Source organism: Schistocerca americana, chromosome 6 (genome assembly GCF_021461395.2).
Source record: "Schistocerca americana isolate TAMUIC-IGC-003095 chromosome 6, iqSchAmer2.1, whole genome shotgun sequence".
Taxonomy (NCBI): Eukaryota; Metazoa; Arthropoda; class Insecta; order Orthoptera; family Acrididae; genus Schistocerca; species Schistocerca americana.
Window position 1 is genome coordinate 372,502,866 of NC_060124.1, and position 72,089 is coordinate 372,574,954.

General features: G+C 41.0%; 1 protein-coding gene across 3 annotated transcripts; it reads right to left on the bottom strand.

Moving 5' to 3' along the window:
• Positions 1–9,897: 9,897 nt before the first annotated feature.
• On the bottom strand, positions 9,898–59,414 carry LOC124619719 (baculoviral IAP repeat-containing protein 5.2-B-like). Of its 3 annotated transcripts, none has more exons than XM_047146281.1 (5): positions 59,260–59,414; positions 51,054–51,158; positions 43,600–43,706; positions 18,385–18,502; positions 9,898–10,155 (listed from the first exon to the last, which is right to left on the bottom strand). In XM_047146281.1, the coding sequence occupies exons 1-5, from the start codon at positions 59,284–59,286 to the stop codon at positions 10,066–10,068; spliced, it is 447 nt and encodes a 148-aa protein (XP_047002237.1). In that variant the 5' UTR covers positions 59,287–59,414; the 3' UTR covers positions 9,898–10,065. The 3 variants fall into 3 exon arrangements, with proteins under 3 accessions (XP_047002237.1, XP_047002238.1, XP_047002236.1); XM_047146282.1 differs by having other exon boundaries at positions 59,365–59,386; XM_047146280.1 differs by lacking the exon at positions 59,260–59,414 and adding an exon at positions 58,461–58,520.
• Between the last annotated feature and the right edge of the window lie 12,675 nt (positions 59,415–72,089).

The window sequence follows — 72,089 nt, forward strand, 5'->3', positions numbered from 1 at the left end:
ACAAAAGAATAGAAATTAGCCTGCTTGTTCCCATTTAAAGTCGCTCCCATCAGCCACAGCGCCAACTGTCCACACACACACACACACACACACACACACACACACACACACACACACACAGCCTCAGCATGACTAAAAAAACCACCTGGATTGTAATGATTATACTGATATTTGTGCAGATGGGGCCAAGTACACAGGGGTATAATCCACTGACCACGTAGTGCAAATGTGTTAGCCAGCTGCCAATTCATGGCTGATATGTCTGTCGTACTTACTGTGTTGTTTGCATGTTTCATTGACATGATGATGTACTTCCACTGTATCCAAAGTAACTGTATATGCTAGCAGACTCAGGTCTGCCTGCACAGATCTGAATGTGGGAAATGAATTCACTTTCACTATCAGACAACTCTCATATGTTAAAAGCTACTGCAATCCAGTATTCTTCATTCTTTGTTGATTCCTGTTGCTATATAAGCCAGCAGCAATCTCTCCTCAACTAACTTCTATTGTGTTACTGGTTGACATGTAATTGGAATAGTAAATCATCTTATTTCCCATAGTCGTATACAACTCTAAAATGAATGTGTCGTCTTTTTATATTTTCTGTTTCTTCTTTTTTGTGATATTAAGTAGCTAAGCTTATGTTTAATTTACATTTTAATCTTGTTTCGACATCTGTATGATTCTATTTATGCGAAGATGGTTGTTCTTCACTAAGGAGAGGACCATGCCTACTCGTCATAAATTTCCTCCAAATTGATGGTTTATGCAGGGCTTGACCGGAAATAAAAGTGACAAGTGGAAGCTCCAATTGGCAAGTGGATAATTAGCATTTTTGGCATGGGTTTCAGGAGGCACAATGCATTTAGTTTACCTTCCAGGCAGGGAGAAATACAGAATTGTGTTTTGACAGTCATGGGATTGAGTCCCTATGTGGAAATTATTTTCAATTTTTACACTGCTAATGAATCAAAATTATGCTCAATGTGTTGTATTTGTTAACATTTTCATAAAAGGCAGGAAAAGGGCAAACAAAGGAAATTTGGGATTGCAAATATTTTCAATGTGCTCCACGAGTGAAATTCTTTATCGTCATAATGAATTTGACCAGAAGAGCGAAAAAGAAATCACATCCGGAGGAGAACGCCTCAAATTCTGTTCCACTGTACATCAACTACCTTCACCAATATTTTGGAAATGAAGCATTATGTATACTTATGCTGCCAAACTGTGTGATGAAAATTTACATTTTATGAATGTATACCATTTGTTTTTCTGTAGAATCTTTAAAACAACTGTACAATTGTAGAGATGTGAAGAAAATTATTGCTTTCCCAGCTTTTACATTGAATATCCATGAAACACATGTAACTCATCAACTGTAAAATAAGTTTCTTGTCTAACACTATTATGAGAAGGAAAGTTGTTACCATACAGCGGAGATGCCGAGTTGCAGCGAGCACAACAAAAAGATTTTCACACTTAACGCTTTTGGCCAATGGCCTTTGTCAACAACACACACACTGCAGTCTCAAGCAACTGACAGTGTGGTTTCAGTTGCCTGAGACTCCAGTCATGTGTGTTTGTGTTTGTTTGTGTGTGTGTGTGTGTGTGTGTGTGTGTGTGTGTGTGTGTGTGTGTGTTTTGTTGACAAAGGCCATTGGCCAAAAGCTTTAAGTGTGAAAATCTTTTTGTTGTGCCTATCTGCAACTCAGCATCTCCGCTATATGGTGAGTAGCAACTTTCTTCTCATAATTTTGTTACATTCCATTCTGGATTTGCCATTGTTTAAGTTTCTTATTTCATCTACAAAGTTCTTGTGTACACCTAATAATCCCTTCCCAGAAAATTATTTGCAATGCCATATTTTCAGTTGCATTTCCTTTTCCTGCTCTTCATAAAAAGCTAATAAATACAACGTACTGTGCATTATTTTGGTTTATTTGTGGTGAAAGTAATGTAAATATTCAAAATAAAGGAATGTCTCCACACAGCCTTGACCCCATGACCCATTAATTACCATTCTGCACCAACTGCTACCTGGAAACTAGGCTAAAATAAATAGCACATGCCTCATCTGACTTACACCAAAAATGCTGTTTTTTATAAACTCTTGACAATCTGAATCTCCCACTTCTGTCACTCATTTCTGGACAAGACCTGCATATACCACAAATATGGATGAAATCCTTGACTCATATGTGCAGTACACTAATAAGAGGTTGCCTTAACTGCCAGATTTCCTAAACTTGTTGCAACATCTGAATTATTCATAAATTAGGATTTAAACTACCATGATAACGTTGTATTTATCATGGTTGCACTATCCAAACTAATACGAAAAACATCACTGACTTGTTTAAGTGAGCATATGTTGTTTACTTCAAAATTAACATTGGGAACCAAGACAAGTCTTGGGCTTTCCTTAATGTTTGTAGAAGTTGTGTGGACTGCAGAAGACTTAATGTAAAAGGATTTAGATTATCGTTTGGTGGTATAGAGAGAGCCAAGTGGCCATCAGACAGCTTTGTGCTGTCAATATGAAAGGCTCCAATCTAGACAAAAATCTAATTGGGAGTATCCAAATCAGGAGCTAGCAAGCCTATACATACCACTCCCAGAAAATCCACCATCATATGTAGAACAATGGGCTAAATTGGAGGAAATGGTTAAACATCACAGCAATTTTCCCTCTAAGAACTAAGTGATCCGATACGAAACAAATTTAAACAAATCATCTGAACTGTCGGCATCTAGGTGAAAAGAAAAGAACTATGACACCAGATGTTAAAATCACAAGAAAAGGAACTTCTTTCATACTTCAGTGTACATGCTGAAGTTCAGCACTGCAAGAATATCCCTGAACTAATCAAAATACCAGACTGTCAACAAGGTGTGTGTAAGTTTTTTTTGTAGATGTTACGTATATATGCAGACTACAGAGACAAATGAAAATTTGTACCAAGGCTGAGATTCGAACCCAGTTCTCCTGTTCACTAAGCAGCTGGGCTAACCACTAGGCCATTATGGCACAGTGGCTTTGCACGAATGCACAGACTACCTTAGGATGCCTCCTTCCTCAGTCAGTACATCATATATGTTTAAGACTTTAAATGATCTCTAGAACCATATAGTTTCATTTGAGTTTTATAGACAGGTCCTCAAGAAGCTTGAAATATGTTCTATTACACAATGGGAACTACTATGAATCTATTTCAACAGCTCATTCAACAAAACTATGAGGTATGTGAAAATCTCAGGATTGTCCTGCACAAACTTATCAGCACAAATGGCTTATATGACTAAACATGTTACTGACAAAATGGTTAACTTCTTGTTTGGCAACAAGGTGCATATTTGAAGTACTTACATTTCATATGTAAGTGCAATATAAAATAACAGTACCATAGGTTAAAGATAACATAGCTACAACGGAAAACATGAAAATTGGCAGATCCAACATCAAATGCACCATTGGTTAACATGGAAAAAATAGTAGTATCATTGCATATAAAATCAGGCCAAAGTATGCACTTTTTCATGGTCTTACATAGAAATGGAAACTGATTCAATTACATCCACAGACTGTTTCCTGGATACTGTTCAAACAACAAGGCAGGGACCTTAAATGATCCTCAAATTCACAAGCACGTCAATGATACCAATTTCACTTAAGAATGTGCTTAGTTGCCTGTTTTAAAGCACTTCTTGGGAAATCATAAAGCACACAGTTAGGAAGAACTGACCTACAGGGTATTAAACTTTCAGAATATGGGAACTAGGATGAGTGTATACTTTCTTCACAGCCACTCACAAAGATTTTATGAAAACCTTTGATTTTCCATCAGGGTGTAAAAATGATGGAGAGAAGGCATAAAGATAGACGGTACATACACATGATGGCAGCCATCTGACAGACCCTGAAAGGCGACTCCTAGTAATCAGCAGATAAGAATAGGATTTCCCATGCAAAAATTGTGAACTTTGTGTTCTAGACAGACTTGATGGTTCATACAAGATATTCAGTTTGTAATGATTTGGCAATGCTTTTATATTTTTAGTAATGAGTTTTTTTCATTTATTTATGGGTTATCTATAATTACATATTTTCTTACAAATCAGAGCCAATCAAGTAAAACCACAGACACTTGGCATCAACATCATGAAGGTGTCCTGAAGCAACTTTAAAGCAACCTCCCACTCTTGTTCAAATTTAATCTGAGCACTTAACAGGTATGAGCTCATTGGTAATAACCTAGAAATGCTGCTCTCCGTATACAAAATTGACACATGAATGAACAGTAACGTGATCTGTCTTCTACTTGTGAGATATCGTAAAGTAGGATAAGTTTCCATAGAGTGACGAGAAATATAAGGCACTCTTGAACCATGTTTAAGTAATGCAAAATTTTGACCAATATAACCAAACCCGCTAACACATCCAGGAAGTATATTGTATCCTCTTCAATACCAAACTTGATTGCAATGGAGATTTAGACTCCACGTATGGTCTGTGCTCTATTTGTAAGAAGCATTTTAATCACAATTGTCACTCAGCATATTCGGGATCAGCAGATGTCTACAAGTTCTCAGCAGCTCAAACCTACCTTTTACTTGCTGTAATATGCATTCAAACAAATAAATATACTATTAGCCAACAGCAATTTATCTGAATAAAGATTCAACTGAAGGCAGAACATAATTTACCGAAATGTGCTCATCTCAACTATGTATTTAGTCAAAGAATGAGTGAGGCCGTGGGAAATGACCATTGAAAGGTGATAAATTGCACATGGCTTCAGGATGAAAATTAATTGACGAGACACTGAAATAACTTTATTATTCACTAAATAACAAGTTTACACATGTCCTCCAAGGGATCAGATGAAGTACAATGCCACAAATTATAAAAAACAACAGAACAAAAGAAATCCCAATAATCTCAAATACTCACAGTTATATTGATCTGTTAACATGGAACAATTTCTCAATTGGAGAAATAGATTTACACTGTCATGAAGAAGGGCTAAAAATGATATAAATAGAATATTATATCAAAGTGCACCAGCGGGCAACATTCTCCCCACAATTTATGTTCTAGTGTAAAAATGGTCATCACAGTGAAATAAGACAAAGGTGTACCACCTGAAATGTAACCATGAAAATTGCAGGCAGTAGCCTTGCAATAAAACATACTAATCTAGCTCCAGTGATCAGCAGAAGAATACTACTTGAATAGCATGCCTTGTCTCTTTCCACATGGATGACGTAACTAAAACTTAATTGTCCTGCTACTGGAGTGACCAGTCATTTATGGACACCAAAGCATACGTTCACACACACACACACACACACACACACACACACACACAGAGGCAGGCAGATTTAGTTATTTCCATTGAATGGGTTTATTTAGTATTGAAAAAAAGCTTTTCAGCTTATTAGGAGAATTTAATCAGATCACAGATACAGAGTACAAAAAAAAATTTATATCTTTCGCTAAATTCAGTACTCAATGAACAGAAAATTAATAATCTATGTACCCCAACAGTCGCTGCAGTAAAATAAAACAATACTTTTTTCAACTTTTCACTCTAGTACATTTTTGCACTGCATGCACTTCACAGTAACACTTTCTTCTGTGTATATTACAGACAGGTTTCTTGCACATTACAGAACAGAATCTTTATTTTCCGATCTTTGTTTCTCTTGCAATCTTGACATCATTGTGGCACTGGTAACTTGGAACACTGGGTCTGGATCACTGCTGCAGGAATTGCAATACCACAAGCTTTCAATGCATCTTGTACCTCTTTATGAAGACCATTTATATTTTTGGCTCTTTCTTCCATGTTGCTTTGCAGAGTACAAATGCCAGTTCAGTCGTGAAGAGTTTACGTCGGCTTCGGTTATTCTTCTGCCATTCAGGAAATCTTTGAGTGTACAGAATATATGCATTCAGTGCTGCAATATCTATCATTTCCATGAAGATTCTTAGTGGCCACCGCCTCATTCCTCAAACACAACTGTATTCTCTTGTCATTTTGTCCCCATTTTCTACAGCACCTTTGGTTTTGTTGTAGTGCAGTATGATTTCGGGTTTGTGTTCACTTTCTTCACCACTCACTTGTCTCTCATTATGCCGAGTAGAGAGTAGTATTACTGCATTTCCCTTCTTTGGAACATAGGAAACTAGGGTCAAGTCATTTGTGAAACCAAACATTGAAGAATGAACTTCTCTCTTTCTGTTTGACAAGAATTCCTTCGAAATCTCTTTCTTATTGGAACGCAAGGTACCAACCAATGCGTGTTTCATTTTAGTAGTTCAGCAGCCAGTGGAAAACTAGTGAAAAAATTATCAGTTGTTACACCATGACCATTATTCAGAAATGGTTCCATCAGATCCAAAACAACTGTCTGTCCTTAATTCACTTCCCGAGTATTGTCCACCATTCCTGTGTAAATTTGGATCCATTAGAAGAAATCTGTCTTCACATCAGCACAAACCCAAATTTTAATGCCATACTTGCCAGGCTTGCTTTTCATATAAACCCTGAAAGGGCAGTTTCCTCGGTACATTGCTAATTGTTCATCAATAGTCACGTATTCATAAGGATAGAAGTTCTTGCACAAGTTAGACTGAAATTTGTCGAACACTACCCTAATGGCTTGCAGCTTGTCCTTGGTTTCTTGAATTCTCTGTGCTCTTGTGTCTCTGGTGTCAAATCGCAAGAATTTCAGTATACACAAACATCGGTTTCCTGACATGGCAGCAGAAAAGAATGGTTGCCAAAAGGCAACATTAGCTCCCCACAGATCAGAAGCACTTGTGCGATGTCCATGAGTTCGACAAGCTCCTATTAGAATTACTAACACAGCGTACACTTCAGTTGCATTTATATATCTCCATGTCGTTTTGTTTGAAGAATGAGCTGCATTCCGCAAAGAAATTACTCGTTTGGCTTTCCCTGTGTTTCTTCTAGAATAATGCCCACGATTTCCAGTGAGATAAATAATAAAAATGACTGTTATTGTTTTGATAGTTTTTCCGTCATTCACTGGGCCAGGTGTTACATTCAAAATGTTGCAACGTCGACGCCACCCACCTTTTGGTGGTTTACTAAAAAATTGTAGTCCACTTCTAGAAACAAACAAATCTCCAGTGTCGTCGTCGTCTTTTAAACTACTACTACTACTACTACTACTACTACTACTACTATTTGTTCATGTGAATGTGTAGTGTCTTCTGATATTTCATCATCAGCTTCATCTGATACTATGATATGGTCTTTGTCAAGAGATTCCATATATTCATTCAGTTCATTATCATTGTTCCATTAATTTTCATCGCCACTGACATCAGAATTTTTTAGAATTTCCATGATCTCTTCACTAGAAAGTCCTTTGGACATCCTTACTTGCAGATGAAATACTCACTCGTATAATATCAGCTCAACAGTGATCATCAAATTCAACTCAACAATAGTAATCAGCAACAATAACAAACATTGGATCTATGGCAAAACTCAACAAAGAAGGTGAATAACATATATTTCCCAAAATCATCTTTTTCTACAAATAAGAAAATAAGACGTTTCATACCAAGTAGGGTAGTTTCACAGTCCCACCAATAAATGACCTGAATAACAATGATAAAGACAAAAAATTAGACAGTCGTGAGTGTGAATTCAACGTCAATCATTTTAGTACAAAGTCATGAAACCACAGGCATGTGGCCCTTCAGATAACATTATTATAGGGAAAAATTCAACCTGGGGTAGTCAGAATACCCCACTTGGTAATGCGAGGGTTAACAGAATTCATAAGACGATTGAACAGAGATCATGATTTAAACAGTTGCCACATTTCTAGTCTTCATATTGGAACACTTACATATAAAACTATGAAGCTTTGGCATTAGACCAAACATTAACTGTAATTGATATGTTAATGCAAATTCACATATTTCAATATTTATTAATAAAGAGCTTTATTTTATGAAATTTAGAGTAGGAAAGCTTTGCAATTCGTACAATTGTTAAATGAAAATATATTTCTATTTTCAGTTGAGCGTATTAAAAGAAATACTTTTGTTCAAGCATTTTTCTTTCATTGTAAATTATGTAAAGTATCAACTATAACAATGCTGTAAATGTGACGCTTTGCCAAGATTCTCTACAAGGGTTGATGTTAAACCTGAAAGGAGAATTGTTAAAGTACTAGTTTAGTAGTTAAAATAAGAACTGTTAAGTTACTGTTAGAGACATGTAATGAAGCTGAAAGTGGAAAACCTACTGATAAATGAACACTGTGAAATTTGTCTGTGAGAAGATTGCTTAAAAATTAAAATACTCATTATTATGTAAGAATGCAGAATAATATAAGAAGTCATCCAGGGACATATTCAGCAAACAAGAATGATTTAGCAGATCAATGAATGACTCCTACCACCTCCAATTCATGAAGTCAAAGTATGTTTTTCTGTCCCAGAAACATTTTATCATTTACAAGTATTTTTGTATAAAGAAGATATCATTGGAATTCATTAACTGAAACTTTTAATAAATTTATGTCTTCTTAGTGAGCAGGAACATGTGAAAATTTAATTGGATGGTTTCGATCAATCCATAGTGCCTTGGCTACAGGACACAGGGCCAAGTAGTGCAGCTCAGACTTCTGGATTCACTGGAGAACTGTACTGGATTTTTGGCATTCCTTTTGTACTGGTCTGAGAGAGGCACATTTTGTTACATTAGAGAACAGCTACATTTTATCTGCTTGTTTAGTTCTGATACTATCATGGAAACACAAGACAAATGGTGATAATGTGTTAAAATGCCATGGAATGAAAACTTCTCAATAATATCAAGGTTTGAACTTAACCTTAATTTTATTTCAAGAATATTACTATCCGTAATACATCACTTTATGCAGTCCAAGTCTGCACTGAATTCTGTGTCGACAACTTAGGTGAATGATCCTGAACATGTATATAGTAAATAAACTACTCAGAAAAAAAAGCTACGGCTCTTACTCCTACACTTTTCAGCTGACATTTTTGCCTTAAAATGCAACCCAAGTATATGTGGATGATCACACAACACACTAAGCAAACTAACAGTTGTCTGGGAAATGACATCTAATGTGAATATTATTATAGATCAGAATTTACATCTCGTACCTCAAATATTTCTGATTCATTATGGGAGTGGTAAGTAAGTTTCTTCTTTACATTAGTTTTTAATCAACAGAGATTTACAGTTTCTCTCCAATATCTTCCAGCAACCTGTTTCAGACTTTAGTTTGTTACTGAGACCCAGGGAGGTACACACAGCCTATATATAGGTTTTTATTTTTTACTTGAAAAAGAGCTGGAGCTCAAAAGCTAGTGAACAGTTTCCTGTTACATGTGTGCATGCAACACACATCAGTCCACTATACTTGAGTGGTTTCCTTTTCCGTATTTTAACTACATGAAACATTTTTAATTCTAATACAGCATTTTGGTTGTGAATTTCAGTTCATCCAAATTCATCATTATTAAAAATGAATGTCATTACAGAGTAATTGTATTAGTACATAGGTGTAAGAATTCAGACACCACATCTGTCTAATCGTGCCCTATCAATCCCTCTCTGCTTTTTCAGAAAGGAGCTAAAGTTCAAAAAGCTAATATTAGTTTTTCCTTCCTTCATTTGTGTGTATTGGCAGTCCTGAGAATGTTAACACCTGAAGATAATTACTGCCAATCATTTGGTCTCCTTTTAATTTTATGCTTTTCTCCAGTGACTTTTCCTTTTTACACAGAACTCATTTGTTTCTCTTTTATCACTGCAGTAGTTAGGGAGTAATATGTATTTACATCTCAAGGACGTAGAAAGCATTAAAAACTTGTTTTAAAGTAGCATATATTTATTTATATTTTGAGAGTGCAGTAATACTCCATATATACACATGACACTTTCTAACATGCATAGTATTAACAATACAAATAATAGGTAATTACAGGACAGATAATTCTTAAAAGAAATGAGAAGTAACCATGACATTGTTCAAATGGTGTTACTGTTGGACACCTAACTTTTTGAGCTTCTTGGTGCAAGTTAACATGAGACGTTCTACATCCTGCGCAAAATTGGCTTCGGCCTTGTCCTGAAAATTAAAAAAAATTCTTGAGACTTCAAAAGGAGGCCACAAGACAATATATAAGTGAAAAAAAGTATTTCAACTTGTTAATGTCATAAGGACCCACCAAGCTACAAGACAGGAAACTTCTGTGAAGGAACAAAACATTGAGTGAAAATGAGTTTTCTTATTTAACACTGAGAAATTAATTTTTTCTCCCTAAGTTCCATTTGAGTTACTGTCTTTTTAAATAAGGCATAAGAATGTAGGAAACACTTTTTGAAACAAAGATTTATACATTAGAGAATTTAGTTCATTCACTAGAGCAGCTCCCAGTCGCGCGTAAGTAGTAGTGCAGAATAAAAATAATTAAGATTAGTAACGCATTTAGAAGAAAAGGGTGGTGGGGGTGGTAGTTCTGGAGTGTTTGTAGTACAAAATATTGCCTAATAATTGTCCATTTGGATTCCTGCATGCAGTGCAACAGCTCTTCCATTCAGTAAGTAGTGAATTTTCTCAAACATATTTAAATTCCTTCCTGGATTTTCCATATGTGTAATATGTTATTGACTATAATAGATGGAAATTTTGTGTGTATGTTTGTGTTTGTTTGTGTGTCTATCGACCTGCCAGCGCTTTCGTCCGGTAAGTCACCTCATCTTTGTTTTTAAAAATAATATGTTATTGAGTTACACATACATTGTGAAAGTGTTCGGAAACACGAATAAAATTTTAACTCCAAGTTTGTCATCACCGACACAGTTTTTCCCTTGACTCTGAATAGAATGCAGCAACAAGTGGTGTATATTACTGACTTATGTTCATCTGTTTTCCAAAATGGAGCAATTTCTTTCAGTACGGATGAGCCAGGAATGTCTGATAACCAGTATGCTTGTTCCAGTTGGCACTTTACAATGGTTGTTTGGTCGGTTTGTTTAAAGGTGAGAGAAGGGACCAAACTATGAAGTTATCGGTCCCCTGTTCTTAATAAAACAAAGCCACAAGAGTGAGAATAAAACGGACGAAACATATAACACAAAACGGAAAGAAAGGAAAAGCCACAACAACAAAGGGACGGCAACAAACGCTAAAAGGAACAAAAGGGGACAAGAAAACAATGGAGAGACGCTAGAAACAGAAGAGAGTAAAACATTATAGCAGATTACAGTGACTGGCCAACCACGTGAATAAAAAGGGAAAGCCAACCACTATGCAACACATTAAAACCTCCACTCTAAAAGCACTAGGGTGGAGGACACAGAGGGACTAAAAGCACTAGGGTGGAGGACACAGAGGGCCAAAGGACATGCACTAAAACCTACATAGAAGTATAAAACCCACTCTCGCGGACAAAATGTAAAACTAAAGCTGCTGTGGAGGCACTGTCACCCAACACCGAAGGCAGGGTGCTCTGAAAGTTAGAAGAGTGCCGCAAAGTGACTAAAAGTGGGCAGTCCAGCAAGAGGTGGACGACTGTCATTTGGGAGCCACAATGACACTGAGGTGGGTCCTCATGATGGAGTAGGTAACCATGAGTTAGCCATCTCCCAAAGCCGGAAAACCCTGCAGTGTAAGACAGAACACAGGCCAGCTTCGGAGATGCCTATCTCCAGAAGCTGTTTCCGTGTCACCTGTTTGGTCAGCCTGCGGTAAGTTTGTTGTCAGAGATTCCGACGTGTCCTGGGGTCCACACAAACACCACAGAACAGCAGGACTGTCCCAAGGCATAGATGGACTCCTGAATGGACGCTACCAGAGGGTGGCGAGGGAAGCACTGGTAGATAGCTTGTAGGCTGCTCAATGAGTCAGTACACAGGAGAAATGACTTGCCAGGGCATGAGCTGATGTACTGAAGACCACGAGATATTGCCGCCAGCTCTGCAGCGAAAACACTGCACAAAAATGGCAAGGAGTGCTGCTCAGTATGTCCTCCATGAACATATGTGAAGCCTACGTGACCATCAGCCATTGAGTCATGCCGTCGGTGTAATCATCTTCAGAGCCCTGGAACATGTCAAGAATCAAGAGGAAGTGACAGCGGAGAGCGGCAGGGTTAATGGAGTCCTTAGGGCCATTCAAAAGGTCCAGACAAAGTTGCGGCCGAGGCATACACCATGGAGGCGTACGTGAACGGACCGCAAGTAGAGGTGGTGAAGGAAAGGACTCCAGTTTGTAGAGAAGGGACCGCATGCTAACCGCAATCATTAGCCCCGTTCTGGGCCAATGATGCGGGAGATGGACTGCCGCGGGCAGGAAAAGGAGACGGTAATTCGGATGCTCAGGGGAACTATGAATGTGTGCTGCATAACTGGCGAGCAGCTGCGCACGTCTGATCTGCAGTGGAGGGACACCAGCCTCCATCAGTACGCTGGTCACTGGACTCATCCTAAAAGCTCCTGTCACTGATGGAACTACACAGTGGTGCACAGGGTCGAGTAAATGCAGTGCTGCAGGTGCAGCCAAACCATAAACCACACTCCCATAGTCAGTTCAGGATTGGACAAGGGCTCTGTAGAGCTGCAGCAGCGTACAGTGGTCTGCACCCTAATTGGTGTCGCTCAAGCAATGGAGGACATTGAGGTGCTGCAAACACTGCTGAGAAAGATGAGGGAGCCAAGTCAATCGAGCATAGAAAACCAGTCCTAGGAATTGATATGTTTCCACTACAGTGAGTGGATCGCCATTAAGGTACAGTGCAGGTTCAGGATGAACAGTACGATATCGACAATAGTGCATGACATGACTTTGAGGCTGAAAACTGGAAGCTGTGGGCTAGAGCCACGAATGCGCCTTGTAAATGGCTCCTTGGAGGCGCCGCTCAGCAACAACAGTACTGGAACTGCAGTACAAGATGCAGAAGTCATCTACATACAGAGAAGGTGAGATAGAGGGTCCGACAGCTGCCGCTAGACCGTTAATGGCCACTAAAAATAGAGACTCAATACAGAGCCCTGTGGGTCTCCATTCTCCTGGATATGGATGGAACTATGGGAGGCACCAACTTGGTCACGGAAAGTATGGAGCAACAGGAAGTTTTGGATAAAAATCGGGAGTGGTCCCAGGAGACCTCACTCATACAATGTGGCAAGGATGTGATGTCGCCAAATCGTGTTGTATGCTTCACATAAGTCAAAAAAGACGGCAATAAGGTGTTGCCGTCTGAAAAGGCTGTTCGGATGCATACTTGATGGACACAAGATTATCAGCGGCAGAGCAAACCTGGCGGAGGTCGCCCTGACAGAGTCAGCACGCCACGTGACTTGAGGATCCAACCCAACAGCCGACATACGATATGTTACAGCAGCTTACGGAGAACGTTGGTGAGGCTGACAGGCTGCTAGCTATCCACATCAAGCGGGTTTTTACCAGGTTTGAGCACAACATTCACAAAAGCAAAACGAGGATAATGGAATGTAGTCAAATTAACTCAGGTGATGCTGAGGGAATTAGATTAGGAAATGAGACACTTAAAGTAGTAAAGGAGTTATGCTATTTGGGAAGCAAAATAACTGATTATGGTTGAAGCAGAGAGGATATAAAATGTAGACTGGCAATGGCAAGGAAAGCGTTTCTAAAGAAGAGGAATTTGTTAACGTCGAGTATAGACTTAAGTGTCAGCAAGTCGTTTCTGAAAGTATTTGTATGGAGTGCAGCCACGTATGGAAATGAAACGTGGATGTTAAATAGTTTGGACAAGAAGAGAATAGAAGCTTTTGAAATGTGGTGCTACAGAAGAATGCTGAAGATTAGATGGGTAGATCGCATAACTAATGAGGAGGTACTGAATAGAATTAGGGAGAAGAGGAGTTTGTGGCACAACTTGACTACAAGAAGGGATCGGTTGGTAGGACATGTTCTGAGGCATCAAGGGATCACCAATTTAGTATTGGAAGGCAGTGTGGAGGGTAAAAATCGTAGAGGGAGACCAAGAGATGAATACACTAAGCAGATTCAAAAGGATGTAGGTTGCAGTAGGTACTGGGAGATGAAAAAGCTTGCACAGGATAGAGTAGCATGGAGGGCTGCATCAAACCAGTCTCAGGACTGAAGACCACCACAACCACAACAACAACAACAACAACAACAACAACAACAACGAGCACCAGAATGACGGTGCTCCCCCACCATTGTGATGGAAACACGCCATCGCACCAGAGCCGGTTGAAGATGACGAGAAGATGTCTCTTGTAGTCAGATGAGAGATGTTTAATGATCTGGCTGTGGATGCTATCAGGCCCAGGAGCTGTGTCAGGGCAATGTGCAAGGGCACTGAGGAGCTCCCACTCTGTAAATGTGGCGTTACAGGATTCACTGCAGCGTGTAGCGAATGAGAGGACGTTCCCTTCCAGCCGCCATTTGAGTGTGTGAAACGCTGGGGGGATAATTCTCTGACGCAGAGGCTCAAGCAAAGTGCTCGGCAATTGCATTTGTGTCGGTACACAACTCGCCATTTATGGTAACACCAGGAACAGCTGTTGGGGCCTGATACCCAAGAAGACGTTTGATCTTTGCCCAGACTTGGGAAGGTGACAGGTGGCATCCAATGGTGGAGATGTATCTCTCCCAACACTCCTCTTTCCATTGTTGATAAGGTAGCGAACACGGGCACGGAGCCGTTTAAAGCCTATGAGGTGCTCCAGGAAAGGGTGGCACTGTAGGGCTTGCCGACACTATAATTGCTTCAGCAACTTCTGGTGACCACCAAGGGACTGCCTTACACCTCTGGCACCGTAAAGAGCAAGGGATCACGTTTTCTGCCTCAGAAACAATTGTACTAGTCACCTGCTCAACCATCACATCAGTGTTACCGTGTGGGGGAGATTCAGTGGTGACAGCAGCGGTGAAAGTTCTTAGCCCGCCTTGTTCAAAGCCCATCTGGGCAGGCTTCCGTGTGCCTGACACTGGGGCAGTGACACGAAGATGGGGAAGTAGTCACTACCACACAGGCTGACATGTGCTCTCCAGTGGATAGATGAGAAAGTCCTGGACTGCAAATTGATAAATCAATGCCCAAGTAACTACCATGAGCCACAATGAAGTGTGTGGCGGCCCCATTATTAAAGAGGCAGAGGTTGAATTGTGACAAAGTTTCGACATCGCTGCCTCGGCCAGTAAGCATGGGACCACCCCACGAGGGGTTGTGGGCATTAATCTCTCCCAGAACTAGGAAAAGTTTAGGGAGCTAATCGATCAGTGCAGCTAATACATTCAGGGGTACTGCACCATCAAGAGGAAGATATACACTGCAGACAGTTATTTCCTGTATCGTCCTTATTCTGACAGCCACAGCTTCAAGAGGGGTTTGAGGGCACATGTTCACTACAGACCAAGTTTACATAAATGCACACTCCACCTGACACACTATTATAGTCGTTACAGTTCCTGTATTATACCTTATAGCCATGGAGGGAAGGGGGTTTGCATTGCTGGGAACAAGGTTTCCTGGAGGGCAATGCAGAAAGCAGGTGTAAAGCTTAACAGCTGCCATAGCTCAGCCAGGTGGTGGAAAAAACCGCCGCAATTCCACTGGAGGATGACATCGTGAGACTGGGAAGGCATGGAACATTGAATGAGGCAGTTTACGCCTGAGAGTCACCTGCTGCCACTGATTTATTGCCTGAGCAATCTATGTCCATTGTGTCTGGGGGTCTGGCAAGATCTAGGCCCTCACCAGACACCAAAATAATCATCCCATCCCCAGCCGCAGAGCTTGTAGGCAGTGGTGGTATGAGTGCCACCGCAATTTCCTTGGTCTTAGGGGGTTTTCTCTTTTGATTTCTCTCATTGCTCCTTGGGTTTCCCTGGCTGGGAGGACTTCACTGATCCAGTCTCCGGGACTGAGGATGAGCATGAAGCCCTACGACCAGCTGCTTTTGGGCTCTTCAGACACTGGCAGGTGTCACCTTTCCCCCTAGCAGAAACTTGGAAAGCGAGTGACCTAATAGACCCCTTCCTAGGGAGAGGAGCCGAAGAAGCCTTACACTTCTCTGGCTTAGAAATGTGGACTGAAATCCCCGATGGTTGGGGAGGGTGTGTTGCTCGCGAAGTAGGTGGTGCAGGAGCAATAGGGAGGGAAGTGCCCCCCACCATCAAGTGGGCAGGTGTAGTCTTCTGGCTCTGAGAGGTGACCTGGATTGGCGGAGTTGATGGTGCCAGAACTGTTGTAGCGGCGGCGTAAGACGATGTCATACATACAGGATGCAGTCGCTCAAATTTTCTCTTAGCCTCAGTATAGGTCAGTCGGGCCAGGGTCTTGTACAACATGGTTTTCCTTTCTTTCTGGAGAATCCTACAGTCAAGCAAGCAAGCAAGGCCAATGATGCCCTCTGCAGTTGACACAGATGGGAGGCGGGGCACATGGAGTATTGAGATGTGATGGGCATCTGCAATCTCTGCACGTGACGCTGAAAGTACAGCGGAAAGACATATGGCCGAACTTCCAGCACTTAAAGCACCACATAGGAGGAGAGATATAGGGCTTTACGTCTCAACAGTAGACCATCATCTTGACCACCTCGTGCAATGTATCACCCTCGAAGGCCAAGATGAAGGCATTGGTGGCAACCCGATTATCCTTCGGACACCAGTGGACACGCCCGACGAAATGGACACCTCATGGACACCTCATCGTCGCACTGCAAAAGACGGTCTCTGTGAAATATGATACCCTGAACCATATTTAAGCTCTTATTGGGCGTGGCGGTTACAGCAACATCCCCCAGTTTGTCACAAGCAAGTAACTCCCGTGACTGGGCAGAGGATGCTGTTTTGATCAAGACTGACCCAGATCTGATTTTTGACAAGCCCTCCACCTCCCCGAACTTGTCCTCTAAATGCTCAACAAAAAACTGAGGCTTCATCAACGTGAAAGATTGCCCATCAGCTCTCGAACATACAAGGAACTGGGGCGAATAAGATCCGCTGCCATTCTTAGCCTGACATTCTTCCCATGGTGGTGCCAGGGAGGGGAACGATTTGGGGTCTTACTTCTATGCGTTGAATTGAGCTCACGATCGCTTAGAGACTGTTGGTGTTTCACCACCAGCAAGAGTTGATGGACTACGCTTCATGGCGTGTCATCCACTCTGATGCCAGCCACTCCGGCAGGGGCCCTCCCCACAGGCGCCACCCAGCCGCAGCAAAGACCACCTGGCAGGATGGCCATTGCCGAGAGTCCCGATGCCCCAGGGGGATGGGCATCTACCCCTTGGCATACATGGGGAGTTAACGGCACTGGCATCAGCAGAGTGATCCCTGTGTGGTCAGGGGGCTACAACGAACAGGGTACATGGCGGCCCCACCACAACGGACTGGCCACCATGCTGGTTATCACATGCAAAGTAGTCCATGGTCATCGTCAACACAGAAAGCGACACTGCATAGTGCATGACGGAAAACGCACCCAGGAAGATGTCCTCGCACAAGACATGGAGAATAGGCAGGACTGCAATGAGACTACGACGAAGTGGGCTAAAGATCTCAATGCATGATGGACACGAGGCACCTCGTAAGGCGCCCTTCCCCAATTGGCTCACTATTCGGGAAAATTTCGAAGACTGGAGGTCAAACCCTACAGGTGACCAAAACATATAAACTCCTTTTGGTCGCCTCGTAAGACCGGCAGGAATACATCAGGCCTATTCTAACCCTCGGACATGCAGGGGGGTCACTTAAAATGTAATGAAAAACTGCAGTCCATGAAACTTCTGAATTCTGAGGGAAAATACAGATCAAGCAACACACATGTGCCTTTAGAAATGTGCTACTGAAATGGCATCAGAGCAATGGTAGTATTGAACACTGAAAGCAACAATGTGTCCAATATACTTGAGCAACATACGAAATATTGTAGTGTACAGTTGAGCTATTAACCAACCATGCTATGACATTTCCACTGCTGTATTGAGAAGACATCAAGTATGCAAAACGCAAATACACTGATACTACAGTTGCTTAACAACAAAAGCAAAATTTTTTTACCCAATTAAACAATAAATTTCATGAAGTATGTGTCTAGAGATTTGATGAAATTAAACATGGCCTGGTTTATGCTTGTCGAGATGAAAATGCCAAACACTTTAAAATTCAAGATAACACATGTGTGTATTAACGTAAGAATTCATTTGTACTGCAAACCATGTACAATGAAAGTACAACAATGAAGATTCTGAAATTTGCTCTGGTAAATACAGATCATCATCAATTATGCCCCAATTTCTGAGTATTACTACTTTTGAGCTTTTCAGAATTACTCACCAACTGTGCAAGAATGAAAGCTTGAATCAGATCACAGAATTCAACTGTTGTCAGCTGTGTTTCAATTTTCTTCTTTTGGGCGTAATAACATGTATTTCTATGCTTCAAATGTTCAGCCCTGTAAAATAAATAAATAAATAAATGAGCCTTTATCATTCATCCACAAAACTTACACAATACATTAAACAGAAACAGACTAATTACACAGAAAAAAGGCCACTATATAATTCTGAAAAGGAGAAAGCATTGTGACTAAGCAGGTTTTCAGGTTTTCAATGATTAATTCCCAAGCAGAATAAAAATACACAAGGGCACAGTCAAAGCACCAGAAACACTTTATACTGTATCTCATGAGGTGAGTATTCAGTTTGACTGCAGTGAGGTGCAAGCACCTGAAAGAAAAACAGCTTAAGAAGACTGCTAATAATTTTGTGGTCTCGGGATAAAAGGAATTTAAATTTTCATCCAACCATCTAAGATTATGTTTGCGTTTTCCGTAACTGGTTGAAGACAAATTCCAGTATAGTTCCTTTTGAAAGGACACAGTCATTACTTGGCCAACCTGAATTTGGCTCTCTCTAATGAAATCATTGCTGATGTGTCGAAGCCTAACCTCCTATCTATCAGATGGTCTGTGTGTGGCTTTGTGAAATCATGCAGCTCTCGAGGAGCTAACATGTAAATTAAGCTGTCCAAGTTAGAAATGTAATGTCATTTGGATAAATGTTATTGAAGCCTTGGAAAGAACTGAAGAGAGAAAATATTTATTGAAAGAGTAAAATAGTGGGCTCGTTTACTTGCTTTGTGCTACACATCTAAGTAAACTGATACAAAAATCCCAGAGATACTGAATAGACACTCACCTTACAATGTAAGATTTTAAAGACAACTCTGGTAGTCTTTTCAGTACTTCACAGGCACAGATTTAGCAGACACACAACATTTCCAAAAAAATAACATACTTTTGAGCATCATGGTTATACAACGTAAACTTTGTAATTGTAGACCATTTGAAAGGAAGTATAGGCTAATGGGCCTATAGCTATCCACATCAAGTGAGTTTTTACCGGGTTTGAGCACTGGAACAACGATGCGATGGAAGGACGTAATTGCATCAGATCCGGTTGAAGATGATGAGGAGATGGCGCTTGTAGTCAGATTAGAGATGTTTAATCATCTAACTGTGGATCTGATCCAGCACAGGAGCTGTGCCGGGGCAATGTGCAAGTGCGCTGAAGAGCTCCCACTCCGTAAATGGGGCGTTATAGGGTTCATGGTGGCATGTAGTGAACGAGGGGACTTTCCTTTCCATCCGCCGTTTGAGGATGCGAAAGGCTGGGAGGTAGGTCTCCGATGCAGAGGCTCGAGCATAGTGCTCAGCATCGTGCTTGGCAATCGCATTTGCGTTGGTACATAGCATGCCATTGGTGGTAACACCAGGGACACCTGTTGGGGTTTTGGTACCCAAAAATACATCTGATCTTCGTCCAGACTTGGGAAGGTGATGTATGGCACCAATGGTCGACACCTGTTGGGGTTTTGGTACCCAAAAATACATCTGATCTTCGTCCAGACTTGGGAAGGTGATGTATGGCACCAATGGTCGACACGTACCTCTCCCAACACTCCGGTATCCATCATTATATAAGCTGGCATACACGTGCACAGAGCCGCTTAAAGGCTATCAGATGCTCTAGAGAACGGTGCCGCTTATGTTGCTGTAGAGCTTGCCGACGCTCTAACTGCCTCAGCGACTTCCAGCGACCACCAAGGGACTGACTGTCACCGGGGGCTCAGTAAAGAGCGAGGGATCGTGTTTTCTGACGCATGAACGATTGTGGTAGTCACCCACTCAACCATCACATCGATGTTACCATGTGGGGGGAGAGTCAACAGTGACATCAGAGGTGAAAGTTCCCAGTCCACCTTGTTTAAAGCCCATCTGGGCAGGCGTCCGTAGGCCTGAACCCAGGGCAGTGATAGGAAGACAGGTGATCATGTGCTCTCAAGTGGATAGATGGGAGAAGTCCTGGACTGCAAATTGATAAATCAATGGCTGAGTAACTACCTTGAGCCACACTGAAATGCGTGGCAGCCACAGTAGTTAAGAGGCAGAGATCGAACTGAGACAGTACAGTTTCAGCATCTCTGCCTTCGCCAGTTAAGCACCACGTCACCCCACAAGGGGGTTATGGGCATTAAAATCTCCCTAAATTAGGAAAGGTTTAGGGAGTTGATCAATCAGTGCAGTTAATACATTCAGGGGTACTGCAACATCTGGAGGAAGATATACATTGCAGACAGTTATTTCCTGCATCGTCCTTATTCCGACAGCCACAGCTTCTAGAGGGGTTTGAGGGGCCACATGTTCACTACAGACTGAATTTACATAAACGCAAACTCCACCTGACACACTATTACAGTCTCTACGGTTTCTGTAATATCCCTTATAGCTGTGAAGGGCAGGGGTCTGCACTGCTGGGAACCAGGTTTCCTGGAGGGCAATGCAGATAGCAGGTGTAAAGCATTTAAAAAAAAAAGTTGCCGTAGCTCATCCAGGCGGTGGAAAAAACCGTTGCAATTCCACTGGAGGATGATATCATCACGAGTCTAGGAAGGATGGAACATTCAATGAGGCAGTTTACGCCTCAGGGTCACCTGCTGCCACCGGCTTTTTTGCCTGAGCAGTCTATATCCATTGAGTCTGACACTTAGGCGAGATCCACGTCCTCAGCAGACGCCAGAATCTCCACCCCATTCTCAGACTCAAAGCCACCACAAGTTCCTCATTCTTTGGGGTTCTTCTTTTTCGATTTCTTGCACTGTTCCTTGGGTTTCCCTGGCTGGGAGGACTTCAGTGAATCAGTCTCCAGGACTGAGGATGAGCGTGATGCCCTATGACCAGCTGCTTTTGGGCTCTTCAGCCACTGGCGGGTGTCACCTTTCCCCTAGCACAAACTTGGAAAGGGAGTGACCCAAGGGACCCCTTCCTAGGGACAGGAGCCGAAGAAGCCTTACGCTTCTCTGGCTCAGAAGTGGGGATTGAAATCCCCGATGTTTTGGGGTGTTGCTCCCAAAGCAGGTGTTGCAGGAGCAACAGGGAGGGAAGTGCCCCCCACCATCAAGGGGGCAGATGTAGTCTCCCAGTTCTGAGAGGCTACAGGAATTGGAGCAACTGATGGGGCAACAACCATTCTCTTAGCAGTGGCATATGAGGTGGTCATAGCCACAGGATGTACGTGTTCAAATTTCCTCTTAGCCTCATTGTAGGTCAGTCAGTCCAGGCTCTTATATTCCGTAATTTCCCTCTCTTTCTGTAAAATCCTGCAGTCTAGCGAACAAGGTGAATGATGCTCTCCGCAGTTGACGCAGATGGGAGGCAGGACAGAGTATTGGGATACGATGGACGACCACAATCTCGACAGGTGGGGCTGGAAGTACAGCAGGAAGACGCAAGGCCAAACTTCTAGCACTTAAAGCACCACGTTGTAGGGGGGGGGGGGGGGGGAGATATAGGACTTTACATCACACCGGTAGACATCACCTTGACCTTCTCGGGCAGTGTGTCACCCTCAAACACCAAGATGAAGGCACTGGTGGCAACTGGTTATCCCTTGGACCCCAATCAACGCACCAGACGAATAGAAACACTTCGCCGCTCTGAACTGGCGCACAGCTCATCATCAGACTGCAAAAGAAGGTCCCTTTGGAATATGATACCATGGACCATATTTAAGCTCTTATGAGGCATGATGGTAACAGAAACATCTCCTGACTTGCCACAAGTGAGTAATGCCCATGATTGTGCAGACGGTGCTGTTTTTATCAAAACTGACCCAGAGCACATTTTGGACAAGCCCTCCACCTCCCAAACTTGTCCTCCAAATGCGCCACAAAAAACTGAGGCTTCATAGATTCCCCATCAACTCTCGTACATACGAGGTACCGGACCGAATAAGCTTCACTGCCATCCTTAGCCTGGCATTCCTCCCATGCAGTGGCCAGGGAGGGGAACGACTTGGAGTCATAATTCTTAGCACTGAAGTTACACTTTGCCCGCTTAGAGACTCCTGGCGGCGGACCACCAGCAAGAGATGATGTACTACGCTTCATGGCGTGTCATCCACCCTGATGCCAACCACATCGACCAGGGGCCCTTCCCACAGGCGCCACCCAGCCGCAGCAAAGGCCACCTGCCAGGATCGCCATTGCCGGGATTCCCAATGCCCCAGGGGCATATATGGGGAGTTAAAGACGCACGCATCAGCAGAGTGATCCCTGTGGTGTGAAGGGGCTACAACCAAAAGGGTACATGGCGGGCCCACCACAACAGACTGGCTACTATGCTGGATATGAGGCGCAAAGAAGTCGACGGTCATCGTCGACGCAGAAAGTGACACTGCATAGTGCATCATGGAAAACACACACAGGAAAGTGTCCTTGCCAAAGAGATGGAGAATGGGCACGACTGCAATGTGACGATGAGAAAGTGGGCTAAAGATCTCTATGGACGATGGACACGGTGCACCATGTAAGGCGCCCTTCCGCAATTGGCTCGCTATTCGGAAAAATTTTGAAAAATGGAGATCAAACCCTACAGGGGACCATCACGTAAGGCCAAAACTTGTCAGACTCCTTTTAGTCACCTCTTATGACAGGCAGGAATACCTCGGCCCTATTCTAATCACCAGACCTGCAGGGGGTGTCCATAGACGCTCAAAATTGTCAGTGCTGGAGATGAAATTTTCATAGTGACATGTCAGGTAATCTCAAAACCTGACATTTGCTAAACAGAAAGATCTTCCCGTCTTTCTTTATATTCCTATTTACAGCTGTATTCAGTGATAGTGTAACAGCCTTATGATTAGCGATTCCCTGTTCTTAGCTGAGTCGAAAAGTTCAGAGCTGTTTGTCACCAGGAGATATTAGATGCTACCTTCATGAGTCAGTTTAACTGCTGAAGACAATTTTTGGATAATGCATTTAGAACAATTTCACACTCCCTGTCCCTCTACACATCCTAATCACTAGTCTACCAGTCTATAGCTGCAAAGTGAAGATCTCTATCTGAAACTATAAAATTACCAGTAAATTTGAGCAAAATATTTCCCAAGTTTCCCCTCAATTGTTCTGTCACTAGTATTGTTAAGGCAGTGTGTCTATTAAAGCATCCTATAAGCATGTTTGATTCACTTCTCTCATCTTCATCGAAATTATTTAAGATTCTGAATCTGCATTAATCTCACTAGATATTATCCTATTTCTTATTGCTGTAAACACATCTCCATCACCAGGGTTTAACTTACCTTTGTGATGAACATTTCACTCTGAGTTTAGAATTTCACTGGTGTTAACCTCTGGTTTAAGCCCAGTTTTCTGTCCTAGTTGCCATTTATAAGTGCGACCAGTTCCACAACCATTCCCCAGGTGCTCCTGCAGTTAATACTATATTAACGCTATCTTACTCCGATCTACTATGACGAACACTACTCTTATCGGAACTGTAGATGGATTTCTCCATCCTTAAAAAACCCTAATGTACATACCACACACAATTGCTATTGTAGTAGCCACTTCCTGTGTGTAGTGCAGGCCTGACCTATTAAGAAGGTCCTACATTTTCCACCACATAGCAGAAGTCTAGAAATTTGCAACCAGGATATTTACAGATTTGTCTGAGCTTCTGGTTTCAGCCTTCCACTTGGCTCCAAACCAAGAGGGCCATGATCGGTTCTGGAAATGATACTACAAGGCAATACATCTGCTTTCATGACGCAAATGAGACGAGCTATCAGCACCAAGTCAGACAGCCACCTGCAGAAACCAAGGATGACCTCTTAACCCTTGTGGCAGGCGTCATTGGTGCCAACATGACCCACAGTTTGCAGCTGGTTGCACTCAGCGCTCTTAACCACTGCCGGCAGCAGCACCTCCACATCTCTGAGGAGACCCATGGCATGCAAACAGGGTGGACACTTCTTTCCCGACCTCCTCCGTGTTTCCCTCAGGGGCTCCATCACCCACCCGCTATCGTCCCTACAGCTGAGGCACCCCCTCCAGGCTTAGGTGTACTTTCAATAGTGATCATAAGGGGACAGCCACACGGCCAGTACCCACTTTCGCCTTATACCCAGAAATTTGCGATTCTATCACTGTTTGCCATTTAGGATCAGGTAACTGCTGACTAGCCTGGACATACGAATTTGGCAGTGCAGCAGCAACAGCGATTCCAAAAGGATGTTATAGTCTCCAGAGGTGACAATTTACCTCAGGTGCCACAACACCATTGTTGCTCAGGGTAACAAACTTAAGCCTGTCAACTGGCCCACACAGCTTCCAGCTGTTTCTGGGCAATTCTTCCTGCTTCTGTACACAACAGGCACAGTCCCTATCCATCTTTAATCAATATAATATTTTACATTTTAAAATCTGGTTTGGAAATCTGTCTTTATATATATAATCAATCTAAAACCTTCCAATGTCTCCAGGACTTTGACACACCCAACATTCTTATATAATTCTCAAACTAAGTATTAGTGGTGAATTAATTATGCTCTGTGCAGAATCCTCCTTGTCAGCTTCATCTTTTATTTCTTTTCCCTTATCCACATTTGATTTTTGCTTCTCTTCCTTTCTGTACTATCTAATTCCAATCCCCCAGTACTGATTTTTGCAGGGTTTCAAAAAATGGTTCAAATGGCTCTGAGCACTATGGGACTCAACTGCTGAGGTCATTAGTCCCCCAGAACTTAGAACTAGTTAAACCTAACTAACCTAAGGACATCACACACATCCATGCCCGAGGCAGGATTCGAACCCGCGACCGTAGCGGTCTCGCGGTTCCAGACTGCAGCGCCAGAACCGCGCGGCCACTTCTGCCGGCTTGCAGGGTTTAAGGGAGTGTACGTGGCCAAGAAAAAACAATCCCAGATTTTTCTCAGACGAAAATGCATTTTTCCAGGCTGAAAATTTACTTTTTCCACATCAAGTGACAGCTTACTTTCCCTCAGAGCTGTAAAACTATCAGTCCTTTGAATGGTAATGGTTTCACACACCAGCGTAGAGCTTCCCGGAATAATGGGAAACGAAACATAGGAAAAAAAAAGTGTTTTGGTAAGATCTTTTATGCACAGCAACATGCACACTGCATTATTACTAAAGTATAAAAAAATTCCATCAATACAGCACATTAGGTTCCAAAGCACTGAAACCGAGATTGTGATGTGCTTTTGTCAGCCAGCCATAGCTCATGTAACGTAATCTCACCAGCCATTGACAGCAGATATTCAGAGATTAGGACAAGATATGTAATCAGCCAATAGCAACTTCACTTAAGTAGCTTGAGCACACAAATAGGAAAAGGTAATGGTTTATATAGTATAGCGACAATTAAAGCTAAGCTTCACATATAATATTGTTCCTTTTCTGCATGTGTTATCCTTTAAGATACATCAAACAAATGTGCCTCTAAAATTTTAAATAATGGCTTGTCTTCTGGCCCCAAATTTTTGGTTGGTTTGTAGTGAAAGGGACTAAGCTGTAAGGTCATTAGTCTCATCATCCATTAAGTGGCAAACCAAGAGTGGTCATCAAAGGAATGAACCAAGTCAAATCCTGGAAAGCCTAAATGTAACAACAATAATATTATTATTAATAATAATAAAAGCAGATAGAAGCCCATAAAAAGACAGCACAGACAAATCATTAAAAGGTCAAGACTAGGCATTAAAAATAAGAAATGAAAAATAATAAAAAGATGAAAGGGCAGAGGCCAGACTGGGCCACCAAGCAAGGGACAACAAGGCACCTGGGGGGAGGGGGGAGGTATCCCACCAACCCAGTCTCAGGTAGTCAATGAGCACAGGATGAACAGAAACCAGTTTTGTAGGCAAAATACCAGATCAACTGCTATGGCATTGTCTACTAGCACCAGAGATGGTAGTGCATCCAAAAGATTGCAATGCACCTCAAAGCAGCCAAATTAGGGCAGGCCACAGCCAGTGGTTTACGGCATATAATCGACCGTATGTCATTCTGAGATGCACATTTCCAGAATCAGCATCCTGATGATCAGCTTGGCCAACCGGTCAGTTCGTTCATTTCCCAAAATCCCAACATGACAGTGTCCAAATGGAAACGATTGGCTGTCCAGATTGATGGATGGTCAGAGACAAGATCCTGGATAGCTGTAAGCAGTGAGTGAGGACAGTAGCACTGGTCGACGGCCTGAAGGCTGCGAAGGGCGTCACTACAGATTAGGATACTCTTGCCAGAGCAAGAACAAACATGGCCATCAATTCAGCAGTGAAGACATTGTACCCGTGTGGCAGAGTGTGGAGTTCACTGCACCATGCATGTATGTATGCAAAGCGTGTTTGTCCGTCAACTGTTGAGCCATTGGTGAATATCACTTCCGAAACCGGATATGTCTCAAACAGCCAAGAAAAGGCAGCAAACTAATGTGGGTCAGACAGTCACCAGGGGCGTGAAGCAATTGTAAACCCAGTTCCGGGTCACTGTTGTGGGACGTGGAGTTCTCTTCCAGGGAAAGGACTTGGTAGATGGGATGTTCCCTGAAGCTACAGATGCATACAGCAAAATTCACCAGCTGTTGGTGGCTGCCTCATAGGTAATGGAGAGACCCCTGCCTCGACTAGGTGGCTGTTCACAGGGCTAGTATGAAAGGTTCCTGTCACAATTCGGCCCCTACAATGATAGATGAGGTCCAATAGCTGCAATGCTGAGGGTGTTGCTGAACTATACACAAAAAATTGAACAGACTCAGACTCGGGGCTTTGTAGAGCCACAAAAGGGTAGAGCAATCAGCATCCTGTGCTGGGTTTGGGGCATGTAACAACAGGAAGGAAGGATGTCAGAGTGGAAGGGCACAGGGGTGGAGCATACACCGTAGCGGGCAACCTTCTCTGCACAACATGCACTTCTGTAAAATTTGGAGAAGATGGCAAGTCAAACACAATAATGGGAACACTACAACCATTAATGGAAGGTGAAGATAGCACCGAGAGTGAAACTAGAAATCAAGACCAAAATCATGAACCAAGTCCAGGCAGGGTCTGCACCAGAAGGACCATTCGACAGAAAATCAGAGGAATAAGAGATAGTCTAAGTGTTGGTTTGCAGCCCAGAAAGAGGAAGTAGAGCTGCAAAGACTGGGGCTTCGTGGCAACCAAGCATGTACTCACCAAAGAGTGATTTTGCTAAGTGGCTGGTGCTCAAAGATTTAAGTTTTGAATGAGAGTCAAATGCTCTGATTTACAAAATTCATCACACGTTCTCACATGCAACATAGTTCATCTTGCATTAAAGGAAATTTACCTTGAAATTAACGCTTCTCAAACCATCATTCGCCATATTTTCCCCTCGATCTGTTAGAAATAGGTTCTTTAGTGCACTTTCCAGGGAGACCAGAAAATGGGGCATTCCTGCACATGTGCAGCTACAATGATGTAGGAAGCTCTTGCTCATTATTTGCTCTACTCATATAACCTTTCGTTGCATTTCTGTTTGGAACTTTGTGCATACTGTGGCACCACATGACAATGTGCAGCATCACACATTGCTCGGAGAGGGCATACTCTGTTATTGTATTTAAGGCAACTGTCTTGTCATATCCTACTAAGATAAGGAATGCTAAGTAAAAAAGCAGTCCTTGGCATAATATCCAAGTTCAAAACTAGACTTTACAAGTCAAAGTACCCTAATATTTTTCTATGTGGTAACTAATACAGATTTTTATTTTTATTTTTTTGTACTTTGAAATACTGTTATGTGACATTTCCAATCAGGTTTACATCCACACAGCACTGAAAAAAGGTGGTAAGAATGAATACAAATTTCTTGCAAAATTAAAATAACATTTTTGTATACACGAGCACTAAGGACATTAAGTTTTTCGTGACTTTACAAATGGCATAAAAAATTAACAACATTATCTGTGAATCCAAGTAACTGTATAACTGGCAGTTTATACTCTACTCCAGGAGTAAATTGAACCCTTTGGGGTGTTACCGTGATAAAACACAGTATGCTGCCCATCTGTAATTTACTGAAGAATGGTGTTCTGTAAATTTAAGATGTAAACAACACAAATTAAGAAATACTGTCAAAGGCTAGAGGTGGTACAAGGCAAGTGTGTAAACATTTCCTGTGATCAAAAAACATTGGTCCACAGAGGCTGATTTGTAAAATTCTGCTATAGCTATCAATATTTCAAACAAAATGTTTTATTAAATACTACTGACCAAACTTGTTTGCTTATTCGTCTGCAAGTGAACATATACATATACATGTTTGTGTTTGTTTGTAGTCTATCGGCCTGCCAGCACTTTCGTTCGGTAAGTCACCTCATCTTTGTTTTTATATATAATTTTTCCCACGTGGAATGTTTCCTTCTATTATATTGATATACATATGTTCATATGTATATAGCATTATCTGAAGTAGAATATTCAGAATTCTCCAAGAGTATCGGCATTTCGTAAACCACACTAAAATGTGTAATTCTGTTTGAAGCACACATTCGTATGTCCAGATTCACATGAAGTAGGCCCACACCTTCTACCAAGTTTTTCAGTGTAGTTCTTTGAATACCATTACTATATTATCTCATGTTTGGTTCTTTACTGTGGCATTACACCACATGCCAGAAGATGAAAATGTGCACTAAAAATTCAGTGAATAGTTTAAACTAGCCAATGCTGTGGAATGAAACCTGCCAATGCTGTGGAATGAAACATGGTTTCAAATAAATAAATTGGCTGCCAGAAGAGAAGGCAAATTTCTTTTGCAAACCAGTAAAAATGACTTCATTGTTCTTCAAGTCGATTAATGCTCGATTGCCAATGAAATGGAAATAAAATAAAATCATAAAACAAGCTAATAACACAGTTTAGTCTTCCACAATTATGTGAAAATATTTTAATTCACTCGATACCTCCCAGTCACAGAAATCTGTTTTGGTTTCATTTGATGTGTGAACCGTAAACAAAGAGAAAACAGCAAACTCGTTATAGGCAAACACTGGTCACACGGAGACTACCACCTCCCCACTCCGCAACAACTCTCACTGCTCTGCACATGTGCGAACCTGGAAGCTTGGGCATGCTAGAAATTTTTTTTATTGGTAGCATCTGTCTGCTGACTGTTTGCTGGTAGTGCTTATACACTTAAAGTAACCAGAGGGTGGATAAGACACTGTTCATACACAGCTTCACCTCTGTGCTTGTGGGTGAGCCCACTGACAACTGATCAAACAAAACTGAAGTAAACAGTTGTGACCTCACACTCACCAAAAGCACTTTGTGGTTACAAAGTATTGCACAGTTTTCATCGTAAAGCCTTTGATACATTTTGCTGTCAACAGACAATTGGGTGCACTATGCTTTTTTGTAAATGGTACATTTTCTTTCCAATTTAAGTTTCGTTTTGGTGTTTTTCTCACTTCTGTGTTACACTGCTGCAGTATTATTCTGTAGTAACAGGCTGAAGTAAAATTCTTTGTTACAGTATCAGTTCTTATGAGTAAAAAAAAAATTAACTGAAAACTAAAACAATGCAAAATTCCCATAATTAAAAAAATTCCCGAGTCACTCCCAGCTTTTTCCAGATGAAAAAGATCCCGGGGCATATATACCCTGTTTTATCTCCCATAACTACCTGAATAATTATCTTGGTATTACACATTTCTTCAATCTCTTTATCTGTAGAGCTAGCTGGCATATGAACTTTCACTACTCTAGTTTGTAATGGTTTCATGTTTATCTTTGCTCCAAAAATGTGTTCACCATGGTGTTCATAGTAGCTTACCCGATTTCTTATTTTCACGTTATACTGAGCTCTGCAGTACGCTTTTTTGATTTTGTATTTATAATTCTCTACTAATCTGGCTAAAGCCGCCTCTTCCGGCCACTTCACTTCAAAAACTCCCTCCATAGCTTCAATTATCCAATTCCTGTTTTGAATTCTCAAACCTACATACCAGATTAAGGGATCTAATAAAACTGGATTGATATAAAATCTATTTGCCATGCAGCAGCAGGAGAAACCTCGCACAAAGGTTAAGGAAATGTCTGAGCTTTCAGAGCCACTGTCTTCTCCTGGCAGAAGGGTTGAAGGTGAAAGAAGAGGGATGAAGACGGGGGACCGGTGAGGTTTAGGAACTGAAGAGAATCATGAAACAGTTGCCGAGGACCCTGTGTCGGGAGACTTACCAGATGGGATGAAAAGAGAACACTAACATTCCATGCTCTGAGCCACATAATATGAGTTGTTTCTCCTAATGACATCCAGGAATATGAGTTTTATTTCTCCTAATGACATCCTCCTGGGTAGTCCATGCTTGGATATTCACCTGGGGGACTAATTTACCTCTGGAATATTTGACACAAGAGGATGTCAATTAGCCATACAGCTGAAGTGCATGTTCATGAGAAAAAAATAACAGCTTTAGTTTCCCCCAATTGTGGCCCTGCACATACTGAAAAAGCTGCTGTCCCTCTTTGGAAACCATAGACTGGTCTGGTCTCTTCACAGATAATTCTCCGTTGTGGTTACACCTACAGAATGGCTATCTGTATCACAGAACCACACAAGTCAACCTACCTCAGCAAGGTTCATGATTCACTAGAATACAGGTTTACAAAAAAGATGTGCTAATGTTCTTTTCACAAATCCTAAGTGAAAGTCATTATGGATGAGGATTAACTCATAAAATCTAAAATCTTTAATAAGTAATACAAAACTTCTCGAAAACACACAAATGTATATACCTGGTAGTTAACCTTTTCCTATTTAACATATTATACATGGAAACTAATTACCATACAGGTACCAGACTTGGTAGCATTAATGTCCAGAGTATGGGGTGCATGATTTCCATGCATCATAGCGCCACCGTCCAGTTCCAACAATGGCCACCAGGTGCCGCAATCAGTCATTGTCATTCAGAGTCTCTCACAACTGACCAATTGCAGTGCACTTATTGACGTGTCAACATGAGCTTGGACAAAAGGAGCGGGGCATTATTGGTGAAGCTCTAATATCAAAATGACAGTAATGCTGCAGCTGCATGTCAAGATTATCACCAGTTGAAAGGATTACAGAAGGGTCCTCTTTCTCCACATGCTGTGCGCAGTATCATGAAGATTGAATCAATTGGAGAACTAGGCATTGCTCCAGGAAGAGGCCGATGACCGGTTGCACCAGAGGTGGTTGATGAAGTCACTGTTGCTATGGCAGACGACACTGAGCAATTCCCAATCATCATCAGGCACTGCGCGTGCTATGTCTTGACACACTGAACATCCCGTGATCCTCTGTGCAGAAGGTGCTTTGAACCATTCTCAAATGATATTCATATAAGGTCCATATCATACAGCAGCTTGCACCACAGGATGCACAACGGCATATTGACTTTGCTCTCCACTTTCTTGCAAGGATTGAAGTTGACGAGGGCTGGCCCTGGACAATCTTATGGGCAGACGAAGCTCATTTTTATCTGACACGTGAGTTGAACACACAGAATTGCCGAGTATGGGGATCCAGTCACTGTGCAGGAAGTTCCTCTGTATCGTGAAGTGTCACCGTATGGTATGACTTCATGGCAACATTCAACATTGGCCCATTCTTTTTTGAACAGGTTGGCACTAGATGTGCAGTGTGACTCGCCAGTGTTACTGTGACATGCTTCACCAACATGTCATGTCTGCCCTACAGGAAAGAGACATATTGAACTCAACAGTTTTCATGCAAGATGGGGCCCCACCACACATCGCTCATGAAGTTTGCTTCTCCAAAACACATTTGGAAACAATCGAATTATCAGCCAATCAGTTCCAAATGCTCGGCCGGCACGATCACCTGACCTCACTTCCTACAATTTTTGGTTGTAGGGCTACCTGAAGATAGGGTTTACTAAGGGAACATTTACACATGTGCTGATCTGAAGTGCAGCATATGAAGAGTGGTAGTCAGCTTACCTACGGACACACTTCATTCTGCTGTGCAGAACACAATCCTGTGCTTTCAAACTCTTCTGGTCACTGATGGGCACCATATTGAGCCCCTTTTGTAGCAGTAATGGTACCAGTATGTGATGGTACAATGTACCGTAGCAGCATTACAAGTGTTTCAATTGAATTGATTCTGCATTATTTCTCTTCCCCAACTCCTCAACATTAAAGCTACAAAGTTTGGTACTCGGGTGGTAATTAGTTTCCATGTTATAGTGTGTTAAATAGGGAAAGTTAATTATAACCACCCAGTACATTGAAGCATGTAAGAAAACTCTTGGGCTATTGTAGCTACACAAACAGAATCACTTTTACAGCAAAAACACTCATCAGATTGCTACACAGAAGGACGTAGAAGTCCATTTTATGTAACTATCACTTTATCTGCTATTAATAAACCCTTGACCATGCTCAACAAGCTGAACTCTGTAACCATTTTGGCACTGGCCCCATGCTTGACAAACGAGGCACTCTCGTATGCAGTCTGCCACAACAGACTGGGGCTCTACAAAATTTATTTTGATGTCTATCGGCTGTCATCCTTCCTAGTTTAAAGGTCTTCAAACAGATGTCACTGGTGTTCTGTTGTGTCAATCAGTTATTTCATTAGGCAGCAGTCATTGAATCACCTCAGCACATGTTGCCCGCAGTTGGCAATGAAACGTCAGGAGGAAGAATTTCTCCTGTTCAACCACAGCCTCTTAGCCCAGAAGTTTTAATTAATAACAACAGTGCTTATTCCAACGACTGTGGTATTCCTACTAAATTGTACAAATTAAATCCTGTCACTAATCTACAGAAAAAAAACTAGAGAGGCTTATATTCCTGAACATGAATTATACGTTGATGAACCACTGTTACTGTGGAAAGGCAATGGACACCAATGAACCGGACTTGCTTTGGTATAAAATCATTTTTTCTTGTGTTAAGCAAGTAGGGGGTATTTAAGTCACTTTACAACATACAATGTTAAGTACACTGTATTTTAGCCACAATATAGCCAACATTGTCTAGCATCTGAAGTGATTTTGTCTGTGCTTCGTGGATATTTTAACAAGGCGTATATGGTGTTTACGGACGTGTTTTATGCTAGTCTCAGCTTTTCCATTTTCTCATTTTTGAAATCAATGACTGCATTGGAACTTACAATTAATAGGACCAATGCAAACAGCTTTGAAGGAGGCAAAACTTGAGAAACAAAATGTTAAGACATTTCATACAGAGAAATTGACGGGAACTAAATGGCGAGATAAAGATATGTACTCACCTTCCAGTGTTTAGTAATGAGCTATAGCACACTGAGAAGACAGAAAAAAATAGTGTAAATGAAACCTGAAGTAATACTGAAATTAAATGAGCAGTTATTTGGCCTTAGAAAGACGTCTTAGAAAATACACGACACAATTTTGCCATTTCATGGGTGTAGAAACTGAATTTGTACCTGTTGTACAAGAAACTTTGTAGAAAATTCAGGTGACTTGACTTCTAAGTTGGTCCCATTGAAAGTTTGCTAGAAAAACGCAGTGCAGATGTCAATTCATCCTCTCAGCATAGGAAAGCTGTATGAACTTGCCACCTACAAGCCTTAACACACAAGGTGGGACAACATTTTCCGAAACATAGTCCATTCGAGAACAAGTAGGCACTTAACACAAAAATCCTACGGTTGCAGTGAGAAAGACACCAATGGGAAAGAGTAAGAAGAGAAATGTGTACTTGTGAAATGCCACGCTTTGAATTGTAGCATACAAAAACCAATTTCTACTAAATTTGTTCAAGGAAACTATATGCACTGGCTCCACCAATAAAATCCTTTCTCAGAATATGGAAACAAATACAAAATAATTTTATTTCCATGAAAACATTGTTGTGAAAAGCTTTGAACTAATCTAATTACATGCACAACAATCACTTGATCCGAAAACCTCGTGCCAAAGTGCCAAGGCACACGGGCACTGCAAGTAAGTGGCACGAGGTGAATATAATTACTGTGTAGGAATAGTTATAAACACGCTCAACTCCCCAAGTCAGCAGCCGCCAACTCTAGCTCGGCACCGGCCGCTTATCGTCACAAACAGCACTGTCAAGAGTTTAATAAAATAAAAATCAATTATTTTTCCTAAGATACCCATCAATGAAGCAGGAGCAATGGTCACCAACAAATCATTTAGGCTCCTGGTCTTTATTGGTAGCTGAGCTTTTTATGGCTGCTGGCAAAGCTGGAAAATTATTGAAGATTTACATTCCTGAACAATAGACTTATTGCTGGACCAAAGAGACAAAATCTTAACACAAATTATTCTTACTTTTAACACTGATTCCACGAACTGAGCTGTTGGCTTGAAAGAGCCATTAAAGAACAATTTTATGACCACCATATAAATTCTGAACCTGCAGTTAGTATCTTCAGATCATGTACCAAACTTTTGCAGAATGTTTTCTAGTTAATATAATAAGGAATTTGTATTACACACTTCTGGACTCTAAACTTAAGCTTGGCTTGATGAATTTCCCCAAATAATGGAACTGTATAAGGAAGTGAAGTATGATAGGTTTTTTTAATTTTTGTTAATTACATATGCCTAAATGTATCCACACTGCAAATCCTCTTAACTAAATTTATGATCAAAATGTAGCCCAAAAATATAACATTGTTGCCTCTTCTACTTGACTAATATTTTACATGTATACTGGAGAGAAGCCTCTCACGAGTTCAGAACTACTTATAGTACTTTTTCGAAGTTTAGTTTTGTTTTGTGGCGCAAAAACAGTGGTCATATGCATCCAAGTCAAAACTATAGAACTCTAAGACAGACAGCAGTTAAACGACTATACGTCAATCCCAACGGACATAATAGAAGGCAGCTAAAAGCAGGCACAGGGACAAAGGGCTAAAAAAAGACACCACACAGAAACGGAGGTACAAAACAAAAAATTAAATGGCCTTCACCATATTGCTTTCCAAGATAAAAAGTAAAGCACGGTCGATAGCCCGTGCGTTATTGGCTAATACAGCGGATAACTCCGGTGGCAAATCCAAACTGGAATATAAAAGATCACAAGATGGACAGTCCATCAGGAGGTGGCGGACAGTTAAAACTTAACTGCAATGTCTACAAAGTGGTGGGGTAGCGCCACTTAGCAAATGACGATGGCTAAAAAGGCATTGCCCAATATGCCGCTGAGTTAAAATAAGCTCCTCCAGCAGGAAGGCCAAGAGCAGGTCGTCCAAGGTGCTGGGAGAGGCTTGATAAGCAGAACCTTATTCCTGTGAGGGGAAGACCATTGGTGATGCCAAAGGGACACCACCTCCTGACAGACAACAATGCAGAGATCATCGGAGGGAATATAGGTACTTACAGGCTGAGGTACGAGGACAGCAGCCTTGGAAATTAGCATCAGCCTCGTTTCCTTGCAGACCAACATGACCAGGAACCCACAGAAACATGACTGGCTCGAAGTGCGAGCCAGTGACAGTTTTCCTGGACCCTCTGCGACAGTTTTCCTGGACCCTCTGCACTAAGGGATGGGCAGTGTTCAGCGCCAGATACTTTGAAGGATACTGAGCAAGTCTGAGCAGAGGACAATTGGAAAAGCTGTGTTGCTGGATGTACTCCGTGGCCGGATACAAGGCGAAGAGCTCGTCTGTAAGTACTGAGGAGTTTGCCGGAAGCTGATATCAAAAGACACGGGTGCCAATGACGAAGGCACACCTGACCCCACAATCAGTCAAGAGCCATCAGTGTATACAAAGGTACTATCGCGAAATTCCATGCGAAGGTCATGAAACTGAAGGCGATAGACCAAGGCTGGAGTAGTGTCAGTAGGAAGTGAATGAAAGCCAAGGTTAACATGGGCCGCTTCACGAAGCCACGGAGGTGAAGAGTTCACATCCACTAGGAAAGTAGCAGGTAGCGCGAAGTTAAGCTGCCATAGCAAGTGCCGAAAGCGGACTCCAGGAGGTAACAGAAGAGGGGGGAGCCCCATAATGACTATCAAAAGAATCAAAGAATGAGGCATTGGAGGAGTGGCCATGCATGGCGGACAAACGGCATGGATAGCTGCTGAGGAGAAAGCCATGGCGGTAGGACAGTAATAGTTCAGCAGCTTCGGCATACATACTCTCAACCAGGCTGTTGTAAAAGGCGCCCATGACCAAACGGATGCCATGATGGTGAATAGTGTTGAGACGGCCTAAGAGGGATGCGCGTCCAGACGCACAGAGAAAGCACCCATAGTCTAGTTTCGAATATACAAGGGACCGATACAAATGGAGGAGGGTGGTTCGATTAGCACCCCCAGGAATTACTATTGAGGACACGTAGGAGGCTGAGGGACTGCTTACAGCAGGCTGCCAGGTAAGACACATGGGAGGACCAAGAGAGTTTCTTATCGGGCACAAGCCCCAGAAATTTCGTAGTTTCAACGAATGGAAGGGCAAAGGCCCAAGATGTAGAGATGGTGGGAGAAACCATTTGCACCACCAGAAATTCATATAGACAGTTTTGTCAGGGGAAAAGCAAAAGCCATTGTCAATGCTCCAGGAATAAAGGCGATCAACACAGCACTGAAGAAGCCGCTCAGCGAGACAGGTCCGTGGAGAACTGCAATATATGGCAAAATCGTCAACAGAAAGAGCCGGAGAGGCCCAGTGGGAGACAGGCCATTATAGCAGGCTGTTCCAACCGAGCTCCAGGGAGCCGGAGCGCTCCGGAGCGCTCACTGCGGCAGCTCGGAGCCCGCGTGGAGGGGGAAAGCGAACTCACTGCCCCCTGGCCACATGCAGCCGCAAGTGACGCAATAATCCTTGTTCAATGACAGCTATGACTAGCCGCGGGAGCCCTGTACCTCTGTTGGAGGATACCTTTCTATTCATTGAGAAGGATTGTCGTCCGCAATGTCTTGTATGTCAAAGTATTCAATTCTGCGAAGAGGTACAATATACAACGACATTATACACGTCTTCACGCTGCGCACTACGATCAGGTAGAAGGCGTTGCACGCAGAGAACTGGTAGCCAGGCTTAAGAACGACATAGCAGGAGACGTAAGTTCAAAAACAGTTTCGTAATACGGAGGGTATCAAAACATGCAACATAGTTCGTGTTCTGTATGGCGCTTATAATTTTCAGGTGAATGAGAGCAGAGAAAACACTACTGAATCTGCACTTCGAGCAAGCTACAGGGTCGCTCACATCATTGCGACAAGTGGCAAGCCATTTTCGGTGGGACCACTCGTAAAATCGTGCATGGTAGCTGTTGCAAAATGTTTGTTTCCAATGGAGGTGCAGGCAATTGAAGGGGTTTGCCTGTCGAAGCAAACAATGTCTCGTCGAATCCTGGACATGGCAGCGGATTTAGAGACACAGCTCAGGAGAAAGGCGGAGAGCTTTGTTGCACTTTCGCTAGCACTTCACGAAAGCACCGACATATCGGACTGTGCTCAACTTGCAGTCTTTGTGCGTGGTGTCGACATGGAGCTGCAAGTAATTGAAGAACTCTTGGATGTGGTACCACTCGATTACACCGCAACAGGACATGACATTTTTGAAGCTGTTTGTGAATCAGTGGACAATATGAATTTGCTGTGGGATAAGCTCCATTCTGTAGCAACAGACGGTGCACCACAAATGATCGGGTGTCACCAAGGTTTTGCTTCTCGTTTGAAAAATAAACTCAGGGACGAATTCGGGAAAGACATTTTGACTCTTCATTGTTTTATTCACCAAGAGGCACTGTGTGTTGAAACAGTAGAGCTAGGTGGCGTAATGAAAGATGTCATGAAGTGTGTGAATTTTGTGCGGCGTCACGGTATGAATCATCGCCAATTCAAAGGATTCCTGAAAGATATCGAAGTGGAGTATGGGGATATACCTTACCACAGTACAGTTCGTTGGCTGAGTCGGGGAAAAGTTCTTGATGTTTTCTTTGCCATTCGTGAGGAAATATCCCTTTTTCTCGAAATGAAAGGGGAAGGAATGTGTTGTCTGAAAGATATAAAATGGATATCAGACCTGGCGTTCCTAGCTGATATAACTATGCATCTGAATAATTTAAATCTGTCACTGCAGGGCAAAGGGCAGCTAATCGTTGACATGCATGACCAGATCAAAGCGTTCATGGAAAAGTTACGTTTATTTGAGAGGCAGATGAGTAATGGACATTTAACGTTCTTCAGTCGTCTTGCTTCTTTAGAACTACCTGAAGGTACTACTTTCGGCGATTAGCAAGCAAAGTTAAAGCAGCTCATCACGTCGTTTGAAACACGATTCCGAGACCTCACTAGTTTGGAAATGGAACTTAAGGTGTTCAGCACTCCTTTTTCAGTTTCCCCCGATGACTTGTCACCGTCACTTCAATTGAAGATAACTGATCTGCAAAATTCAACTTTGTTGAAAGAGAGGTACTACAACACATTGGATTTGTCACGATGGTATCATTCATTACAGCAAAAAACATTTCCCAAGCTTCAGAACAATGCCGCTCAGATCATGTGCATGTTTGGATCTACGTATTGTTGTGAGCAGCTTTTCTCAGTAATGAAAAGAGTAAAAAGTAAGGAACAATCGTTTCTTCAGGACGCAACAATGAAGGCCATCCTCCGCATTAACTCTGCGAATACTTTGACGCCTGATATTTCCGATCTTATAATGAAAAGAAAATGTCAAGCTACAGAGACCCAATAAAGTTAGTATGCAATTTCTTGTAAAACAGCTGGCACATCAAAACGCTTGCCTTGCCACCTGCCTCAGCCAGCCGTGCCGCGTGTCGGCCCACTTGACTGGTTACAGCGAGCGACACGGCTCCCTGGAGCAGGGAGCGCTCCGCAGCTCACAACGGAGCCGACGAGCTGGAACAGCCTGCATTATAGGGTTAACGTTTACAGCAACAGCAAAGAGGACGACACTCAGGACGGAATCCTGAGGCACGCCGTTTTCCTGGATAAAGATGTCCGACAATGCAGAACTCACATGCACCTTGGAAACTCGGTCTTGTAAAAATGCCCGAAGAAAACAGGGCAGGCGCCCACAGAAGTTCCACATGTGAAGAGTAGGGAGGATACCAGTTCTCCAGCAGGTGTCATAGGCCTTTTCCAAATCAAAAACACAGCCAGTCACAGATTTCCACACGAAACCATTCATGACATGGGTGGACAAAGTAACGAAATGGTCAACTGCAGAACACTGCTCAAAAGGCACACTGTGCATTTGTTAGTAAATGGCAAGACTGGAGGCCCCATAGTAGCCGGGCGTGAATCATACATTCCATCACCTTGCAAACGCAGCAGGTAAGAGAGATGGGATGGTAGCTAGAAGGGAGGCTTTTGTCCTTACCAGGCTTAGGTATGGGAATGAATGGCTTCACGCCAGTGACCAGGAAATGTGCACTCGGCCCAGATGTGGTTGTACATGTTAAACAGAAAGTGCTTGTCCGCAAGAGAAAGGTGCTGCAACATCTGAATGTGGACGGCATTTGGTCCAGCGGCGGAGGATCGGGATGAACTGAGAGCATGATCTAGCTCCCTCATAGTAAAGGCACCATTGTAGCACTCATGATTCAGAGAGAAGAAGAGAAGGGTATCGCCCAAGCCTCCTCCACTAGTTTCCAATGGAGGAGTGCAGAGTGATAGTTGGAAGAGCTCAATACATCCGCAAAATGGCGGCCCAAGGTGTTGGAGATAGCAAATAGGGTCCACGATGACATCAGAGACTGTCAGGCCGAAAATTGGGGAATGGATCTTGGTTCCAGAGAGCTGTCAGAGGCTGACCCACATTACAGAGGAAGGAGTGGAACTGTTAAAAGAACTAGTGAATGAAAGCCAGCTAGCTCTTTTGCTATCCCGAAGAACGCAACAACACTTTGCACGCGTCTGTTTATAATGAATGCAGTTGGCCAGCGTAGGATGGCAGTTAAAAATGCAGAGAGCATGTCTCAGTGCGCGAACTACATCGCAGCATGCCTCAGTCCACCAAGGGGCTGGGAAACGACATGGCAAAGAGGAAGTGCGGGGGATGGAACGTTCTGTAGCAGTAAGGATAACATTTGTGAGATATTTGACCCTGTCATCACAACTGGGGAAATATTGTACTTTGAAGGTTGTCAGGGAAGAGTAAAGCTGCCAGTCAGCCTTAGGAAATGCACGTGGATGGGTAGTAGTAGTCAGATGGACAGCACACGGGAAATGGTCGCTCAAGTAGGTGTCAGAAAGAATGGACCATTCCAGACGACAGGCAAGCTGGGCAGTGCAGAAGAATAGGTCCAAATGGGAATAGGTGTGCGAGGAGTGGGTGCCCCAGTATCAAGGCAGAAGACGCAAAGTTGGTTAAGAAGGTCAGCCAAGAGGGCACCTCTCAGAGGTCCTGAAAGAGCCCTAAGGAGGATGATTCACATTAAAGTCACCAAGTAGCAAAAATGGGGGAGGTAGCTGCCCAATAAGTTGAAGGAAGTCTGCCTTGGTGACAGAATGATGGAGGGACATATATGGTACAGAGGGAAACAGTGAGGTGGGGAAGGAAAAGGCAAACTGCAGAAGCTTGGAGATTGGTAGTCAGGGAGATGGGCTGACTATGAATGTCATCCGGTATGAGCAGCATGATGCCCCCCATGACAGGAAATGCCGACCTCAGGGGGGGGGGGGGGGGGGAGGTCAAAACGGTAAGAAATGTGGAAGCTCAGAGCTGTCGTGAGGGTGCAATTTCATTTCCTGAAGGCAGAGTACAGGGGGACGCTGTGACGCTAAAATAAACCGTAATTTCTCTTTGTGGGACCAAAGGCCACGATTGTTCCATTGGAGGAGAGTCATGACGAAGAGACAGGGGTGTCATCTCGGTGGCTGCCAAGTGACAGCTGGGGAAGAGGCGCTACTACAGGGCACAGAAGGAGGATGCTGCTCCATGGGGTCCACAGAACCATCAGCTTTCTCGTCCTGTCGGTCTGTGGATTTCAACGCCAAAAAACGGTTGTTGGTGTGCGCCGGCGACACGGAGGCTGGCCGAGCTAAGGTATCACATGCCAACACCATTGAAGACGATCTTCGAGGTCGTGAAGGAGAAGACTGTTTGCTTTTGGTGGACTACTTCGAGCCTTTCTGGTTAGACTAGGGTGTTTGGCCAGAGGGACAAAGGAAGTCTTCACGGGAGTACTCCTCCTGCCCTTTCCAGCCTGCCAGTTGTGTAGCTGATGGTTTCGCCCCTTGAGGTGAGAGTTTGATGGCTTGTTGCACAACTGGACGGGGATGGCGATATGATCTTGACACTGGGCGACTTCACAATCTCAGAGCTGAATTGGAGATTGAATGTCTGCGTCGCCATGTCCACAGAGTGAGGGGTAACAAGAACAGAACTACAAGTACAAGACAGGAGAATGCAGAGTTTGCGACTTGCCAGCAACTGGATAAGGCACCTTTTCCTTTACCTGGATGTCTTGAACAGCCCACTCATCAAGATACACTGGAAACTCCAGAGAGGAGGCAGCATGGCCGCCATTGCAGTTGATACTGCGGAGAGAAGGAGGTGGAAAATCACCGTCGTGTGCATCCCTACCACAGGTGACATTTGGCAGTGTGTTGACAAGACTGTTGTTGAAATGACACCGGTAGCAGTGCATCGGGTTCAGAATATATGGCCGAACGGTGCAAATTTCATAGCATACCTTGAGCTTGGACGGAAGCACCACTCGATCACAGGTGATTAAGAGAGTGCAGGTGGGCATTAAGGACAAATCTACCTTTTTCATTACACGATGAACGGCAATGACACCATGATCAGAGAGATAAGGTGGTATTTCGGCTTCGGTTAGACCGTCAAGCAGCCTGGTGTAAATTATACCACGGGAAGAATTCAAAGTGCTATGGGCTTCGACATGAACAGGGCAATCATGGAGAAGCAAAGCAGCAAGCAGTTGTGCTTGATAATCAGAAATGGTCTCCAAAAGCGAAGTGCCACTCCGTAAACGAGAGGATTTCACAGGGCCAGCAACTGCATCTACACCTTTCTGAATAATAAATGGATTGGCCATGGCAAAGGACTGACTGTCTTCAGCACATGAGATGAGGAACCGTGGTGCTGCGGGAAGAGTCTTCGAATCATCAACCCCATTGCATTTATGTTTTGTAGACTTTGAGTGGGAAGGTGACTGACTCATCGCTTGGAAATACCCATGATTGCCACCATCTCCGATGGCGTGCTCTTTCTTCCAACTGGGGGCCTCCTTCACAAGGGGACGCACCCGCCTTAGATGACTGTTCCCACCTCAGGTCACTCCTCCCAAACACCTGATAGAGGGACCAATCGGCAATTTGGGAAGGTTACAGCTCAGGCAATCACCCCTCCCTGGGTCTGGCCTGTACCAGGGGGTACGTGCGAACCCTACCTGTCGACCTAGGGCTGGGATTTACACATTACTCAGTCACATGTTACATGTCAGACACATGGGTCGGCCTTCAGGAGTGCACACGGAGGAAGAAGAGAAAGAGGAACCTCAAATGCCGAAGTGGAGCAGCAAGAGAAGGGAAACAGAGAAAGGAAAAGGGAGCGAAAAACAAACGGGAGGCTGTCACACATCAGTGACAGACTGCAGAACATTCCCAATAATACCCCAGACATGTTCCCCAAGGGAGGGGAAAAAGAATAGCGAGAGGATAGACATGCAGCATGGAAGGAAAAACTGCTGCAAAGGCTGGGGCCCCACAGTAGCCAAGCAGGAACCCGCCAAAGAGTGGTGAGCCCCCAGGGGGGGGTGGGGGGGTCAAAGTTTAGTGACGAAGAATTGGCTAGCAACCATTTATTTATGTCTATGAAAATATCAACAAAAATGTTTGACTTTAGTCAGCAGATCACTTTTCTTTATTTTCAAAGCACCAGTTTATGCCAGCAGCCCATCTTCAGATCATCTGTTACAGTTACGAAGTAAGCTGTCACGACAGACATGCAAGTTCACCGTCATGTGAGATGTGACAATGAAACTGCACTTCTGTAGCAACAAATTACTAACCACAACAAATGATTTGAGATGGGCAGCTGGCCCAAAACCTGTTAATTGGTAATAAAGAAAAGCAATTTGTAGACTGAAATAAAAAATCTGTGTGCCAATAAAGATCGTGGACAATCCCAAATAACAAACATATCTAACAAATTAAGCCATAAAGCAGTGCAGTAGTGCTATGTGTCCACAGTAGGTATTCTTACCACGGATCATCCTCTTGCTCCCAACTATCAAGCTCCTTGTTGCACAGGAAACACTTCACCACATCCGAATTTCTTGGTCCACAGAAGTAAAATCCAGCTTCTGCCAACTGAATAGAGAAGAACATTTTTGCTCATTGATCTTTCGAAGTTTTCTTATATTGAAGTATTCTACCTTTACAATGTTAGTAACAGTTACCAACAATAGTGAAATGAAAGAGTAATTGCAATTCCAATTAGTATGTGATGACTTTTTCCATACATGCAAACATTTTCCACTAATTACCTAAGGAACTGATTGTTCATAAACATCCTAATGTGAACAAAGGTATTGTATACTTTCTTTATATGTCTGCAACATTTGAGATCTGGGCAGAATTTTTAGCAGAATCTGGAAACTGGTTTCCAAGTGCAGGCACTGTTAATGTCCACTCACTTGATTACAGTATCTACCATTTCTCCAACACAATCACTTGCTCCCTCTTCACTAACACTCATGTTTCGAATTTTGCACATAGGTAAATCTGTTTACCACTTATTTATTGCTTAATATCGCTGAAGGTAGATGTAGATATAAAGTATGTTTACAGATTTACTACTGGTGTTAAGTTTTGTGCATTCAAAAAATGACACTGTCATTATGCACACAACTGTTCCATGCATGTCTTTATGACATTACCTTCCTCATACTGAAGAACTTATAGTGGAATACGTTAGTAGCTGCAACAAACTTCCCCTGCAAACTTCTGAACAGCTGTTACACCATAGCATTGAAATAATAACCAATTAAAATGAATTGCTGACGACTCATCCAAGCACATTAAAAATATCAAATAACTCAATATAACCCAGTCAGTAACCACAAAAAAAACTAAGAGTGCTATGGGACAACATGCTTTTAAATGTCAATGCTCTCATTTTCAGGCAATTGGAGTAGCTGAGAGCAAGGATGACAGGTAAGGAAGAGGTGCGGGAGTTGAAAAGGACAGCAGAGACTGAACAATGATTATATATATATATATTGGAGGGGGGGGGGGGGCACTTGAGCGAGTGTATACCTGTCCCTTTTTCCACCAAGGTAAGTCTTTCCGCTCCCGGGATTGAAATGACTCTTTACCCTCTCCCTTAAAACCCACATCCTTTCGTCTTTCCCTCTCCTTCCCTCTTTCCTGATGAAGCAACCGTGGGTTGCGAAAGCTTGAAATTTGTGTGTGTGTTTGTTATTGTCTCTATCAACATACCAACGTTTTTGTTTGGTAAGTTACAGAATCTTTGTTTTTAGATATATTTATTCCTACGTGGAATGTTTCCCTCTAAACATTAAGTGTTTAGGGCAATGTGACAGAGAAAAGCAGAAAGAAAGATTAGGGTTCAACATCATAACAAATATGTCACCACAGTCTGACCACAAGCTTGGATTGAAAGAGGGTTGCCGCACCACCACCTTTAGTTTCAGTGGCTAGTGGAATGCCCTCAAAGACTTTGGGCTCTATTTTGAAGCCAGATATTCCACTCCCACATCCAATTCCACCAAAGACCAAGTTAAAAACACAAAGTTACATCCTCATCAACAGTAAAAAAAATTGTGTGTGTGTGTGTGTGTGTGTGTGTGTGTGTGTGTGTGTGTGTGTGTGTGTGTGAGAGAGAGAGAGAGAGAGAGAGAGAGAGAGAGAGAGAGAGAGAGAGAGAGAGAGAGGAGAGGGAGTGTTGAAATGATAGAAGTAAGAAGGAAATAAGGACCCCCAGGACCCAGTATGAGGTAGGAAACACCCCTTTGACAGCCAACCAGCCTGACCTGAGTATAGCCTGTCTGGCTGTCCTTTTATCCTCAGCTAACATTGAGGATACATTGACCATAAGGCACTGCATTCAGACTGCTGGATATGAGCCACTATCAGTGAATGTCAGTCACTGCATAGGATTAAGCCATAATTCACATATGTATTACTAATATGAAGCCAGCCAAAGATAGTGGACTCTCTCTAACAACTGAGAGGAAGAACTGAACACAGCACTGACAAACACTTTGTGCGAGGGACACAGAACCTAACATTTCCTGCTTGGAAGTCAGCGTCCACAGGGTGTATACGTAGACAAGAAGAAAAGTTTCCAAATTTCCTTATTACAAAATACTTTCCGAGGTGAAAATGAACCATACCCCAGATCAAAGTACATTTTTCCCATGTTAAGTGGCATACTTTCCCTTGGAGCTGTAAAACGTTTCAATCCTTTGAATGGTTTAAGATTTATCCATCAGCGAGGAACTTCCCGACACTAGGAAACGAAACCCAGAAAAAACAACACATTTAGGAAAGACTTAATGGGTGGAAAGAGGTGCACTGCATATTTTGGTATTATGGAAGTATAAATACAAACTCCACCAAATATAGCACAGTAGCTTCCAAATCACGGAAATCAACATTGTGATGTGCTTTCATCAGCCAGTCTTAGCTCACATCACATGATATTGGAAGTCACTGACAGCATATAAATAGGGCATAGGACAAGTGACGTTAGCCAATTGTGATGTGACTTATGCAGTATGAACACACAAATGGAAAAGTTAATGGTTTAAATTAAAATGCTTACAGTACAGCTACAAGAAAAGCTGAACTTTCACATATAACACTGATCATCAAAAATTTCTACAGCTTTCTCCGAGGGTTTGGTTAGGCATGATCCTACAAGCCCAACTTAAATTGCAGCAGCTGAATATTCCTGACAGTCACAATTATAAATTTCACTTCCGTGCAACATTTTGTGGGGTACCTGCCTGAATACATGTTCCGTCAACCACTTTGACTTTTCTATAGAAAAGCCAATTACATGTCAAATTGCCGAAGAACTCACCTCACTTCTTTTTTCTGAAGGATAATTATACTTGTTGCTACTGTTACTGCACAATTTGTAATCTAAGAAAGAACTAAAATAAATATGGGAATTGCTTAAGATGTATCAAACACATATGTGCTAGTAAAATTTTAAATACCAATGTAAATAGCTGGTCTTTGAGACTGAAATTTTTCTAAGTGGCTCATCGTCAAAGTATTAAGTTCTGAATTACAGTCAAATGCCCCATGATTTAAGAAATTCATCACACATTCTCATATGTAATGTAATTCATCTTGCATAAAATGACATTTACTTTGAAAGTAACATTTCTCACACCCCACCCACAATATCTTCATGCAACCTGTTACAAATGTAAACACAGTGCAACTGAGATTTTATATTTTTCACCATTCTACACCATAAATTCGTAACCGCTGTGAATAACGCAAGATCAATGCTAAAAGTTCCCGGTTTTCACATTTCTTCCTAGTAAGATTTATTCAATTCTACGTTCTCGCTCAACGTCTCGCTTGACTTCATCCCGTTTTCTTCCTATTGACATTTGATTTGACTAAACGAATTATAAATGGTAAAAAAGACAGACAGTTTGCACTGTGGGTGGTGGGAGATTAAGGGAATATTTTGGACCATCATTGAGAGGGGAAACTTGAGTGAGGAAATGCTGATGTAATCCACTATAGGCATTGCCAACGCAAATTGCAACATTTAGCTTCACCAGGCAATGATGGGTTGACTACGTTTCACACTACTTTTTGTAAGAACTGACAACCATAATGTGGTGACACTGTGAGGATGACAAGAATGAGCCAATCAATTTGTCCTTCACTATAACATCAAGTTGATGTTTACGGACGTGTCAGTGGCAGGAAACTCTAGGTCGTAGCAAGAACTTTTTAGGGTAATATGTTGGCAGTAGCAGAATATGCGAAATATTTGTGACAAGGAAGAATATGAATGTTCAGCTCGTTTCACTTCAAGTGTCATGTTCCTGCCTAACCACACACTCTGAAATTGCCGCATATTTGGAAATATACAGCGAAGTATTTGTGACAAAGAACCATATGAATTTTACTGCTCCTCGTTTCACTCACAGGAATGTATATTGTCCTCTTAGGTTTCTGTCTAACCTAACACTCGAATCACCACACATTCGGAAATAAACAGGCCAATGTTTATTTCATCCTTCATTCTCTAACCAGACAAATGTTTAACATCAAATATCGCAGAACATATTGTATTACAATCTTAACACTAAGTTGGAGAAAAATAATGGCATGCAGCGAGTTACTAACCTATAACCTCGAAATCAGCTAACCATGACATCCATTATACTATTGATTTCTGTTCTGAATTTTGTATTATGCGTAATTTATCATAAAATCTCTAAGCGTTACACCACTGATGCTTTACTGGCATTTAACGGTAAGTGTGGCGTATTTGCGATATATTTTCAATGCACTGTTGCTTTGAAGTGGCATGCTGCGCGCGCGCGCCCACACACACACACACACACACACACACACACACACACACACACACACAACGAATGGCGTGAATAATCGAAATGCACACAGTTCAAACAGGGATTGTTCACAAGCGCAAACTATAGTCTAAAGAAGCCCACTAGTAATGCCACAGCTGCAAAAAGTACTCTGAAGCTGTGTGCATGCTGCCACTGAAAACACGTTTCTGTCTGAAACATTATTTCCTGAAGTGTATCACACCCATTTCCGACTGTTTCTTATCTCTGTTTCTGTCCACACTAGCAGTAAACCTTTCACAGTGTATTCGCATTGTTTGCAACACTATTTTTTGCATTGTTTTCATATTGTCTGCCACGTCATGTCTAGAGACAAGGAAACTGTAATATCTGTTGCTGCGTTATTAATATTTGAACGTTCACAGAAACACAAAGACATTGCCGTTGTTTATACTTTATTTATTTATCTATCACTACTTGTGACCTGAAGGCTATAAGATCCTTCAGTGTTTGTCAGTTTTACTGAATAAGGTTGTATTTATCAAAGAATTTTGTAATTGGTTTTAAAACTATGATATTATTTTGACTAAGAGTTTGTACAGCAGTTGGTAATGGTTGATAAAATCTGATTAGTTGTACAAAATTGATTTGTTGGTTTGGAAACAGTTGTCTTTGGTGAGGGAAAATATAATGTAGAGTAACTAGTGGTGAAAACTTGCTACATATGGGAACTGTGTATGGGACAGTGTTCTAGTTTCTAAGTCATTCCATGTCAAATCACGTAGGTCACATCACCCATCATCTCAAATTTTCATGAAACTTTGCGCATTTGCTTATATTTGTAACATAAGAACTTGTGTAAAATCTTTTAGCTCTCAGATAAACTGTTTTTTATATTGAATTGTAAATGTAGTGATATTCTGATAACGGGGCTCTAAGAATGTCAATGCAAAATGGTACCAATCTTCATAAATGCCCGTAACTCAGGTGTTTATGAAGCTTTTGATTTAGGGCTTTTTTTTGTAAGTTAAGAGAAGCAGATACTTAAGAGAATTATTTGCAGTGAAGTTACAAAGAACAGTACAAACAAATTTAATGCGTGTCAGTTTCCAGTTCCCAGATAAAGCAAAGACATGTCGAAATGTGCTTCTATCACATTTCTCCAACCTGGGGGGGAACTTATAATTGGTCTTAAATAATTCCCAAAACACACTGTAATAAAATAAAATTATTAATGGGTTTTCTGTGAATGAACACACACACAAGTCTGAAATCTCAATACTTTGGGTTGTGATGATGAAAATTCTAAATAAGATCATCCATACCTGACACCCACTGCTTCAGATTGCCATGAAACTTTTTCTACTTGTTACTTTCTGCATGGCAATAGTCAGTGCAAAATTTCTCATAGTTCATGTAGTTTGAGGGTGGAAATGGACATTTTTTTTTACACACGTAAATGCCACAAGTGATGTTTGTCATTTGGATTATATTTCTTCAAACAAAAATAACAATAACAGAAAGTATCATTTTCTACACATCACTGTCATTTTTCCCCAGATGTCACAGAAGGCATGTATCTTTATTGGAAAAAAATTAATAGCTATTCTTGACTTACGGGAATATATAAAATCAACTTAAGCAGTTGTGGTCGAAACAATGATTTTTAAATATGTAAAACACTTTCTGATAGTTGATACAAGATTTATTTTTATTGAAACATTATTTAAAAAAGAAACACCACAAGTTTTGATAGATATTGGATATTCATTTAACATATAACACATCATTGTTCAGAAGATCATTCAAATCAGATTATGTAAACTGACAACCTATAGTACAGCTGCCTTACAAAAGTACAGAGCCAAAAATTGTAAATTTAATTGAAACATTTTCGTAACATGGGTTAACTTTATTTAGGGTGCATCATCTGCTAGTTGAAGACTAACTCTTCTCAATAGACATCTTATAGTTCCTCCCAACCATCGCACGCAGATTTATCATGGCTAGTAGCAGCATAACAGAAATATCTGTTTTTGTGCCCATACAAATTTTTAAAGCTTTTTCTATTCTTATATTGAGCAAAACATCAATCAGTGAAATAATGCACTTTCTTCACTTGTGGGTAATGCTCTGCCAGCCACTTAACCATTTCCTTCTGCACAGCATTTACAAATCCTACGTCATGTTCCATATCACTTAAAGCAGTGGTTCACTACTACAAATTTACTTTCGTTGTGTACCACAAACACACACAGGATGAATTATACAGCTGATTCTTGTCTAGTGGTAACTCAATTTCATTTCGAATTACGAAACTGTAGTTTTCAGCAAAGTCAATTATAACAACTGCTCTTTCTGGGTTAGATTTTGTTTCAATTTTTTCAATGATTTTGACTGACAGATAAATGAGTGTGGTTTTTAAGTCCCTGTAATTTTGTTAAGAAATCTATGCATTCACCAACAGTTGCACACTGCTTCACCAATTCTGCCTGATCTGTGTTTATCCACTGGCTGAACTGTTTCATCATCAGCATCTTTGTAAGCTAATTTGTTTTAGTAATTCTGACAGTTTGTCATCACAGTGATTAAGCATGCAGTATTAGTTTTCACAGTCACACAAAAACTATTCTTGATTTGAAACTTCATTGATGCACTGTCCTCTCAATGCCAACTAGTGTGCACAATGCAGACTGTGTGTTTATAACAGTGTTCATGCATCAATCATATCTGTACATGCAATGCTTTGGAAAATATAGAGCTTTTAAAGTGAATACAGTAGCTCTTTATAAAATGATGTCTAAAAATTAACTCTCCTTGGTATACAGTTATTCTAGTACACCCAAGTTCTAACTGTTAGATCAAAGTGTGGGATTCAAATCATGATAAACAATTCATGTCTTTTTTGGGTTTCACAAAATCTGTGATTTTTGAGTGCAGGTATCTGACAAATTACAAAAAGGAATGAAACCAAATCTATACTATCCACAAATAAAAAGAAAACACTATTTCCTTAATGCAGCCAAGAACTTTTACATATACACGTAAAGTAGTACACACTGACATTGAATACATAAATTTAAGAATACACAATTTAAAAATATACTGATTTAAGAAATATCACCTTCTTTGCAGAGCAGTTTGCATTGTCTGGAAACTTCCATTTCTTAAAAGTTTGCAACCGATCCTTTAAATTTAGCATGGGAATGCCAACATCCAACACAACCTCCTGAAATAAAGCAGTATATAATGAATATCTCATATAGCATTTCTAGTTACAAGGTTGCCACAAGTTCCCCAAGCAAAATTCCCTAATTCCCAGACAAGTTTTAGCATTTCTCTTTGAAAACTTAAGATATCAAGGGTAAGTAAAGACATAAGGGTCATTCCATGTTAAAGAGACTTGTGACAAAAAAATTAAAATGACAATATTACAAATATAACCTTAAAAATGCCAAGTTAAAAGTACATTTGTTCATTGCAAAATAATCATGAATATGAAAAAACTAAATTTCTACCTTCACTAAGCGTTTAAAGTGCACTACTCTATGGCACCACAGAGAGGTATGTTTTATGCTATTTCCAGATGAGTATTAGTTGTCTTATCTATGGCTGATTGTTCTATTGTTGCAAAGAATATTAAAGTCAACATTGTTACAGCTCATAATAATTCGTTTTGTTGAAGTAAGCTAATTGCATTTCTTTATTTTGTTAGTTTTATAACAGATATGCAGCTTGTAACACCCGTAACAAAAAAGATACAAAAGTTTAATTTTTAATCTAGTAAATTTGTTCTGTACAATACCTTTCTGTACAAGTGAGGTTATGCACATGTTTTACAATATCATACCATTACATGGCATTTTGAAATCTTATTTAACACTCTTAGAGCTGTTACAGGTGTTACTAATTTTTGTTTCGGGTGTTACTTAACACATGTGTAACACCCATAACTTGAATTGGAAGGTTTAATGCCACCTTCATCTTTAGTAGGCCTAGGCCCTACATTTAAATTATAACCAAAGGGTATTATTATGAATGAAAAAAGTTTTTTAACTATGTTTATTACATATGAAAACAGTTTTAAGCAAGAAAACTAAAATTTTTATTCCTCTGCATACATTTGTTTAAGCACTATACCTACATTATAAACGTTAATTAGAGCAATAACCTGACTCCACTGATATTCTCCTAAAAAGCTAATTAAGCCCAAAATTCTTTAGATTACATATAGTTTATGTTTTCCATTCTAACTTTTCCAAGAACAACAATATTTCTAACCTTAGTTTTAAATTTTATATAGGCCCATTAAACTGCTTATTGAGGCAAATTCTACTCATTCATAAGAGCCTATGTTTAACAATGTACTGTGCTGGGCAGTTGAAAATTAAATATACTCTGTCCAATCTATGTTATTTTGAGAGAGACTTTGGACTGACAGTTGAGTGGAATTTTTTTGCCAGTTCACATGGTAAAGGAGCCATGGATGGCATTGGAGGTGCACTGAAGAGGAGCATGTGGACAGCTGTTAGATCTAGGAAGATTATTATTAACAACACAATTGACCGTTATGACTACACTCTGAAGAAGTTTTCTAAAATTAAGGTATTATGGGTTGATAACATAATAGTGGAGCATAACATTCCTATTTTGGATGAAAAATGAAAAAATTTACAAGTAATTCCTCAAATTCAGGGCTGTCATCACTTTTGGCCATATAACACAACTGATTTGCTGGTTTCAAAAACAGCAGAGTCATTAATGACAAGGGTGTCAGTATTTATCACTGAGGAGGCCAAAGTTAAGACATTACATGCAAAAAGAAGCATAAACTTCTATGAAGTCTGCAGTTCTGATGATTTTGATCAGGAGACTGTTTCACTATCTGAATCACAAGGCAATATAGGAAGTGCTTGTGAGTTAAGCCTAACTAATAAAACTGAAAAGTCTGATTTAAAATTTGGGTTATTTGTCTTGGTTAACATTCCAAGTGACAAAAGGGAGCCAACCCTATACAAAATTCAATACTGTTACTTGGGAATCTGCCAGAGTGAGGTTGATAAAGAGGAGGATGTGAAAATAATGTTTCTGAAGTCAGTAGGAAAAAGTAAAACACTTTTTAAACTAGATGAAACTGATGTTTGTTTTGTGAAATTCAGTCCAGTACTATCTAAGGTAACAACACCAGAAATCAAACAACAAGGTAACCATTTGTACTATGACTTCAATTTTGAGTTGGATGTTGCTGAAAAAGATTATTAAAAAGTTTTTAAACCTATCAATAATAAGAAAACATTTTTGCCATAAATTTATTAGGCCTACAAAATGAGGTAAATTTAAGTAATGATATCTTGGCCTAGTTGTGCTTTAAAACTGTAACAAAATTTTTTGTGTAATAAATAGCTTTATCCTTCAAATATGTTTTCTTAAGAACATACTTTTATTCCAAATAAACTATAATACTTCTTTTCTTTTAATGCAATTGTAAGAGGTAGATTTATTCCTTCAAGAATCAAATCTGATGCATCTATGTAACACTCATAACATTTAATGTAACACCCGTAACAGCAAAAAATATATATATATATATACTGAGTTATGATGTCCAAAAAAATAAAAATTTATATTTCAAACTAAAATTTGGGGCAATACCTCTTAACAGTGGTTTTACAAGAATAAAAGCTTCATCAAGTTTGCAGAAATTAGAGAATTCCCTAACTCATAACAGGGGCCAGGTCTACTTTTGGTAACACCCGTAACACTACTTTTTTGATTAATAACCAGGAGAACAATAAAACAATTCCAGTATCAACATTTCTAACATGAAATATAATGTAAAAGTTTTCAATATTAAATCCAATAAATATTTTTTCTTACATTATTTTTCCTCATTTTAAGGTGTGTACATGTAACACCCGTAACTATGGAATTGCCCATAAGTTAACCAAAAAATGTAAGTAATTCTCTATTTGTCCCTCGTGTCAGCAAAAATCTTAAGTACTAACATCAACATATTTTGTAATTAACTGATTTTGTAGAAAGCAAGCCAAATAGTGTGTGTTTCAAAAGACCTCCGAAGTTATTTTATTTCATCAAAACAAAACACATTTAGTGACCAAAATTCACAATTCCTTGGAGTCATAAGACAGATTTATAATACTTTCACTGATTTCAGAAATAACACCAGAAAAAAGTAGGCCTCTTGAAAAAAGTGTATAAGGGAGGTAAGAGTTGTGTAAACCAACACTATAAGTGACCACCAATAAAATGTTGGTGCAACTAGGCCTATGCTAGTTATTGTCTGTTATTAGTCACTGTGTTATGTATATTATTTTACAGGTATTGCAAGATTTTTCTTTTGAGAAATATGAGTACACAGCGCACAAACTGTCAGTGACTGCTCCAATTTTCTTCGTATCGTCCCTACTTTCTAATATATAATTTTATTTTCCAAGTGCCAAAATGTACTAGAATAAACAAAATGTTTATAAAACATCACACTGTACAATTATAAAACATCACACTGTACAATGTGCTTGCAGTGAGACAATCGCAATTCCTAAAAATGATTGACTATGGTCTCTGGCCTGCCGAGGAGCACAGCAGTCCTGGGTCATTGGATAAACCACGAAAATCCACCGCATTATGCAACATACAAACAGACCCGGCCTGTGGGCAGATCGGTGACACTAGATTCAACGGGCAGGGCCTGAACATTAGGGGGAACTGATGGGCTTCAGATCAGTATGCCTGATCTGTTAGAGATACCTGCAGAAATTGCCTGCGCTTTTGGCCCGTCATGGAAGTCCAGTCTTGTGGCCAGCTATTCACATGTCACAGACACCATGTTGATGAAATGAGGTAGCAACTCACCGTAAAGATTATCACTGAGCCAGAGATAGGCACATAGAAAAGACAATCACAGTCTCACAACTAAATTTTTGGCCACAGCCTTTATCAGAAAATTAGAGTGCACACACATTCACACAATCACTCAGACACAACTCATGCACGCATTACTATTGTCTCCAGCCACTGCGTCTACAGTCTCTTGAGAATCAGGTCCATACAAACCACTCCTCACACCCCACTGCCTCTCATCGGCAATTGCTAGGCTAGTGGCAACAAGTGGTGGCAGAATAAGGGTATAGGAAGCACCGCATGTACTCAGCTATGCACAGCCAGTGACAATGCACGAGATCCCAGTAAACAAACCATTTCATCTACTGAGAAAAAAAAAATAAAATAAAAAATCCAGTGTTCTTTCTAAATTTCCCTGATTTCCAGAACTTGTAGCAACCCTAAGTTAAAAAGTTAATAACCCATTTTAAAATACAAATGTTAGAAATACACAAATTTCAAGATCCACAAGGCAGTGGAATCAAGCAACTCACACCTATTACTGAACAATTAATTCTGTACAGCACTGCCAGTCTCCTTCCCATCTAAACGCAAATAATTCCGGACACTGAACTTATTGTATGCATGTAAAAAGCAAACTTATCACAACACATTTAATCTGCTTACTTATGTTAACCATATTTTAGGTATTGAATTCACTCATTTTTAACCTAATACATGACTTACCATTTTCCACAGAAATCTGATTACTTTCACACTTTTAATAAATGGAGTATTTCCTGCAATTTGGCTCCATTATATTTTCTACTTTAACTTCCCTGACTTAGTACCGAAAGCCCCATTAACTAAACTGCAAACCAACAGGCCAGTCATTTAAGATACCACTGGCCGCATAAGCCATAATTGCATGGCCATTTGTAGAAGCATCGGGTGACGTAGTCATGTCCTGAACTTGAGTTAGCCTTCGAAATCCAAGCTACTACAGCACTATGTGTGGCTTCTGAATTGTCTTAATGAGAAAGAACCAATTTCCAACCATCTCACTAACAAACTTACAAGGAGTCCACACAACAACCTGATTTTTTTTTTACTTTTATATTTACTTTACATGATGTTCAGAACTCAAATATCAATACATCAAAGCAGTTCAATGCAAAACTCAAAAATTTTAGACAATTTATTAAGTTTTCCAAACAACCTTAAACCAATGTTGTTAAGATTTTTCAATAGCCAGCATGGTTCAGTTGGCACCACTCTATACTAGTAATCATTGGATCACTGGTTTGAGTCTTTTTTTTGTTCAATTCTAATCATCATTTAAATATAAGGTCTATCATATATATATGCTAATTAACACATATTTAATTACATTTTTTTCTGAAAAATGCTAGTGAGTTTAGGAGAAATGTGACACTCTGGTGCCTCTAAATAGAGTGTTAACAGAACTTATCTGTAAGTGTTTACTAACTTTACAGTATGCATTTTACTCTTAGGTGACAATGGCAATTTCCTTTACTTGTTCACTTTATGAAGGGTTAAAGCGCAACAAATGACAGGACTATCTGTGCAATATGCAATTAGAAATAAGCAGTCCTGCATTTTTTCCAAAGTATAAAAATCAGATACTTATTACTTAGAACATATTTGATTTACAATACTATGAAAAGGAAAGTTGCTACCCCATATATCAAAGACGCTGAGTCACATACAGGCACAACGAAAGGACTGCCACAATGTGAGCTTTCAGTCAACAAGGCCTTTGTCAAAAGTAAACACGCGCACAACTGCGGCCTCTGGCAGCTGAAGCCACACTGCAACTTCCTTTTCATAATACTGTTATATTCTATCCTGGATTTTCCTTTGTCAGAGATTTCACGATGCTCCTCCTCCTGTCACCCTGCCTTCCTTGATGAGAAACAAGCGGAGGAGGCTCAGGCGATACCCTTCTCTTCTCAGAACTGTGGGTGCAATGTCGCCTTTACTATGAGGAAGCTAGATCACACTTGCACTTCATCCCGATCCTCTGCCCCAGGGCCAGACGATGTTAACATTCAGATGTTACAGTGCACCTTTCTCTTTCTAATTCATACGTACAAATGTGTCTGGACAGAGGGCATGTTCCCCAGATGTTGGCGTGAAGCCACTGTCATACCCATACCTAACCCCGATAAGGTCAAACACCTTCCTTCTAGCTACTGCCCCACTTCTCTCACCAGCTGTGTTTGCAAGATGACGGAAAGTATTATTTATGCCCGGCTGGTATGGTAACTAGTCTTGCAATTTACTAGCCACTGCAAAATGTGGATTTCAAGCACGCCATTCTGCAATTGCTCATCCTGTCACTTGCTCCACCCATGTCAACAGTGGTTTCCAGTGCAAATACCTGACCATGGCTGTGTTTCTCAATTTGGAGAAAGCCTTAGAAACCTGCTGGAGGGCTGGTACAGTGGTTTTCTGTGGAAATACCTGACTGTGGCTCTGTTTCTCAATTTCGAGAAAGCCTAAAACACCTGCTAGAGGACTGGTATTCTCTAATCTCTACACGTCGGGCTTCCATTGCTGCATGTCCCATATCCTTCAGGAATAAGACCCGAGTTTTCAAAGTATGTGTGGGTTCTGCCTTGCCTGACACCTTTACCCAGATAAATGGCGTGCCTCATGGTTTCGCGCTAAGTGTTGTTCTCTTTGCTATCGTCATTAACCCTAAAATGACCTGTTTCCCGCCAGGCACCCTCAGCTCCCTTTTTGTTGTTGATTTTGCGCTCTATTGCATTCTTCCACGGACTTGTCTCCTGGAGCGGCATCTTCAGCAAAGTGTCTACCATCTTTCTTGTGGAGCACTGACAAATATCTTCCTGTCGTGGTCTCTTCCACAGGTGGTTCTGAGCCATAGCTCCTAAGAAAAATCTTTGCATGCTAACTCTTTCCCCCATCATGGGGTGTACAATAGATTTGACATCCTCAGTAACAGATGTTTTGTTTCTGATATTAATACTTGTGAAAAACTTCAGTATTTTGAACATATCTAAATTTATAGGGCACAGTTTTCTCATCTCTATGAAAATCTGCTTTGCTACCTTTTAATGCAGGCTATCCCACACAAGCTTCTTTTATGACTGCTGGAGGGAAGGACGTCAACTGAGAAAGCTTTTCTGAGGGACTCAAGATATTTGTACGATTCTACATGGAAGGCATAGGTCTCCAACTCTCCTTCAATTGGGACAGGTTTAGCTTAAGCACGTACTTTCCAATTCTTTCAGCTTCCATCTTGTAATGTTCAACTAGCCTACAACTTTTTCATGAGACACAGTTATCTTCATGTTTTCGCATCTTCTATCTCATTCTCTTTCTTATGGGGGTTTTATCTGATGGCATCTTTTGCAGCTTTCCTTAGAATTTCCTTATATGCTCTGCTGAAGTCCATTTTCTGAACAAACAACATTTTAATACTACTGTAAACCATTACGGCACTTGTTATACCAACCAACATAACATTAACGGAAGTGTTTCGATTTCAGTAACAATGCACAAAACTCCCTCAGATGGGATACCATTATCTTAGATATTTGTCATTTACATACTGAACTCGGATTTATGGGTCATTGGTTTTCCTCACATCCAACCTGAAATGGACAGAACTGCTGACAAACAAGTTTTGCTGCAAACTTACTTGAAATAGCTGCCAATTGTAACAGCCGACATTTTGCCTCTCCATTTTTATCTACAGGAATAACATTCATTTAACTGTATTTCCTCGACTAATTTTGTAACTTTGATAGTTATAAACAGAATTCCCTAAAGTAACCGTAGGAGACAAAGCGTTTAATAAAGAGAGAAAGAATTGTTCAGTGAGCAATGAAGGGAGATGTTCGAAATTATTAGCTAAACCAACTTATCAGGAAACGGATTGCTATGTAATACATGATTTTGTATAATTAAACTAAAATCTGGGTAGCTACGCCAAAGGACACCTCTTGGTTCGGGGAAGGGCTGTGGATGGCAGACTGTGCACAGGCAACATAGATGAGTTTCCTTTCAGTTATATAAGTCCTTTACCACTTCTGCGAGTACGAAACGAATAGATCATTGGATGAAACTTTACTACACTGCCAGGCACTCAATTGTGAATACGTGAGTAATCATGTCGATGTACGCACTATTTGACAAAAACCAACAGTATTAGACATATTGAAAGGCGATGGAAGATTCCACACTCTTAAAGATTTTACTATTCAACAACTTATCCAGCAGTGATTGTCAAATTCTTTTCAAAAGTTCCAGAGTTCACCTTATGTAAACTATTTCCTTCTAAACCGTGAACTTCGCCTCCGCAAAGGCGAACGTAAAACATTTCGCCTCTTTCAAACATAGTTTCCACCGACAAAAATACAGTTCCTAACAAACTACACACATGAATACACAAGTATCAGTAATCCATCTGTACAATAATAATTGTCAGCTATACTAACCGCTTCCTCGACGTTTGCAGCCACCATGGTCAAACACGACTTATACTCTTATAGTATTTCTATAAATACACAACACATAGCAACATTCAGATACAAACGACCCACCAAAATTCAAACTTTCCAACGACGTTAGCTCTACACAAAGATCCTCATACACAGAGACATAACCAAGCAGAGTACCTCGCCACGGCCGCCTGTGTTAGAGGCCGGAGTCATCAAGCTGACAACGTCGTAGCCTGTGACGTCAGTAGGCCGGCTAGCGTGACCAGCTGGGCCCAGACTGAAGTTTAGATTTGCAGACGACGTGTCAGATATAAATACGCAATCACTTTCTTTTTTTGTAGATTTGGTCCCTATAAATAACACAGTAACCTAGAAAAGCTAATTTCTCGCAGTATTACGCCGACTTTATGTCAGAATTACGCATTTTATTCTCGTTTCCTTGCAACGATGAACTTTTAAATAACTCACATGTGCTTCATAGCAGTATATTATGACGTTTCTTACCCAAGATTTGGAGATATAAGTTCAGCAAACAATTTTGTGAGGTGCCTAGTAACATTATTTGCAGACTTGCAATTATTTCAGTCTGTTATTTGAAATGTATTGTCATGTTCCTTCCTATATAAATGAAAAACAAATATAAAAGTTTCTGACAGCTGCAACATATCTTTCACACCTTTATATATGAGGGTGGCATAATAATAATTTTTAACGAACGTTTTTTGTGTATTGTTCATTGGTATGTTAGATTTCTTTTAAAATCACAGGTGATACACAATCTATTTAAATACTTTCACACATCTTTCTGAGTCAGAATGAACTGGGGACCTTGCTGTAGGATTTGCATAAGAAGCATGACTGAAATTTATCAGTGCATTAAAGTTTATTTCATAGTGGCCACCTCCTCCTTGCCAGTACTAATCGGAGCATTTAAGGACTGAGGTTAGGGTAAGAAAGAAATTTCATGATTTTGTGTCAAAAGTTATGTAATGTTTTTAATTTTCTATTAACTCCCTCCTTCTTGGAACATATTAAATGATCATTTTGGAGTTTGGTATAATTATTTAACAATATGTTACACGTAATGGAAACCAGCTTTTTGTAGATATCAGTAAGTGGCCTTCCACAGAGACATGAATCTGTTACAAATATTTGCAGAGAAACATGTGATTTAACTCCTTGGCCAACCAGATTGAGTAGTAACTGCTTTTGATTTTGACAAGTGAGGAATTTTGTTTCATACTCTTCAGATATTAAAAGCTGCATAACTGTATGTACACAAGTTCCACAACAATATCTGATGGCACAGTCAATCCACTTCGGACAAGGTTATCAAAATACTTATCTGTGGTATGTGTGCCTAAAACAAAATCAGTGCATGTTGTACAACTGAGCAATTGTGTTGTTTTGTGTGCTGCATAACCACAAATATACAGAAGCACAGATTGGTGTACATCAACAGTTTCATTGCCTATGTAGTTCAAAACACTAACAAACGGATTCACGTCAACATCTGTAGACATTACATCTGAGATGCTTATATCATTCGTTATTTCTGGAGAAAATTTTACTGGGCCATATTTTGCAGACTTTATTCCCAAAACAGTCATTATACGCAACTTCTTTTCAGATTCAAATACCTGGGTTACAGAAACGTTATAGTTTCCACCCGATAATTGACGATACCTACTAAACCTTGATTCCAAATTATCAGTTTGTAGTTTTCCCGTGAGATGATACTGCACACCTACACCACTGAAAGAATATTCAACAACTTCTGAAATAACAGAAGTACTCTGATACAGTGCCTGATGTGTGTCTGTGGTCAGACAACTGGTAGTGTCCAAAGCCCTCCATCTCTCTAACCAAGCCAAAAATTTTTCAAGAAATTCAAGCCAGTCATCAGAAGCACTAGTGAAAGGCAGACACAATTCATTTTGTTTGTGAATTCCCTTTGTACAGTTCTTAACATTAATAATATTCCACCTACGGAGAATGATTTCAACAAAGTGTACAGTTCCTGAAATTTCACCATATTCAGCTTTTAAGCCTGCAAGTGTTGTCTCATTAAAAATATTGCAGACAAGACTGACGTTTTGTCTTTCTAAGCTACTGGGATACACTGACTTGTGAGTCAACCGAGGAGCTAATTTCAAAAGCTGGTCGAGTTCCTTTTTGTATAGGTTCTCAATATCTAAAAATTTTGCCATTAGCAGATCATTGGATGTTGAGTCAAAATGGGGAAATTTAAATGTTCTGTCACTGCCCTCTGGTTCAACCAGTTGTTCCTAATACTTTTTAACAAATGAACTGTGTCAAACATTACAAATACAGGGGAACCACATGACAGAAAGGAATATGCACTGCTGGAATTTTTTACCAATAGTGAAAACATATTCCTATTAATTCTGTTGTTATCAGATATAATAACAACAACAGTCAGACCACATGAGGAAAGAAACTGCAACACATTAAGTGTTAATTTATGGAGATCTGAGCCTGACAACTGTTTGACAGGAACCAAATGAACAACTTCTTTGAAACTGTCATATAAAGATGATGTGAGAAAGGCAAGCACAGTTCTTGCCTCAGATGGGGCATTATTTTCTGCATATCCATGGAGTTTCCCCCCTTTGAACTGAATACATGGCTTAACATAAATTTCATCCACTTGCAGAATTACAAATTATTTCTCTCTCATCTAATTTATCCACAACAATTTTAAGAAAATGGGCATTTTGTGATTTATTGGTTGGACAAATCTTCAGTGAAGATGAAAGCTCCTGAATGTGTTTCACATGTGGTAAGGTAAGCAATCCACTTGACTGGAGTGCTGCATAGCATGCTGGAGATTGGTTGTAGATGATACATGCATGCATCATCATATCAACCGAATATGTCCGCTTATTCATTGCCAACAAATCTATCTGTTCCAACAGAAACAAGAGTGTGGCACAGCAATTTGGATTAGCTTCTGAATGCAGAGTAAGTTTCTTTACAATATTCTTTAATTCATTTAAAAGAGAACTAAAGGTGGGTGTGTAGCTATCACAGTTGATAACTCTACTCAAAATATTTTCAATTTGTGACCATCTGGTTACTCTAAGTGAGGAAGGTAAAATCCAGCTGAGCTGCTCATGTGACAGAATGAAACCATTCACACACACACTTGAAATGAGTTTGTCATTAATATCCATACTCGCTTTGGCCTGAGGAATGTCTTCAGAAAAATCTATAGTATAAAAGAATATTTTATTCTCTTCAACACTAACACTCCACTTTCCTACACTGTTTATTCTATCCTGGTACTCAGCACACAAACATTGAAAATTTGCGATAATGTCCTCATTTAGCATGGCTTCATTCTTCTCCTCCTCTTCATGGCATGCACGCTTCCTTCTTATTTCTAGGTCACACCTTCTTGGAGGCTGCACCTTATTTAAATACGATGGTAATGCAGGAAATATTTTTGGCACAGCTTCTGGTAAAAGCAATGGCCTTTGATGGGAACTGTCACGAGTTTCCTCGTCAGAGTCCTTGTAAATCTCCACTCTTGATACATCACATTCTTCAAAATGTTTAATGCAAACGACACTTGTATTTGATGGAGTCCAGTCCTTTCTGGGGATATTTCTTGTCCACTGTTTTCTGTTTTCCTCTTCAGTATGGAATCTGAACACTGAGATGTAACCCTCTTCCTTGCTGGATTTGTAGTTGCTGTTGCAACCAGGAACACAACATTTTTCTGGCATCTGCAAATAAAATGATGCATTCAAAATAGTATTATGAAAAAATAGCAAATGAGAATTTGAGTGGACTGGTTTTTTTCTACTGCTTGGATATCACGAAACAGAAGTCTACAAACAGAATCAAATGTGTAGAAATATTCATAATATTAACACAGAATCACTTAGGAGAAGATTCTGATACTAAACTTATGAATTCAAAACTTTATTTTCAAATTATATCAAGAATATAATAGAACTTTTCTTGCAATTGTGTAGACGAAAGTCGTTCACGTAGCACACTTGCACATATACATGTAAAAACACTACAAATTTCACAGAATTGTATACTTACATTGTGTTATATCTTCAACTGTAGTCACGACTACTTGCTATAAGTCAAGTATAGCGTAATTACACTGTAATTTCGGATAAAACAAACACCTTTAAAGTATGTAAACAACTGCTTCCGTTCGCTACCTTATAGTCACAGCCATGCTGTAGGCCATAACGTAACGCTGCCACATTTCAGTCCTCCGGCCTCTAATACAGGCGGCCATGACCTCGCGCCAGTAAAACGTTGGCTGTACTGACAGGGTTGCCAATTTGGCGACTTTGTCGCTAGAAATGGCGACTTTTGCCTTCGTCTTAACGACAAAAAAAAAACTTTTTAGCGACATAAATTATTTAGTGACTTATCTGGCGACTTTTGGAGTACTGACGACTTTTGAAGTGCAAATCAAAACTATTTTGGGCCAGTATTTTCATTAACAAAACTAAGATTTTAACTATAGAATGGGCAATACACTGACTTTGTTCTAGATTTGCTAAGTTAAATTAAGTACTTAGCAGATCATGTAACATCGTTCAGCATTTAGTGAACCTGAATGTGGGCATTGCCTACAGCAGGCTGTTCCAGCTCGTCGGCTCCGTTATGAGCCACGGAGCGCTCCCTGCTCCAGGATGCCGTGTCGCTCGCTGTGACCATTCTAGTGGACCGGCACGCCGGCACGTGGCACGGCTGGCTGAGGCAGGCGGCAGGGCAAGCGTTTTGACGTGGCAGCTGCGTCTTACAAGATCGACAACCTTATACTCTTAGCTGCTAAGACGTGGTGACAAGCTACACCAGGAAATACATAATAAACAACTGTTTTACAAGAAATTGCATACTAAATTTGTTGGGCCTCTGTAGCTCGACAATTTCTTTTCATTACAAGATCGGAAATATCAGGCGTCAATATGTTCACAGTTTTAATGCGGAGGATGGTCTTCCTTGTTGCATCCTGAAGAAACGATCGTTCCTTACTTTTTACTCTTTTCATTGCTGAGGAAAGCTGCTTACAACAATATGTAGATCCAAACATGCACATGATCTAAGAGGCATTGTTGTGAAGCTTGGGAATTGTTTTTTGCTGTAATGAATGATACCATTGTGACCTATCCAACGTGTTCTAGTACCTCTCTTTCAACAGAGTTGAATTTTGGAAATCAATAATCTCCAATTGAAGTGGCAATGACAAGCCATCGGGGGAAACTGAAAAAGGAGTGATGAACAGCTTGGTTCCATTTCCAAACTAGTGAGGTCTCGGAATCGTGTTTCAAACGACGTGATGAACTGCTTTAACTTTGCTTGGTAATCGCTGAAAGTAGTACCTTCAGGTAGTTTTATAGAAGCAAGACTATAGAAGAACGTTAAATTACTCATCTGCCTGTCATATAAACTTTTCCATGAACACTTTGATCTGGTCGTGCATGTCAACGATTAGCTGCCCTTTGCCCTGCAATGACAGATTTAAATTATTCAGATGCATAGTTGCGCCAGCTAGGAACGCCAGGTCTGATATACATTTTATATCTTTCAGACAACGCATCTATTCCCCTTTCATTTCTAGCAAAAGGGATATTTCCTCACGAATGGCAAAGAAAACGTCACTTCTTTTCCCCTACTCAGTCAAGGAACTGTATTGTGGTAAGGTATATCCCCATACTCCGCTTCCATATCTTTCAGGAAACCTTTGAATTGGCGATGATTCATACCGTGACGCCGCACAAAATTCACACACTTCACGACATCTTTCATTACGCCACCCAGCTCTACTGTTTCAGCACACAGTGCCTCTTAGTGAATAAAACAATGAAGAGTGAAAATGTCTTTCCCGAATTCGACCGTGAGTTTATTTTTCAAACGAGAAGCAAAATCTTGGTGACGCCCGATCATTTGTGGTGCACTGTCTGTCGCTACAGAATGGAGCTTATCCCACGGCAAATTCATATTCTCCATTATTCACAAACGTCCTGTTACGGTGTAGTCGAGTGGTACCACATCCAAGAGTTCTTCAGTTACTTGCAGCTCCATGTCGACACCACGCACAAAGACTGCAAGCTGAGCACAGCCCGATATGTCGGTGCTTTCGTCAAGCGCTAGTGAAAATGCAACAAAGCTCTCCGCCTTCTTCCTGAGCTGTGTCTCTAAATCCGCAGCCATGTCCAGGATTCGACGAGACATTGTTTGCTTCGACAGGCAAACCCTTTCAATTGCCTACACCTCCATTGGAAACATACATTCTGCAACTACTACCATGCACGATTGTACGAGTGTTCCACCGATAACAGCTTGCCACTCCTCGCAATGATGTGAGCGACTCTGTAGCTTGCTCCAATTGCAGATTCAGTAGTGTTTTCTCCGCTCTCATTCACCTGAAAATTATAAACGCATTACAGAACACGAACTATGTTGCATGTCTTGATACCATCCGTATTGCGAAACCGTTTTTAAACTCACGTCTCCTGCTATGTCGTTCCTAAGCCTGGCTACAAGTTCTCTACGTGCAACGCCTTCTTCCTGATCGTAATGCGCTGCGTGAAAGACGTGTATAATGCCGTTGTATATTGAACAAGACACTGTGGACGATCATCCCTCTCAATGAATGGGAAGGTATCCTCCAATAGAGGTACAGGGCTCCCGCGACTAGTCATAGCTGTCATTGAACACGGATTATTGCGTCAGTTGCGGCTGCATGCGGCCGTTGGGCAATGAGTTCGCTTTCCCCCTCCACGCGGGCTCCGAGCTGCCGCAGTGAGCGCTCCGGAGCGCTCCGGCTCCCTGGAGCTCGGTTGGAACAGCCTGGCCTACAGAGTAAGAAAACCTTGTCTATAGAACAATTCATTATTCATTATTACCCACTAGCCTGTTATCGATGATAGCGTATCGATCTACACTCCTGGAAATTGAAATAAGAACACCGTGAATTCATTGTCCCAGGAAGGGGAAACTTTATTGACACATTCCTGGGGTCAGATACATCACATGATCACACTGACAGAACCACAGGCACATAGACACAGGCAACAGAGCATGCACAATGTCGGCACTAGTACAGTGTATATCCACCTTTCGCAGCAATGCAGGCTGCTGTTCTCCCATGGAGACGATCGTAGAGATGCTGGATGTAGTCCTGTGGAACGGCTTGCCATGCCATTTCCACCTGGTGCCTCAGTTGGACCAGCGTTCGTGCTGGACGTGCAGACCGCGTGAGACGACGCTTCATCCAGTCCCAAACATGCTCAATGGGGGACAGATCCGAAGATCTTGCTGGCCAGGGTAGTTGACTTACACCTTCTAGAGCACGTTGGTGTGGCACGGGATACATGCGGACGTGCATTGTCCTGTTGGAACAGCAAGTTCCCTTGCCGGTCTAGGAATGGTAGAACGATGGGTTCGATGACGGTTTGGATGTACCGTGCACTATTCAGTGTCCCCTCGACGATCACCAGTGGTGCACGGCCAGTGTAGGAGATCGCTCCCCACACTATGATGCCGGGTGTTGGCCCTGTGTGCCTCGGTCGTATGCAGTCCTGATTGTGGTGCTCACCTGCACGGCGCCAAACACGCATACGACCATCATTGGCACCAAGGCAGAAGCGACTCTCATCGCTGAAGACGACACGTCTCCATTCGTCCCTCCATTCACGCCTGTCGCGACACTACTGGAGGCGGGCTGCACGATGTTGGGGCGTGAGCGGAAGACGGCCTAACGGTGTGCGGGACCGTAGCCCAGCTTCATGGAGACGGTTGCGAATGGTCCTCGCCGATACCCCAGGAGCAACAGTGTCCCTAATTTGCTGGGAAGTGGCGGTGCGGTCCCCTACGGCACTGCGTAGGATCCTACGGTCTTGGCGTGCATCCGTGCGTCGCTGCGGTCCGGTCCCAGGTCGACGGGCACGTGCACCTTCCGCCGACCACTGACGACAACATCGATGTACTGTGGAGACCTCACGCCCCACGTGTTGAGCAATTCGGCGGTACGTCCACCCGGCCTCCCGCATGCCCACTATACGCCCTCGCTCAAAGTCCGTCAACTGCACATACGGTTCACGTCCACGCTGTCGCGGCATGCTACCAGTGTTAAAGACTGCGATGGAGCTCCGTATGCCACGGCAAAACTGGCTGACACTGACGGCGGCGGTGCACAAATGCTGCGCAGCTAGCGCCATTCGACGGCCAACACCGCGGTTCCTGGTGTGTCCGCTGTGCCGTGCGTGTGATCATTGCTTGTACAGCCCTCTCGCAGTGTCCGGAGCAAGTATGGTGGGTCTGACACACCGGTGTCAATGTGTTCTTTTTTCCATTTCCAGGAGTGTATAATTCTTCAACTTTTGAACTCCCTTTATTTTTCGAATTGACAAAAAACATACGTAATATTAAGTATAATAAAATACATTTCTGTCCAGCAACCTCTAATTGTTCGAAATGTTAACTCGCAGTCAAATTATTACCACATGCACAGTGCTAACGCAAGAACGATTCGGTGGGGGTATCTCAGACATTATTACGTTTTAAACAATGAACAATAGGACTGATATCGAGTTACTGAGTGAGTAGATTGTTTCATGACCTCGAGTTCGCCTGAGTTATAATGTATTTTCAGTGATTATAAATTGGTGAAACTTATGTTGTGGTGGCTTACATAATGGATTTACCGCAGAAGAAGAAGGAATACGCTCAAAAATATTGGGATGCGTGGGAAGCAGAACCTGAATTTAATGGGTGGCTGAAACCAGTCGTTGAAGACTTGTCCAAGGCAAGATGTCAAGTATGTGCAACAGAGGTTTGGGCTAAATTGTGTGATATTAGAAAGTATTCAAAAAGTATTAAGCATAAACAAAAAAGTGATTTTAAAAAAACACAAACCACCTTACCTGTGAAAATTGTTCCGAAAACAACAGTTAGAATAGCAAGCAGAGCGGAAGGCGCCCCCGGTGATGAGGGCGCTAAAAGCATGCAATTACGTCAGACAAAGTGCACTAACATTATAACTGAAGTTTTGGCTCCATATTTTACATAATCATTGGTTGAAGATATAGGTAACCAAAAATACAGTGTACTAATAGGTGAATCCACAGATTTATCAATATCTAAAATGCTAGGTATCGTTATACAGTACTATAATGTAAACAACCAAACAATTAGATCAGCACTTCTCAAACTCGCTGTAGTAGAAACTGAAGAGGCAAGAAATCTGGTTGCTGTTCTTGTGAATTCTTTGAAACATCTCAAACTTCCAGTCGCTAATATGGTAGGAATTGGCACAGATAATGCTTCTGCAATGGTTGGAATAAACAATGGGCTTTTCGAACAACTCAAGAGAAAATACGGTTTGAAGCATTTGGTATTGATCCGTTGCATTTGTCACTCTCTTCAGCTTGCAGTTTCGCACGTCTCAGTGAATACTATACCTAGAAATATAGAGTTTCTTGTACGAGAAACCTACAATTGGTTCTCCATTTCACCCAAAAGACAAGAGGAATACAAAAAGGTTTATGAGACAATAAATTATGGAAAACAGCCACTAAAAATTTTGAAGGTCTGTGCAATACGTTGGCTTTCCATTGAACCAACAATGCGAAGAATTCTGGAGCAGTGGGAAGAACTAAAGCTACATATTTCACTTGCCATGGTTCAAGACAATTGTTACACTGCCGATCTTTTGTACAAGATGTATTGTGAGACTCAAATAATCTTTACATGTTTTACCTTAACCATGCTTTAAAAGACGTACAAATAGCAATAAAAGCTTTTGAAGCAGAAGACAATGACGCCAGTAAATTACTAGATAGACTTGTATTTCTCATGCAGTCATTCGGACAAAACATAGTTTTTCCAACTGTAGATTCATTGACAACACCAGTTCCAAGCGAATGTATGTACGCAAATCCGAACCTTGGCTTTATGTTTGAACAGAAATTGTCCGAAGACAACAAAGTTTACTTGAAGAAGAGAAACTCATAAAAGAAATTCAACAAAGACTGCCAAGTAACGTTGCGATACTGAAAAAAAGTCAATGCTGAATGTTGAAGAAACACTAAAAGTGAATAAAAATAATGCTGTAGTGGATGTAGCCAAAGAATTGAGTTTTAGTGGCGATTTCATAGACGGTATGCTGCAAGAATGGCATAATATCAACCTCATTAGGTGGAATAACACTACTAACACTGTTCGATTTTGGAGTGAGGTTTTGCAGTATAAAAATGCCGCAGGGGAGAATCCTTTTTCTTTGATTTCACAGCCAGCAATGACTGTTCTATGCCTACCACATTCAAATGCAGAAGTGGAAAGTATATTCAGTTCTATGAACATTATAAAAACTAAACAATGTAACAGATTATCGTTAAAGACAATTAATGCTTTGATCATGTTGAGAGACCAGCTGAAGAAACAAAACAAAGATTGTGCATCTTTTGACATACCGTCAGACGTATTGGAGCTTATTGGAATGAACAAAAGTTACTCTTTTGCGACAAAACCAGTCGAACTGCAACATCATCTTCTGAGCAACGTTCAACCCTCTACATCAACTACAGTTCTGTCAGAGCATGAAACAGTAGAGTTATTCGATCTTCTGAGTGATGACGATGAAAGCTCACATATCGGTATGCATATATTTTATAACCTAATTTGAGTTCTTGCTTTCTTTTGTTACAAATATAATTGTATATTTCTAGTATATTTGACTACTGTGATTGGAACAACAATTTATGTGTTGCGTCAATTATGATAACATGTTTAATTAAACGTTGTTTGTTGTTGTGGTCTTCAGTCCTGAGACTGGTTTGATGCAGCTCTCCATGCTACTCTATCCTGTGCAAGCTTCTTCATCTCCCAGTACCTACTGCAACCTACATCCTTCTGAATCTGCTTAGTGTATTCATCTCTTGGTCTCCCTCTACGATTTTTACCCTCCACACTGCCCTCCAATGCTAAATTTGTGATCCCTTGATGCCTTAAAACATGTCCTACCAACCGATCCCTTCTTCTAGTCAAGTTGTGCCACAAACTTCTCTTCTCCCCAATCCTATTCAATACCTCCTCATTAGTTACGTGATCTACCCACCTTATCTTCAGCATTCTTCTGTAGCACCACATTTCGAAAGCTTCTATTCTCTTCTTGTCCAAACTGGTTATCGTCCATGTTTCACTTCCATACATGGCTACACTCCATACAAATACTTTCAGAAACGACTTCCTGACACTTAAATCTATACTCGATGTTAACAAATGTCTGTACGTTGTTGCAAGCGATGCGTCATTTAATTAAGACAATATAGCAATTACGTATGAGACAATTTTTATTAATATTTTATTACACCCCCGACTAGCTTATTGCACCATTCACAGCACGAAATTTTCAGTACACCCCTAGCAAAATCAGTTTTAGCGACTTTCTAGCGACTTTTGATATTGAATCTAGCGACTCTGGTTTTTTAGAGTTGGCAACACTGTGTACTGACGTTTTGGACCAGAAATTGACAACACATGGCCATACTCATCCGACTTTAAGAGAACACCTAGTTGCGCGTGTTCTACTGATCTTGTAACCTTGTTTAAAAACAAAATTATTATTGGGGCGATTCTTGAACAAATTAGTTACAGTTAATTTACATTACATTATGAAATGTGCGCAATGCTGCTTCATTACCTTATTTAAAAATATACCTCGTCCTGAATCTTGACCAGAGTGCCATGTCGACGCCCGCCGACTCCGCACACACAACTGCCACTATCTCTCGTGCGCTACTACCACAGACTATGTCATGTCGCCTGCACTACTACTCTCGAACTGTCTACGTACAACTGCACTGAACTCTCGCGCGGTCAAGCGCAGACTAGAAACGACAAATAGCTCTCTGGTCAGAGACTCTGCAAAGCCTCGCCATCGCCGCCACACAACATACGTGTTTCAACTGGGGGGGCAAAAATTTGGCAGCGATGGTGAGTCATTTGACTTTCCAAGTGCGGCAAAATTTTTCCTTAGTTAATTAATTTTTACAATTTACAAAATATTCAGATGTAGTACATGAGTTAAATGTGGTGCACATGCACCAAGTACAAAACAATGACAAAATGTAGTACAAAACATATTAGCAAATCAGAAAAAATGTATATACAAATTATTTGATGGGTAATAAAGTGCACACGCACTGAAAAATTCTTTAGCATTTTCAGAACAAATAAACAGAATGGCAAAAAATCATGTTGACAAGTGACATGAGTGCACATGCACTGCAGTTCAGAACATATCAGCAAATGACGAAATGTATATACAATGAGTAACAAATGACGTAAGTGCATACGCACTGAAGTATTGAACATATCATAAAAGGTATACAGAATGAGTACAAATCATATTGAAAAATGAGAAAAGTGCACAGGTACTGAAGTTCAGTAGAAAACATATTAACACATAACATAAGTGCACATGCACTGAAAAACTCTTTAGCAATTTCATAACAAATAAACGCAAAGGTAAAAAATCATTTTGACAAGTGACATAAGTGTACATGCAGTGCAGTTGAGAATATATCAGCAAATCAGAAAATATATTAATAAACGGCAAAAATACACACGCACTGTAGTACAGAACATATCAGAAAGTCACAAAATATATACGTAATGAGTACAAATGGCATAAAGTGCACACGCACTGAAAAACTCTCTAATATTTTTACGACAAATAAACCTAATGAGTACAAATCATATTGACAAATGACAAAAGTGCACATGCACTGTAGTACTCTCTAGTATTTTTCTACAACAAACAAACA

Bases quoted from the DNA above. Each gene is read 5' to 3' on its own strand.
- LOC124619719 (XM_047146280.1), bottom strand. From the start codon at position 58,505: ATGGAGAGGCAAAATGTCGGCTGTTACAATTGGCAGCTATTTCAA. The intron at 51,159-58,460 runs GTAAGTTTGCAG...GCTTTATTTCAG, and splicing joins ACAATTGGCAGCTATTTCAA to GAGGTTGTGTTGGATGTTGG. The intron at 43,707-51,053 runs GTGATATTTCTT...TTCTCTATTCAG, and splicing joins CAAACTGCTCTGCAAAGAAG to TTGGCAGAAGCTGGATTTTA.